Source organism: Nelumbo nucifera, chromosome 3 (assembly GCF_055504915.1).
Source record: "Nelumbo nucifera cultivar China Antique chromosome 3, China Antique-T2T, whole genome shotgun sequence".
Lineage (NCBI taxonomy): Eukaryota > Viridiplantae > Streptophyta > Magnoliopsida > Proteales > Nelumbonaceae > Nelumbo > Nelumbo nucifera.
In genome coordinates this window covers 34,274,843-34,346,931 of record NC_142651.1, presented here as the reverse complement: position 1 = coordinate 34,346,931, position 72,089 = coordinate 34,274,843, and the positions used below count along the sequence as shown (strand labels likewise).

General features: G+C 40.3%; 2 protein-coding genes and 1 pseudogene across 3 annotated transcripts; 1 reads left to right on the top strand and 2 right to left on the bottom strand.

Annotated features, from left to right (window-relative positions):
• Positions 1-29,157: 29,157 nt before the first annotated feature.
• Positions 29,158-37,073, bottom strand: LOC104592454 (glutamine synthetase nodule isozyme). The gene is made up of 12 exons (XM_010251840.3): positions 36,813-37,073; positions 36,595-36,698; positions 36,413-36,461; positions 36,201-36,307; positions 34,315-34,402; positions 32,739-32,867; positions 32,229-32,303; positions 32,060-32,113; positions 31,394-31,431; positions 31,109-31,268; positions 30,607-30,667; positions 29,158-29,459 (listed from the first exon to the last, which is right to left on the bottom strand). Exons 1-12 carry the CDS (start codon positions 36,924-36,926, stop codon positions 29,368-29,370), a joined length of 1,071 nt encoding a protein of 356 aa, XP_010250142.1. The 5' UTR covers positions 36,927-37,073; the 3' UTR covers positions 29,158-29,367.
• Positions 37,074-52,876: 15,803 nt separating this feature from the next.
• LOC104594982 (disease resistance protein RPM1 pseudogene) lies at positions 52,877-55,871 on the bottom strand (annotated as a pseudogene). The gene has a single exon (XR_016083383.1). The product of XR_016083383.1 is annotated as a disease resistance protein RPM1 pseudogene (transcript).
• A 4,597-nt stretch (positions 55,872-60,468) lies between these two features.
• LOC104592448 (DNAJ heat shock N-terminal domain-containing protein) lies at positions 60,469-66,437 on the top strand. The gene is made up of 4 exons (XM_010251827.3): positions 60,469-60,872; positions 60,957-61,213; positions 63,057-63,237; positions 65,667-66,437. Exons 1-4 carry the CDS (start codon positions 60,510-60,512, stop codon positions 66,315-66,317), a joined length of 1,452 nt encoding a protein of 483 aa, XP_010250129.1. The 5' UTR covers positions 60,469-60,509; the 3' UTR covers positions 66,318-66,437.
• Positions 66,438-72,089: the final 5,652 nt, after the last annotated feature.

The window sequence follows — 72,089 nt, the reverse complement described above, 5'->3', positions numbered from 1 at the left end:
TATTATTCATTAATGTTGAAAATGACTGAGAATACAAAAAAAAAAAAAAGAAGAAGAAAAACAGAATTAATGTTTGATTTATGATGCACAAACCTGCTGGCCACATCCATGTGCATCTAAAACCACAGCTGCATATTGGGAGTATCTCCCCAAGAATGAAAGTAAATAGTAGAAGAGATGTTCCCAATATGCGGTTGTAGATGTGTATGCATATATAACATTGTGTGACAGCAGATTCAGGCTTTGATTTACTGGGTCAAATAGTTCACCAGTTCAATTAATTAGTTTACTATACCATTGACCAAGTCAAAATTATTTTACAAGTAAGCTGTTCAGGGGGAAATGGATTATAAATTTGTTCAAGTGAAGACGAAGATTAATAGGAATCTCTGATCAGGGTCAGGATTGGGATGTAGATTGAGGTCCGGATGGAAAATGAGAATGAAGTTAATTTCAGAATTAAAATCGGGAACGAAAAATATGACCCTCATCCCAAACCTGTCCATTGCCATTCCTAAGATTGGCCAATTCAATGGTTGAGTTCAATTATCAGTTGAAAACATTGAATTTAACTTGGGCACTGAATCAAATGGACAAACTCAAGGTCCAACCCGATACAAATATCCATATATATATATATATATATATATATAAAATTAGCAAATTGAATAATTTATATTTATATAAATTTATACATATGCTTTAAGTTAAAAAAGTAATTATTTTCAAGACCCATATATCTAATAATATGACTGGATTCAGATGTGGTTAGGTGGTCTAACCTGAATATGACCTAATTACAGCCTTATGTGAGCCCACATATCGATAAACCCAGATCATAGATAAAAAGGTAGTACTATTAATAGTAATGCATGTCACCAATTTGGGAACATTATCTTTTTTATAACTAAGTAAAAAGATTTTTAACTACATAAAACAAAAATGTACAATATGTTCCAATCAGGCAGGTGGACCATTCCTCCATCTCACAATAATAAACCAACAAAATTGAAATTGGGTCGTTGGGCTATCAAAATGAGCTACATGTATATAGTTCTCATTTCTCAACCCTTGGAATATTAAACCAAACAAACAATATCAAATCAAGTTCAGTTGAGGGCCACTAAACCAGGGTATCACATGTTTTTCACCACTAAGAGCCAATACATATTCAAGCAGTCCCATTGCACTACTAAAACATTTATCATTCATCTTTAGCAAAAAATAATATTATGGTTGACAACGACATTTGATATTTGAATATGATATCAAGTTAGTGGTTTTGGATTTATCTTAATTGCTTTTGTGTTAAAATCATATCGACTCATTTAACTCACTTAATTCGAAAATAACTTATTTATAACCCAAAGTTTCTATATTATGCACACATATATTTGATTGAGATATCATTATGGTAAATAAGGATGACATTGAATGGTTTTTATGAATTTAATGAGGTAATAATATATATATATATATATATATATATATATATATTGTTTAATTTAAACTGGTTAATCATGTCATCAATTTCATATTAATTTGGGTTACACAAGTCATATCATACTACCTGTTAATAAATAATTCATGTTTGTATTTAAAAATTTGGTATGATTAATTAATCATGTTGTATTTGTATCAATTCATATATCTGAATTATCTCACCTTAATATAATACAAATACGAATTTCAACCTTTATAAAATAACGAATAAATAACTCCTAGCTCCACCTTAATGGTCAACGCTAACCTTAACCTACCGTCACTAAAATATTTATTAGGGTAAAAAACTTAAACCTCCCTTGAGGTTTCTCTTAAACATTAAACCTCCCCTCTCTTTTCCAAATGGACAAAGGGACCTTCCTTGTTGGGTGATGTGATCCCACAAAGCCCTCCCCTCCGTCAGCAATTTGTCAAAATCTATTTGCATGCAGAGCTGAAACTCGGAAATTAGACACCCAAACAAAATTGATTCATTGAATCGAAGTGAGATACCACGAAATGCATCTTCTGACTGTTCCGGGTGGTTAGGCCACACCCTCACCGCCCAAGACCAGGATTTACCTACTCAAAGATCAATTTCAGGGTTTATTTACTTACCTAAAGTCGGTTACCAGTTAAAGCCCCCGTTTGGGAGTGCTTTTATTTATAAGCACTCATCAGAAAAAAAGTGCTTATGTATAAACGGTCCAACTGTCTGGTTCAAACTCGGGTCAGACGGTTTTAAGGTCCAAACTCATGACCGGTTCCCAATCAATCAATCCAATCTGGTCTGGTTTTTAAAACCATGTTGAATAAGGTTAAAATTTTTCGCTTTTTTGTCAAAACAGCTTATGCATTTCTGGCCCATCTTCACCCGCGGTGTAATTTTCAAAATACCTATACTACCTTATTTGAAAAAAAGTACTTTTTCACCAAATACACATAAGCACTTATTAAGATAAACTTGGTTAATAAGCACTCCCAAACAACCAGAAAGTTGAAAAGAAGTATGGACAATTAGCCACTACGTTCATATTTCTTGGAGTATGACAGAAGGTGATCCTTGTGAAGTGCGATCACAATTCACAAACCTTCAATTGTCCTCTTAGAATGTTTTAGATAGGGGCGTAACATCTTTCTTTTGTCTCCAATATCCAAATAGTTTCCAACTGTCTTAGGATACTAGTTTTGCATCAGACTCTACTCTGAACTTCTCGATACTCTTCTCCTAGGTTTCTAATGATTTCATGAACACAGCTCATATCTCCGCTTTAGCAGCTGAGCCACAATATTGTAAATTACTCTTGGATGACATAGTGTCACAAGTAACCACTTCGCTCCACCTACAAGTGCCATCACCATGCTTGCAATATGCCATCCAAGTGCCATCAAGTGTGTCTCGGGTGGGGCAATGCATGCATTTTATATAGGGGGAATGCCAATGGAAATATTGTAGTTATATAGTATGATTTTTCACTATATTAATGTTTTCTTATGTCACTCCCATAAAAACTTAACTTACTCTTTGAGGGGAGGTAGATAGTTGAGTGAACTAAGAACATGTAAAAATTAAGCACGAGGTCCCCTCAAAACTAAACTGTATGCTTGTGCTTGCCACCAATTTATGCAATACAAAGAACCTTTTGACTAATTTGTGTGCCACCGTTGTTGCCTCTGTTGCTTATTGCTTTATTTTGTAGTTTTTCTCAACACAGTCGAGCACCACAAGGGGCCTCATCAACTAGCCTCGTGACAATTGGTATCAGAGCAGGAGCTCACTGCACATCGCAAAGCAAACACGTGACCCTTGACGGGAGCGATACCATGAAGAATACTCGAGACCTTGAGGAAGAGATACGACAGGGGTTACTTTCCCACCCGCGAGGTCGATGATGCACCTGAAGATGACCCTAGCAAGGACAAGGCCCCAAAGGGCCGAGCATCAAAATCTAATAAGCGTGAGAAATCCATAGATATGCTCGCCAACATTGACACCTACATGCTACACTGTGAAGTAACAATGGGGGAGACATGTGATCGAGTGGAGGAGCTTCACTTCACCATGGAGACGGACAAGTTCGCAGTGGTGGAATTGGAGGGGCGCTTGAATGGTGCCCTAGAGGAAGTCCATGATGTGATGAATGGAACCCTCAAGGAGGTCATGAGCACCTCGCGTCGGCTAGAACCATGTCCACATCTTTGATTGTTCAGGTCCAACTCGATGCAATGAAAGAAGAATGGGCAGCCATTGAAGTCGGCCATGTGCACCTCAGCCAACATGTAAGCCCAACTAGATGAGATTATGGGGGAGTGTAGCTAAGGAGAGCAGTTGCAAATTCAGCAATCCTTGCAACGACATTCACTTCTTGTGGCAGATAGATCAATACTTCTTGGCAACAAATCTCAATGATGAAAGGACTAAAATTCACACTGCATTAATGCATTTAGCTGATATTGCTAGGTTGTGGTGGCGCAAGAGATGTAGAGATATTGAGTGTGGCACGTGCACCATTGACACTTGGGCTAAGTTCAAAAAAGAACTAAAGATATAATTCTACCCAAAGAATGTAGAATACCTAGCCCGTAGGAAGCTGAAAGCACTGCGACATAAGAATTCACTCCATGAGTACGTCAAGGAGTTTTCAACTCTCACACTCGAAATCGTTGACATGTCAGGGAAGGACTTACTCTTCAACTTCATGGACGGTCTACAATCATGGGCAGAAGTAGAACTTCAATGACAAAATGTTCAAGACCTTGCATCAACCATGGCCATAGCCGAGCAGCTCACTAACATGAGAATATCAAATGATGAAAAGCCTCCAAGCCTGCATGCCACAAATTTGAGTGGGGGAGAACGACTATCAAACCCCTTACAGACTTGAGTGGGGAAGAACACAAATTTCGTGCTAAATTTGGAGCACAAAAATTAAGGGAAAGTTCCCCATAGGTACCCTATACTTTAGGTCGACTGTCAATTTAGTACCCAAACTTTAAAATGCGACAATCTAGTACCAAAACTTTCATTTTGCAATGATTTAGTACCTGACATTAACTCACCGTTAAGTGTCATGGGAGACAAATGCCCTTTAAAAGTCATCTAATTTTCTTTATCAACCTTATGCTAATAAAGCACATCGATCCCAATTTCCCACTAACCAAACCAAACACAAAGCATAAGAATTCAAATATATGAAAGCAGAAGAACAGGATGAAGTAGAAGCCTTGTCGCTCTCTAATGTACCGATTATGGAAATCAAGAGAGAAGAATTAAGTGAGGAAATTAAAGCTCTTGAAGCGGAAGAGGACTTCGAGTTTGGTTCATGGGGTGCCTCTCTTTTGATAGAATAAAAAATGTGTTCAGCCTATGACTTGTTCTTTCACGGCCAGATCCGACGTTTACGACCCTCGGTTAGTTCTGATATTGGATTGGCCGGATTCCATTAAGATAGTCAAAATTTTAGTCGTTGCAGTTTGAGGTCAGAGTCCTTGGAGCATAGTTCTTCTTGTGGTTTCACCAGCGTAAACAACAGAAGCAATAGTTGCAGAAGCCACAAGTCGTCAAGTAGCAGCTCCATCAATGCCACCAGATACAAGCCAAGAGTGAAGAACCATTTTCATATCCACCCTATCCTAAAACCCCAGTTGTGGTACTGAGTTGGACGACCTAAAGGGTCGAAACAGAAACAAGAGTTGTAACAGTAGTAGTAGTCATAATACCATGAATAGTACCTATGGTGGCAGAAATAGTCCTAATGAGGCCAAAATAGAGAAGAAAAGCCTGCCCCTTGTAAATTCAAGGAATGGTACCTGTCGCTCTACAATTTTTCCCTTTGATTTACAGAGGAAACTGTAGAGTTTGGATTCATATACGTTCTACTATTGGAAAACTTTGGCTTGTTGGCCTTGTTTGTAGTTCTTTTCGTGCTATAGTCAAGGATTTTTAATGGAGAAAAGTTCATTCTTTTTTTGTTCTTATTTGCTGAAATTCAGTTCCGAACTCAAAGAGTAAAGATGGTTATACTTGAATTTTGGAATGGAAATTCGTTGTTGCGAGTCCGATAAACTATTTGGTCTCCTATTACCGTTTTAATCATATAACTAGAGCTATCAAATTTCTAAAGATATTGATGAAGATGGAGGTCTCTGGTGAGCATTCTTGTAAAATTGAGTCAGAGTTGCTGAAAGATGGAAGCTCTGAAGTATCACATTTGCAGAGCATTGAGCTGGAATTAGTAGATACTGGTATCCGTAGGAGCCTTGGCTCAGATCAACAATTTCATTCCATGGGTGCATTCCAAATCTGCCATTGTGTACTCCATAGAGTGGATTGAATAGTTGTAAGTGTTGAGTTAGTGCAGTTGAAACGGTTTCTTCGAGGGTACTTGTTACTAAGGCCAAAAGTAACAGAAAAAACTCAAATGTGAGTGAAAGTGATCATCATGAAACATCTCTCATGAAACAACAACAACAGCAGCAGGATGAGGGAAAGGAAGCCATGTCTCACCGTCGCGCATTTGAGTGGTTAAAGGAGCTCTCGATTATAGATGTGCCACGGGAAGCTCAATAACAAGTCTCTCTTGTGTTTATTCGAATGAGCGCCCTTTTTTTCTCTCTCCTCTTCCACAGTTCCTGTTCCACCTCTGTCGTAGTTCTCTTTGTCTCTCTTGATCAAGAGTGTCAAGCGTGGGCCATGGTGGCAGCTGTGGTGGTGAACTGAGAACACCACCCTTCCCGCTGGCCATGGTGGTGGCCTGTTGCGAGCCCTGGCTCTTGTGTTTTCATCAGATGGTCTGAACTGGACTATTGAGAACTTGGCTTAGGCTCTATTTCATTTTCTTGAGAAAGAAAATGATGAACACTGTGTTTTATTTTCAAGGGTAATTTTGACATTTTTAACACTCTTAAATCGCACATGAGGTCATGTGATATACATAACTGACGGTCCATTAAAGGTAGGTACTAGATTGTCACATTTCAAAAGTTCGGGTACTAAATTGTCACACTTTAAAGTTTGGGTACCTATCGGGAATTTTCCCAAAAATTGATGAAGACAAATTCAAAGAAGTTTAATTTTTTTTTTTTTGAGAAATGTAAGTGGACATAAACTCTTTTAGCAAAGAAAGTCCTCTGATTCTCTTGTCTTAGATGAAATTTGATGCCACTACTACAACTTGCAATTTTGAGAAGCAAGCAACAACCAAAAAAATTTCCCTCACAGTCAATCAATGATTAAAATACAAATGGACAAAAAGAATGTCTTCAATTGTAAAAATTTCTTTGGATGTGGCGGATTGGTGGAGGTCTTCTTGGCTTGAAGGGTAAAGGGTTGAACGAAAACCCTCTTTGATTGTAATAATTTGACAAAAACCTTTTGTGATTCTAACCGTTGTAGAACTAGAATCCTTGCTCTTTCTTCATGCAACAATAAAAGCCAAAAGAAAAAAAAATGGGAAGGTGTTAAAGGAGCCGAAGGAGAGGAGATGTATCTTCAATTGTTGAAGGACTTTATTGCAATAGTTTTGAGGGCTGCAACCTTGGTTTTGGTGCAGCTGTCCCTTTTATTTTCTTGTCAAAAGAAAGGGAGCCAGGAGAGAAAATTTGAGGAGCCGAAGGGGGGAGAGCTGAAGGAGGGCGAGAGCTTCCAAGAGGGCTTTGCTTTTCTACCTTTATCTATTTATAATGCATCCCTTAGATGAATCGGCCTAAGAATTTGAATTTGGCCAGCTGCTAGATCGGCAATTCGGTGGTCAATCATTGATCCCATTTAAATGTAATTAAATTCATTGGATTCAACATGCCACTTGGCAAAAGGGTTGAGCCCATGCATCATTCAGCTCATTGACCAACCATCATTTTCTTTTTTTGGTTAATCAATTAAGTCTTAAAAGCAACCGGATGCCTTTTAAATGGGATTCACTAAATCCTAAATCAAGATTTAGTCAATCTGTCCACCGAATAGAATTTGATTTATAGTGGGCCCCACTCAAATTCTTTTTTGGGGAGTACAATAGGGGTCCATTTTCTAATTAGACTTCATAACATGGTTTCATCCAACATCTTTATTGGGCCCAATTTTGTTATTTTTCTTAGTGGACCCAATAGCTTCTTTTTATTCAATATCATATTGGGCCCTATTTATTTCAGTTCTTGGGCCCAAAATTTAGATATCAACGTATCTACAAAAAAATTGGATTTAATCAAGTCAAACCTAGTTATCCAATACATGTTCCAAATCAGACCCAACCCATTGACAGCCCTTACAATCCTAATAAACTTTTATATTAATGCACGCAGCTTGGTTTTGAAACGGTGCCATGGATGATAAAGACAGCTCAGTAAAATGTACGTGATGGGATTTGTTTCTCACCGAGTGCTTCTCAAACCAATCTCACAGCAACATCGATCCCACCATGTATTGGAAACATCTCTCCATGAATAATAAATACAAGTATGGAAAATATTTTCGATGTATAGTTAGGCGATTGGTGTGAAGATTAGATCCGGACCAAAGTTTAAAATTTCAATACGATACACCCGATACGGTGCGTATCGTATCGTATCTTTTAAAAACAGATACGGGATACGCATGAAAATCGTGTGTATCATCTTTTTTCATGCGTATCGAACCGTATCGGGGGCGTATCGGGTGTATCGGGGTGTATCGGTAGCGTATCAACGAAAAAGATATGGCAAAAAACCGAAAAAAAAAATAAAGGAGAAAAGTAAGATTCTTTCACTCCCCAAATGACTCTAAAACTCCAAATCCAAAATTTTGCAAGAAACAAGTGTGTATCGTTATTTTTTTGAAGATTTTTCAAATTTTGAAAAAATATGGTAAAAAATAGGTAATTTTTTTTTCACTTTTTTATAATATCTTATGATTTCTTTTTTCTTGAATGTATAAATTTATGTTAATATACATTTCTTACATCTAAAATCACATTTTTTTGTGTTATCTGTAGATTTATGGAAATTTCATGAGATATTTGAGGAAAATATAAATTAACAAAAAATTTGAAAATATAATTTTTTTCTCTACATATAAAGACTAAATATGTCTTAGATCTATAGATTTATCTATCATATCCATAGAGCAATTGAAATTTCTTCTTCAATATTTTTTTTATTTTCTTTTATTTTTAGAATAAAAATAAATAATAATTAATTATATTTTATCGTTTGATCACACCAATTGAAATTTATTCTTTAATATTTTTTTATTTTTATATTTATAGAATTAAAAAATAAATAATTAACTAATTATATTTTATCATTTGATCACAATGATTGAATATATTATAATTCTATGGATCATCTATCATATATTCCACAAGGCAATTGAAATTTCTTCTTTAATAAATATTTTTTGAATATATTATATAATGTTTATTTATTTTTTATATTTTTTGAAAATAAATAATAAATAATTATTAAGTATATTTTCACTTAGAAGTTGTGTTAATGCATATTTTATGGTTGGATAAGAGAGTTGGTTTTTTCCCATCCCATTAAACATTAAAACTTAAGAATTCTAATTTATAAATTATAGTTAAATATATAATTTTTAATAAAATTATAATTAACTACAATATATTATTTCATAAAACCATCAAAATATATTAATTTAATGCATATATACCTCATTTAGGTCTTATATTTAGTGTTGTTATGTATTTTTATGATTTATTAAAGTATTTATAGTGTTTCAAAGCGTATCTATGCATATCTTAATTTTTCTCCAATACGCATGCATATCTAAGGCGTATCTCGATACATCTCTTAAAATTGCAATTCCGATACACTTAACGTTTCCAATACTTTAAACCTTGATCCAGACTAAAAATGCACAAGAAGAAACAACGAGGAATGTAAATAAGACCGTTCTATTTTTCAAAAGGAGCAAAGCTTTGGTCCTGAAAATAACATGACTTAACGTGATGAATTCCCACATGAGGTGGATTGGTGATGTGATGATTCATATAACTGCGCGCCACTATTCAGAAAAAAGAAAAAAAATCATATGATTCCAACAAACAACATTAATAACTTAACTAGCAACGTTAGTGCCTCTTCTAGCATTTGCCATTCTCACAAGACAGCCTTTAAAGCCATATATTGGAAATATTCCAAATGAAAGGCTGCAAGGGAGTGTGTGAACGGTGTGAATACGGTCTTGTGAGCATTGAAGTCGATTTCATTTAAAATATGTTATTGAATGTACTTTCTGCTTTCTTGGATATTAATTTTTTATCAATAACGGTAAATCGGTAAGATTCATTACTTGAACAACAAAAATATTACAAAGGTGGGGCTCAATTACCAACATACACCCAAAATACAAGAACAATTACAATTAAACCCAAAAAAACAGAACTCCTATCCTTGACATTTTTACAAGCACATGGAGGTTTTTTTTTTCAGTTATTAATTATACTAAATTATTAATTATTAATTATACTAAATTAAACCTGGAGGAAGAGAGAGCTGGTAACATGTATGCCCTCTATCAAATGGAAATGATAGGAGATAGATGATCAGGGCTGCAAATCGAATCAAAAGGGATATTGGTATTATTAAAATTTGATTTGTTTAATATTTCGATTTGAATTGAATTGGACCTTGTTAGTCAGATTTATATTGGATTCAAATCCAATTTAGATTGCAATCAGATATTGAATAGCATTGGTTATTATTAATTTCAAAAGTGCAAGAATATTATATATTATTAATAAAATGGACTAACAATAACTCTGCTTTTGTATAAAAGATGATACCAATATAGATTATAATGATGTTTTAGGGTGGAAAGATAGTTTAGGAGAAATTTTAGGGGGGAGATGGTTTAGGTGATTGGGAACTTCATATACACACACAAAGAGAGAGAAAGAGAGAGAGAGAGGAATTGGAGTGTGAAGGGGGGTGTCACATGGCTACATGGAGGGCTGGGAAGGGGGAATGAAGGAGAGAGACAGAGGAAGCAGAAAAGAGGGAAGTGAGAAAGGAGATGAAGGGTAATGCGGACAACTTTGCTTTATAAGCATAGTATAGATTGTTGTGTTTTTCATATAATTTATGTGTGATTTAAAAGTTGTCAAGGGTATTTTTGTCTTTTTGTCACTTGTTTGCATAATATGTCCACAATTGTACTCTCTTTCTTAGATAAAATTTGAATGAAAATTTAGTTTCCCTTTAAAGTTTTTAGGCAGAAGTATGGATAGGCCCAATACAGATTTCTGATTTCCACCGTAGAGTTTTAAGCATTCAAAATGTCAATAATCTATACTCTATGCACCAACGCCCCCTCATCAATTGGCACCAATTTCGAGCTGACATCTACCCGAACAGTACTTTGGGCCTACAAATTCTGACCGTGGACAGAATCGTCATTCTCCCAAGTTTTTAAAGCTCATTGGGTTTTTATACTTTACTACATTGGATGACTACAAAAAGTCTCGAGTTTATCGATAGGAGACTAGGAGTTGGTTTTCTTTATAGGGACCCAACCGGGTCGAACCCGAGTCGGGGCTTGTATGAGGGCGAGGGTTGTGCACATTTCTTTTTGTAACTTCTCCTTTTCGAATTTAAATTACTTATGCCTTTCGTTTAAATACAACTGAATTTTCATTTTTGTTTTAAATTTAATTAAAATCTTTTTATTTAAATTCTACCTTTTTGACTCTTTCTTAGTGTTTCCTCTCACAACCTTTGTTTGACATGTCATACTAATACAAAATTTAGAAAAACACTTTGCATTAATTATAATTGTTTGCATTATATTGTCTGCATATTATTGATTTGGGAGATTGTTGTAAGTCGTATTTGATGAAGGAAGATTTGGGCCGACCTCGTAATCACTCAACACTTAGCAAAGACAACAGCTCGACATAACAGCACGCCCAATGCACGAGCTCCGAAAGGAGGAACCAGCGGTCCGAACTCTCTACAAGGAGCCCGAACTCCCCATAAGGAGCCCGAGCTCTCCCTTAGGCCCCGAGCCTTACGAACACAAAGGGCAACAACCCGAACTGGCCTGCCCCATGGCAGTTCGGAACACACCCCTATCCGAACTCAAGACTTCACCTCGCTCACCACTCCAGCACTTCGCCTCCAGGACAACGAACAGAACAACCGTACCGTGTCTGACATCGAAGGAGTCCGTATCCAAGGGTGGCGCACCCGACTGACTTGGGATCTTACGCTTGACAGCCGCACTTCAACGACCACCTGTCACCGCCACCTGCCACTGCCATCTCCAGTTGCAGAGACAGCTCCGACAAAGAGTGCAGTGGCGGTTCTGCCCCAGCAGAGGTGATGACACCCGAACTGGCAGGAGCGTAGGGATAATCATACCCAACCTGACAGAAGCTTAGGAGTGAGTGCGCGAAGTGGTTATAAAAGGCCCCCTACCCCCCAAGAACAAGGTATGTGAACTTTGTGCCATCTGGTTTTATCTTGCCTTTGAGAGAATACTAACTTGAGCTTCGGAGCAATCTCACTGGGTTCCTCCCCGGAGACTCCCCACTTTCTTCCCCGTTTCAGGCCCCCTGTTGCTCTAGTCAGAGGCAAGGTCATTGACAGCTACGACCGGCCGGATTGCGCACCATCAATTGGCGTCGTCTGTGTGAACGCTTCTAAAAGCCTCCCTCTAAAACTCCCATAACCTCTTTTTCTCCAAAAAACCCCAACACTCATGGCTTCTTCCAGCAACGCCGGACGTGGCACGGAGATGAACACCACCGGGGAACAACTTCAAGTCCCCGTGGTGTGCATCGGACAGTTCACCATCCCCCTTCTGGTGGATGGGATCCCTAGCCTGAATGCGCCACGAACAGTGGCGCCCGTAAACCTTCCCACCATGAACGTCCCCTTTCCACTCCCTATCGAAACAACCTTTACTAAACCAACTGTTGTCCCCCTGGCGACCAGACAGAACCAGTTTGACGACCTGATGCCAATGCATGCGGGCAATGCAAGCCCAAATGCAACAATTCCAGCAGCACCAAGTACTGCACCTCATCTCCCAGTACCACTATCAGCAGCAGTTCCCCCAACTGCCTCTAACCCAACCACAGCTTCCACCTCGGCACCCTGCTCCAAAGCCCGTTAAGCCCTCCCCTTAGGGTGGACGCCATCACCGAGGAGAAGCCCCCCAGGTTCAGAACCCCCACAAGAGCCAGGCCTCATCCCCAGGCCGAGGGGAAAGAAAAATCACCCCTGCCTCGCAGCTCGCCGGCGGGTCGGGAACCTCGCCCGCTAAGTCAGTATCTAGACACTCCAAGTCTGAACTCCCGCTGACAGAGAATCAATTCAGCGTCCTAGCGGCAGAGTACCAACAGTTCGGGCCCATTGAGCTCAGCAACACAGAGGCCAGCAGCGCCAGTACCAGGCCCACTCAGCAACGAAGGCGCCGGCGAAGTCGCCGAACTACCACCCGTGTCCTGCCCGAGCTCAGAGGTAAAGAAGAGACAAGCTCATACGAGGTAAAAGCTGCCCCTATTCTCTCAGTTCTTTCCCCCCTCTCATCAGAACTCCTTGTAGTCCCCATGCCCAGAGACTTCAAGCTCCCCCTTTGGACAAGTATGATGGGTCCTTCGACCCCAACGACCACGCCGACGCCTTCCAGTCCCAAATGCACCTAGCCAGGGCCAGTGAATCGTGCATGTGCGTGGCCTTCACCACCACCTTCAAGGGGGTGGCCCGCACTTGGTACAGGAACCTGGCCCCCGAGTCAATAAGAAGCTGGACCCAGTTCGTGCAGGTCTTAACCGCACACTTCATTACCAACAAGCGGTGCCCCAAAATCGAGGAAAGCATCTTCAGAGTAGTCCAGAGGGAAGGAGAGTCCATCCGGGGCTACATCAAGCGGTTCAATGACGCGTGATTGCAGATACCGTGACTGGACTCCGCGGTGCAGCTCGCGGCAACCAAGAGAGGAGTAACGCAGAAGGACTTCAAATGGCACATGGTGGCTAACCAGCCCGCGACCGTGGCCGAATTCCTCAAGCTCGCGGATAAGTTCATAAGAACAAAGGAAGAGATCAACCAAAGGACCGAAAGCGGGATCGAGAAAAGGAAGAGGGAAGGCAATTCCTCCAACCCAGTTGACAGAAGGAAAAACCCGGCCCGGGAGGCGAAGCCGAGCCAGCCGTTCCGAGCTCCCTTAACAGCTCGGACGGACTACACACCCTTAAACACGAGGCGGACTGAGATCTTGATGACAATCAAAAATGCCCCATACGTCAAATGGCCACCTCGCCTGAAAGGAAACCCAAACGAGAGAAATAAAAACGTGTACTGTAGTTTCCATAGAGATCACGGTCATAGTATCGAACAATGTAGTAATCTCCAGGACGAGATAGAGGGACTCATCCGTTGAGGGTACTTGAGAAATTTTGTACAGCATAATAATAATAATAATAATAATAATAATAATAATAAGGCAGGTCGGCAAGGGGAGCATGGAAGAGATGCCCCCGAATCCAGCAGCAGGCCAGCCGAACCATCGCAAAGACAGTCTCCGGAAGAGAGACCAGTTCGGGGAACCATCCACGTGATAGTGGGAGGTTCAGAGGTAGCACGTTGTACTTCGGCAGCGGCCCGGACGTCAGTTCGTGAAGCAGCCCGAAAAGAACAGAACCCTCCAAAGAGGCCGAAGACGGAAGAACCAATCTTCTTCATGGAAGACGATGCACGAGGTGTCCACTACCCCCACGATGACGCACTTGTCATAAAACTAAGGATCAACGACTTCGAAGTCAGGCGCGTACTTGTGGATTCAGGTAGCTCGGAAGACATCCTCTTCAAGTCGGCATTCAACCAGCTTCAGTTGCAGAGAAGCGAGTTAAAGCCCGCGAACACTCCTCTGGTGAGCTTCAGCGGAGAGGAAGTCAGGCCCCTTGGGAAAATAACAGTACTTGTGGAAGTCGGCACATGGCCTTGCACGGTGAGACACAACCACAATTTCCTGGTGGTCGCGACCCCCTCCCCATACAATGCCATAACAGGATGGCCAATTACGCATGTCCTACGTGCAGTGGTCTCCACCTACTATTTGGCAATGAAGTTCCCTACAGACTTCGGTGTGGGGGTAGCACGGGGCGACCAGCTTGAGTCCCGCAAGTGTTATGTTGCCGCCCTGAAGGGAAAAACCAAGGCGGCCGACGACCTCGAGCTGGAGCGGCTTACGGAGCAGGGCGAGGAACGAGCTTCGCCCACAGAGGAAACGATCGCAATCCCAACTTCGGCTACAGACCCGGCTCGAACGCTACAGATCGGTGCTTCCGTCAAGCAGCCTCTACGAACCAAACTAGGGAGTTTCTTACTTCAAAATTTAGATATTTTGCATGGTCCGCGACCGATATGCCCGATATTCACCCCAACCTTATAGCTCACAAACTTAATACTGGCCCTGTAGTCAGACCCATTAGAAAGAAGAAACGCAACTTAGCCCCGGAGCGCTAGAGGGCGGTTGACGAGGAGGTCGAAAATCTTCTCACAACAGACTTCATAAGGGAAGTTCATTACCCGAGCTGGGTAGCCAACCCAGTGCTGGTGAAAAAGGTGAACGGCAAGTGGCGCATGTGTGTCGACTACACCGACCTGAATCGAGCTTGCCCAAAAGACTGCTTCCCCCTCCCCATAATTGACTGCCTAGTGGACGCGACCTCGGGACATGAGTTGCTAAGCTTCTTGGACACCTACTCAGGCTACAACCAAATCAGGATGGACCAGTCCGATGAGGAAAATACCAGCTTCATAACCGAGTTCGACCTGTAGTGCTACAAGGTCATGCCCTTCGGACTGAAGAATGCTAGGGCGACCTTCCAAAGACTTGTGAAAAAGATGTTTTGGCCCTTAATTGGCACGAAAATAGAAGGTTATGTAGACGACATGGTCGTCAAGACGCAGTTTTCACAGGAATTAATACAAGACTTAGATTCTGTCTTCCAAATTCTGCATCAATTTAGCATGAAACTAAACCCAAACAAATGTGTCTTCGGTGTCACCTTGGGTAAGTTCCTAGGCTACATTGTCAACCGGCGCGGTATTGAAGCCAACCCGGACAAGATAAAGGCCATCATAGATATGAGACCACCCCAAAAAGTAAAAGAGGTTCAGAGGCTAAACAGCCGCATAGCCGCTCTGAGCCGCTTCATGTCCAAATCGGCAGACCGATGTCTGCCTTTCTTTAAGGCAATCAAAGGCAAAGGGTTCGAATGGACCCGAGACTGCCAGCTCGCGTTCGACGAGCTAAAAAGCTACCTCGCTAGTGTGCCAATCTTAGCCAGGCCCGAGGAGGGTGAGGTCTTAGAACTGTACCTCCCGGCAAGCGACGAGGTGGTCGGTTCGGTACTAATAAAAGAAGTAGATCGGGTCCAGTGGCCCATCTATTATGTTAGTAAAATTCTGTAGGGAGCAGAGACGAGATACCTGCAGATAGAAAAGCTAGCATACAAACTGGTAATTGTAGCTCGGAAACTCCGCCCATATTTCCAGGCTCACACTGTCATCGTCTTGACTGACAAACCTCTGAGGCAAGTCTTACTCAAGCCCGAGGTTTCCGGTCGGCTAACGAAGTGGGCCATCGAGCTCAGCGAGTACGACCTCCAGTATAAGCCACGAACTGCCATTAAGGCCCAAGCCTTAGCAGATTTTATCTCCGAGTGCACGTTTAGCCTCAAAGTTCCTAGGCCGGTTGAGCCCGAGATCCCCAGTTCGGGTGAGCCCGGAGCTCCCAAGCCAATAGAGTCTGAACCCCGTGAAGTAGCAGCCAGTGTGGCATCTCTTCCGGTTAGGCCAAACGCGAACTGGGATGAAGAGCCCTGGATCCTTCACGTAGATGGCTCCTCTAACCAGTAGGGCAACGGGGCTGGAATAGTGTTGCACGGCCCGGGTGGCACAAAATTAGAATACGCACTATGCTTTGAGTTTGCGGCATCCAACAATGAGCTCACTATGAGCAAAACATAGTTATCTGCAGCGATTCCCAGCTTGTGGTCAACCAGGTTACGGGCGAATACGAAGCACGCGAGCTCACTATGAGCACATACTTGGCAAAAGTAAAGGAGGCTCTACTCAACTTCCAGTCACACTTCATCAAGCAAATCCCGAGGTCAGAGAACACTAAGGCCGATGCCCTGTCCCGGTTAGCCAACATAAATCACAACACCATGAGAACCGTGTACATAAAGGACTTACCTCGGCCTAGCATTCTCGGTGGGGCAGAGGAGGTGGCTCCCGTCCTTGAAGCAGAGCCGAGCTGGATCGACCCACTCGCGAGCTTCTTGCTAGATGGAACCCTCCCTGCGGATCGCAATGCAGCCAGGAGGGTGCCGCGCCAGACAGCCAAATACGTCATAATAGACGAACGGTTGTACCGATGGTCCTACACGCTCCCCTACCTGCGTTGCTTGTGACCTGCCGAATCCGAGCTCGTACTCCGCGACACTCATGAAGGTCTGTGCGGCGGACACTTGGGGGGCAGAGCCCTCGCCCAAAAGGCACTTCGACAAGGGTACTACTGGCCAACGATGAAGGCAGAGGCCGTCGAGCTCGTCAAAAAATGCGACAAGTGTTAGAAGCATGCCAATATCCACCATCAGCCTACTTCCGATCTCAAGTACCTCACCAGTCCATGGCCCTTTGCGCAATAGGGCATCGACCTCCTGGGTCCATTCCCGCTAGCAACAGGTGGGAGGAAGTTCCTAGTGGTGGCGGTTGATTACTTCACAAAGTGGATAGAAACTAAACCCCTTGCAACAGTTACAGCCTGAAACGTACAGAACTTCTTTTGGAAGAACATAGTATGTCGCTTCGGGTTACCTTGAGTACTAATCTCCAACAATGGCAAACAGTTCGAGGATATCAAGTTTCAGGAATGGTACCAAAATATGAGGATTCGGCAGAACTTCACGTCGGGCGCGCACCCGCAGGCAAACGGTCAAACAGAAGTGACGAACAGGGCCATCCTCTGCGGACTGAAGGCGTGACTAGACCGAGCTAAAGGGTTGTGGGCGGACGAGCTACCAAGCGTCCTATGGGCTCACCGAACCACAGAAAAAACCGCCACAAGAGAAACCCCCTTTAACCTCACCTACAGCACTGAAGCGGTAATCCTGGCGGAGATCGAAATACCTACACTACGACTAGAAACGTACGACGATCAAATAAACGGAGATGAGTTGCGTACCAACCACGACCTACTGGACGAGGTAAGAGACCTCGCATACATCTGGACCGCTGCTTACCAGCAAAAGGTAGCTCGGTACTACAACGACAGAGTAAAAAAGCGGAACTTCCGCGTCGGCGACCTGGTTCTCCATAAGATCATGGCACCCGAGCCCGGCGTGGGTAAAGTTGGACCAAATTGGGAAGGGCCCTACCGAGTAAAGAGAGTGCTCGGGGGGGCATACGAGCTCAAAACTTTAGAGGGCAAAAAAGTACCCCGAGCTTGGAACGTCGTTAACTTGAGACGATACTACCTATAGATCGCCAATTGAAGTGGACTAAGTCACTACCAGAGCCAAAGGGCTAGGATGCCGAACTAACAAGGACCTCGGCATGGACAAGCAAAGGCAAAAGATGCAAACTAAAAACTCAGGCAAAGTGCCAACGAACTAATAGGGGCATCGGCATATGGTCAGTTCGGCAATATGGCCAGTTCAGAGGAAAGAGCGACCAACACTTGATCAAAAAGAAACCATTCCATTGCAAAATACTTTGTGTACATTTCAAAAAAAAAAATACATTTCACAGGCCCGAAGGTACTTCTTCACCATTAGAAGGCACTTCAACAATACCCAAAGGTCCTGCCTCGCCCTCAGAATCCAGCTCACCGTCAGCAGCGTCGGCCATCTCCTGAGTAATGCGCGAAGTGGATATGGCACTAATTTCGAGCTCGGGGTACGTATTCCGGATCATCCACCGGCTTAGTTTAAAGCCCCTTCTGTACGAGTCAACCATCAGGTCATCAAAGCACGACGCGGCGATGTATTTATCGACGGCCTTCTTCTTGGCATCCTCAATGCCTTGAGAAAAGATCTATGTCCTCTCCCTAATATCCTCTTGAAGGTATTCGACCTGATGCTGCAAATCCAGCCTCAGGTCTGCCATGTGCTTTACTACAACTCCCATGGCCTCGGCATCTCTCTCAGACCTCGCCTGCCTAGCCTGTGCAGCGCGAGAAGCCGCCTCGGCAGCACGGAAAGCCTCTTTGGCAGCTCGCACCTGCCTCGATCTCCTTTCCACTTGGGCCGCCAAGGCATGGATAGAAGAATTCACCTACCAGAAGGAAAGAACAAACGATCAAAAGAACGACAACAAGAAAGATAAAAGCAAAGAGCGACAAGAAATTTAACTTACCACCATGGCATGAGTGGCAGCTCGGCAAGCTACCTGGTTCAAAGGGAGCTCGGTCCATGCTGCGACCTCCTCAGGATAGATGGCTTCCCTACTCTTCTAAAGAGCGTGGTTCGGCGACAACACGCTCCTAAACTCGCCTTGGGATCCCGAGCCTGAAGGCCTAGCTCGCGTATAAGCAGGCTCAAAATAAGCGGGAGCCCCCGTGTAAGTAGCCTCAGCATAAGGGGCCCCTGCCGCTTCATATACTGGAGGGCACATCTCGGGCTCCTTGGGCGGATCCACTAGCGGGTAGTCTGGTACCTCAGGCTCCGCATCTCGGGGCAGCTCGGCACAAGTTCGTTTGGCGACTCGCTTCCTCCTCTTCATAACGTGAAACAGGTGCCCACCACGGGTCTTCTCTAAGTCCATCACACCTGCAAAAAGAGCTCGGCATCAGAAAGAAAACGAAAGAACGGAGCAAAACAAAAGACAAACCTTTGAGTAAGGAACCTACCCAAACTCAGACCGGCCTCAATGAGCTTGGCCTCCGTCAGATAATGATGGCATTTTAGCCTAAGCCGTGCCCATTGCCGGAGACCCTTCGCCGTCTCCTTATCAAGCGTAACACCGGCGTCAGGGGCAGGCATCCCCCACCCGGTTTGGAACGGCCACCCCAATGCACTTCGCACCCCGAAGTAGTCTCGTTTCCACGTCGGGACCTTGTTGGGAAGCTCGTGTAGAAGCTTAAAACCCGGGCGAGGAGACAGGTAATACGCCCGCCTACGCCCGAGAAGGGGACCCGCTTGCTTCTTAAGCATTAAAATGGAGGAGAAGATCTCCAGGTCTAAGGGCAAGACCTGTTCGCAAAATAGGGAGATTGTCTCCACCAAGTTACGAATGGAATTCGGGTGAAGCTGGCCGACTGTAACACCAAATTGGTTCATTACCTCGACAATGAGGCGGTGGAAAGGAAGGCGCAACCCAGCAACGAGCTGCTCCCGGAATATCACGATCTCATTAGGACCGTGTTCCCAAGGGAAATTGCCCGAGGGTATGAAGTAGGTTTACTCCCTAGGCAAGTTGAATTGGGTAATAAGGGAATGAAGCCTCTCAAGCATCATGGTCGAAGGCCCAAACTTGTCCAACGTCCGACCTCGACGAGAGGAGGACGCCAAACTACCCGAGGCGACTCGGCCTACGGGTTCGAACTCTTCCTCGAGTTCTACCTCATGTTCACTAGGACTGTCAGGGGATGCAACTCGATTCGTAGAACCTGCATCCGACCCCCTTGAAGAACTGTCTGAGCTATCCGAGCTAGACATTGGATGGAGAATAAGGATTACATGAAGGTACTCACCCGGAAAAAAGAAAACGGACTACGGAAACGTGAACGTGAGCTAAAACTGAGACACAAGCTCAAGAAGCAAAATGCAGGATAATGACAGCGACTGGGGTCCCCCACTATTTATACCCACAGTAACCAAGAATCAACGTCTCAGATCAAAGCCAATCCAACGGCCCCCAGTCGCGCTGACCGCAAGTCTCCTGAGACCGAGACATGATTGGTCGCACGTCTTTCTGAAACTGAAAGAACGGCAGCGCACGTCTCCTCGCATTAAAGGCGGCAGCAGCGCATTTTTTCAAATTTGAAAAGACCCGCAACCACGTCTCCCAGCGGCGCGCTTTTTGAATTTTGAAATAAGCGTGCGTCGTCACTTCTGTCAGCATTTTTAGACAGATTGGCGCGTTTCCCGTCTTTTTGGCACTCGAAAACCCGGAAAAATCCTGACAAACACGCACTTCGCGCTATCAGTCAAAACCAGTTCGAAGTACGGGACAAATCCACCCGCCACCTCGCGAACTCCTCGCGCCAAGTCAAGTCCCTTGGCACGAGGAGTGGGGGGCAATTGATGAAGGAAGATTTGGCCCGACCTCGTAATCACTCAACACGTGGCAAAGGCAACAGCTTGGCACAACAGCACGCCCAAGGCGCGAGCTCCGAAAGGAGGAACCAGCGGTCCGAACTCCCTACAAGGAGCCCGAACTCCCCATAAGGAGCCCGAGCTCTCCCTTAGGCCCCGAGCCTTACGAACACAAAGGGCAACAACCCGAACTGGCCTGCCCCATGGCAGTTCGGAACACACCCCTATCCGAACTCAAGACTTCACCTCGCTCACCACTCCAGGACTTCGCCTCCAGGACAATGAACAGAACAACCGTACCGTGCCTGACACCGAAGGAGTCCGTATCCAGGGGCGGCGCACCCGACTGACTTGGGATTTGACGCTTGACAGCCGCACTTCAACGGCCACCTGCCACCGCCACCTGCCACCGCCATCTCCAGTTGCAGAGACGGCTCCAACAAAGAGAGCAGTGGCGGTTCTGCCCCAGCAGAGATGATGACACCCGAACTAGCAGGTGGCCCCCTACCCCCCAAGAACAAGGTATGTGAACTTTGCGCCATCTGGTTTTATCTTGCCTTTGAGAGAACACTAACTTGAGCTTCAGAGCAATCTCACCGGGTTCCTCCCCGGAGATTCCCCACTTTCTTCCCCGTTTCATGCCCCCTGTTGCTCCAGTCAGAGGCAAGGTCATTGACAGCTAGGACCGGCCGGATTGCACACCATCAGTATTGTCTCAGCATTTTCAGTGCATGGTGCTGAGTGCGTTCATGGTTGTTGAATCTTGGATTTGAGTGTGTGTGTGTGTGTATATACTTGTCTTTGTCTTGCATCAGATTTGATCTAAAGGAGAGAAAATTCTATTTATGCTGTGTTTGGAAACGGTGTAAATAAGTGTAAATGCAAATATATAGAGTATAAAATTGTTCATATAGATTGCAAAGTTGGGTTAGTTTTGCACTGGCAAATTTATCTTCTTACCCAAGATTCAAAGTATCAAAAACACAAGGTGTATCAAAAAGATAATTTTAAGAGACGTATCGAGATATGTTTTGGATACGTATGGATATTGACAAAAAATCAAGATACGCATAAATATGTTAAGAAATTCAAATAAATCATAAAAAATATATTATTAACAATACTTACAAGTTTTATATGATTGTAAATAAGTCATTTAAATGTAAAAACCACAATTTAATTTTTATATAAAATGTGACATATCGAGATATAATTGGTAGTCATTGAAAAATGATGGAATTACTAAAATGTGAAAAAAAAACAAAAAAAAACTAAAATAGGAATGCATATCCATCAATTTTCAAATAACCAATATAATTATCTTAATATTTATTAATATATAATTTTTAATAATTAATTTCAGAATTTATTAATAAACAGCACTAAGAAAATAAAATATTGACTTAAAACTAAAAACGCATATAACTACAACAAACAAATTGGAGTGGTCTAGTGGTGAAATTATGTGCATTAAAATTTGGTGACTAGGGTTTAAGTCTTTCTATTGTTAATATTTGTAATTTTTACATTAACAAAACGAAATTAATGAGAGAGAGAGAGTGTGTGTGTGTGTGTCATTAATTAATAGAATTAATGAGAGAATTGTAATTAGGCGTTAAAATTCAAATTCAAATTTAAATTTGTCTTAAATATAAGAGTAATTAACTAATTAATGAAGAAGTTAGACTTAAATAGAGAAGTAATAAACGACATTAATGATTCAGATTCGGTATTAAAAGAAATTAATGAGAGAGAGAGTCATTAATTAATGAAAGAATTGTAATTAGGTGCTAAAATTCAAATTTAAATTTAAATTTGTCTTAAATATAGGAATAATTAACTAATTAATGAAGATGTTAGACTTAAATAGAGAAGTAATAAACTACATTAATGAGAGAGATTCGATATTAAATATAAATTAATGGAACAAGGGGAACCGAAACGATTCAATTTGTATTCGGGCCTGTACCAAAACAGCCAAATACGGGCCCGTATTGGCCGATACATATGAAAAGAAACGGAGCACTTGATTTTTACATGTCCTATGTATCGATTTCTTGCCAAATAGACTTTTAGTGATAGTGGAAATATCATCAACACTCCATTTGCATCGTTTCCAAATGCAGCCTTAAGGAAAATATCACCAACACGCCTTAATTTAAAAGTCATGTACCTTTACTATATTGAACTTCACATTTTCATAGAACTATCCTTCTACACTTGCTACATCCATGTTTTTTTGGGCTTATGCTTCCAAAAAAAAAAAAGAAAAAAAAAAACTCAAGGTTATGGGCACAAGCTTAACCCAAGGACCAAAAACCTAAGCCAAACTCATATAAAATGTTGGGTTGGGTTAGCCTGGGCTTGGACTAGGTCACCCAAGCTTCTACCAAATGGGGGCACGTAAACCACCCTGGCTGAACCGCCACATGGACAATTACGTGGACTCCTACTTTAGCTCCTACTTTAGCTTCTTCCGTTCTCTCTATCATTCTAGTGCTCCTACTTTAGCTCTCGCTCTCTAGTTTTTCTCAACTGTGACCAGTTCGTCTACACTAGCTTAGCCTATCCGATCTCTGTAGACTCCTTACTAGTTTGAGCGTTAGAGTGCTCCTCTCCAAGTAACCACCCCGGGGCCTTTGACTTTTGTCTTCGCAAATCATCGAATCCATCTCAACTCGCCCAATTCATCATGGCACTCATCTGCTATTCATCCACCTTAGTTCGGACAACATCATATTAGCACCATTTGTGGGAAGTGACACAAAAAACTTTTATTTCCTTCTCTATACATCCCAATGACAATGTCTCCAAGAAAATCTTTGACTGATCTAGCAATCACTCTCCTCCAAGGGCTCCCATACAAGGTGCATCTCACCACATCAAGACCTCCGGCACCAACCAGTGAAGTAGGAGGAGTTCAACTTTCTTCATCAACAAATTGAAGAGCTCCAACTAATCCTTCAAGGTAGGACTACAAAGGGCATATATCCTTTAAGGTAGGACTACAAAGGGCATGGTGATAGACAAACCCAGATGCAAAACTAGAATGAATTTTCCATTACGAAGACTCAAAAGAAAACACACAATGCTCACTCGCATTGTGTCCAACACTATTTACACATTGTGTACAGCTTGGTCAAGGACCAACACACTCACTCCCTGAGGTCTATCCAACATGCGGGCATCAGCTATGAGATCCAAGACATGTGTGAGCACCTAAACAAGCCCGAAAGGAATCACTTAAATCGCCACACACACGCTAGAGAAGCTTGCATTAGCATGGAGTCGGTCTTCGCCCAGGATATTATCAATACGCTAATATTGCCATGCACCCACGGGCCATTGAATGCATTGATATGCAAGGCATTCATCTCCACCCTCAAGGACTAGCTCGATAGTGGTTTCTACACTACCACCTTATTCTATTATATCTTAGAGCATGTTCGAGGACTTTTCTTAGCACAGTTCATGAACAACCTGTGACACCACAAAACGGTTGCCAACCTCATGCTGTTGAGTCAGTGGGGCAAGATTCGAGTCTATCCAAGTCCAAACGCTACATTAATCCATAGTAAAGGCCACCCTAATGCATGACCTCTAAGCCTCATGGTTCAATTCATCCTTTGAAAAGAGGGCAAAGAAGAAAGATGTGACCAGAAGCACAAAGAGTGTGATGACCACCACTTCAACCGAGACAAGAAGACGTTGGACCGACATCACGAGCACAGACCGAGGATTCCCCCACCAACATTCCGGAACTTCACACCCCTTAATACACCTCATGCTGGGATCCTCATGCAAGTTCAAGACTAGCGCTTCATCAAATGGCCTAAGAAGATGAAGTCCCAGGTAAACAAGAGGACCTGTGACAAGTATTCTAAGTTCGACAAGGACCACCACTATGACATGGAGGATTGCAAGGACCTCTGAAACCATATAAAAAGCTTCATTAGAAGAGGTTACCTCAGTGGGTACATCATTGACCATCATGACTGTTGTAGGAACAACCAAGGCTGCACTAACGCGTCTCATGACCTAGATCCCCTCTTGTTGGAGTCATTATAATGATATCTAAAGGCCAACAATAAGGGGAGAGCTCTTTGTCTCAGAAGGCCTATGCTCAACTGAACCAGGTGGAAGGCCAACCTCAAAAGAAGTCAAAGGTGAACTCCCACATCACATTCACCAAGGATGACTTGGAAGGAGTTCAGGCATCGCACAAAGACGTATAGGTGATCTCTATAAACATCAACAACTTCGAAGTGCGTAAAATCCTCATCGACATAGGAAGCTCAAATGACATCAGCTTTGATGAAGCCTTCCAGAGTGCGTAAAATCCTCATCGACATAGTGAATACTCCCTGGTCGACTTCTTTAGTGACACCACAAAGCCGAAAGGGAAGATCAATTTACCACTTCATGATTGTGAAAGGAAAGCAGAAGGCCACACTACTCATGGACTTCCTAATAGTGAATGATCCATCACCGTACAACATTATCATCAACCCCTCAACATTGAACAAACTGAAAGCTTCAATGTCCATGTAACACCTTGCACTGAAGTTCCCCAATAAGGACGACATAGGAAAAGCCTAAGGAGACCAGCGCACCACTTGACAATGCTATGTTACAATGTTAAAGGAAGAGGCGCAACGCTCTTGCCATTAACAACCTAGACTTTCTAGAAAAGCTCTAAACATAGCACGGTGGGCCTATTGAGGGTTTGATTCAAATAGGCCCAGGACTGACCCCAAAATGATGGCCCATCATCTTAATGTCGATTCGTGCCACTGACCTATATGATAGAAGAAGAGGATCTATACCTTAAAGAGGTGATAGTTGATGAGAGAGGTCAACAAACTGTTCACTCTGGACTTCATCCAAGAAGTGAAATACTCAAGCTAGTTAGAGAATGCCGTGATGGTAACGAAGGCCATTGGGAAGTGGAGGATATGCATCAACTTCACCAACCTCAATAAGGTCTACCCAAAAGAAAACTTCCCCTTGTTAAGGATAGATAAGCTTGTCGGTACCACCTTAAGCCACAAGATGCTTAACTTTAGGGATGCATTCACGGGATACAACTAGATCTAGATGCACCCATCAAACCAAGAGAAAACCACCATCATTATTGACCGAGGGCTCTATTGCTACAAGGTGATGCCCCTTGGCTAGAAAAATGCTAATGCAACATACCAACAGTAGGTAAATAGGATGTTCAAGGACCAGATTGGTAGGATCATTGAGGCCTATCTAGGCGACATGTTGGTTAAAAGCCTTAAAGGAAAGCAACACCAAGCAAACTTGGAAAAAGTCTCAAGCAACTTTTGCCACAATAGATGAAGTTAAATCTGACCAAAAATGCTTTCGGCATGAATTTAGATAAATTCTTAGGGTTCATGGTGACTCAATGGGGGATTGAGGCCAACCCAGAAATAATCCAAGCCATCCCGGATATGCCTTCTCCCTATACCATAAAGGATGTTCATCACTTCATTTGATTCAATACTCACAAGATAGTGCTCACAACATACTCCAAGCCACTTGCAACCATTTTTGGGAATATCTCCATACTCGAATGTTTTTATTCACGGGAGATATTCCCAATGCACAGCTAGTTGTGAGTACGATCTAAGCACTGTTTTGTGAGTACTGAATCCAATCTCAACACCAGCCTCAAAATCCAAGCTCCTTTTGACAATTAGATTTTTCATCGCAATATGAAAAACTAGGAATGAATTATGAAAGCCTTTCCCTCTAAGATTGTAAATATTCCCTACTTTCTTTTTGATATTTGCTTATAGTATCATCCAATCCACTCAAATTGCAAATGGGATTGATTTAAGGAATTCTTAGGTTTTGGAAAGAAAAAGGAATTTAATGAAGATTAAAAAACTTCAACTCTAGTGGACTCTAAGTTTGGCAAAATTGATAGGTTTGGCACACGGACAAACTATAAGTTGTGTTTGGTGAAATATCCAAATGGCCCAAATCAACAAATGCATGAATCGTTTTATTATTTTGAGGGTACATTACAAGGACCCCCTATACTATGGGGTCAATGATAAAGACCCCCATACAATTTAATTTGTGACAAACACCCCTTAAACTTTAGCCGTTAGACAAAGAACCACCTCTCTATTAGCATTCCGTCAATAATCTTCAGAAAAGATTCTCTCATTCAACTATTTAAAATTTTTAAATCCTTAAACTATCCAATTCTTATTTATTTGAATGATGAGAAGACATCTACGACCAAATCGCCATGGATACTGGAGACCAAAACAACGATTGGTTCTTGTAAATGATGGATGTTGGTGGACTTCTCTATCTATAAATCAAGGTTTTAAAAGGCTAAAGGTGGGAGACGAGGCAATTATGTCTCATAGGAGCAAGGCATAAGCCTCAAGGCGTTTTGAGGCATAAGCCTTGAGCATAAAAAGAAAAATATATAATCCATAAACAATAAAGACATGAAAACATAAAATTAGGATCTTATATGGCTTGTATGATATACTAGACATGGATTCATGGTTCAAAGTATCCATACACCCCAATATGTTGAAAGGAATGTATTGAGTATCGACACTTTAAACCATGCATACATTTTTATTCAGTTTTTTTAATTGTACAATGTTAGTTTTATATTATTTAGTTATTAAAAAGAGTTTTTTTAAATACCTTAAAAAGGGGTAAGAATAAAGCATGAATAATAAAGCAAGCTATTTTCTTACAGATTTTATATGCATCTTTTGTTATTTATATGTTTTTTTTTCTCACTATACCAATATATACAAAACAAGGCTTTTTTTGTCTAAATTTATGTTTGCCCCTATGTAAACCTTTGCATTCCACATTAGTATGGTGAATAGTTAAGGCCTAAGCCTTGAACATTTTGAGGCTAAAGGCCTAAAGGCGTAAGCCTCAAACAACTCAAGGCTGACCTTGTTGGTGGGGTTTAAGGCTGCTGAGAAGAGGCCTTTTTATCTTAGCCTTGCCTCAAGGCTTAGGCCTTTGGCCCCACCTGATGAGCCATTTAAAACTATGCTGTAAATGCCATACTTTAATATTTGGTTTGGAACTAAAATCAATAGTTCAATTATTGATGGTTTTTTCTCTTTCTTTTTCGTTTTGTTTTGCTATCTCTAATACTAGAATAGACATTTGGAATTCAATTTGTTTGATTGACTTCCCACATAATATTATAGAAGCACTTGAAAATTTTAATCATTAGTTGAATTCATGAAAGCTTATTCAAAAAATCAATGTTTAAGGCTTCATAGCATGTAATAATTTCAAATTAATTAAAGAAATAATTCAAAATTTTTTTCTTTGCTACCTCTCATTTATTTTGCGGTTGCTTAAGTTACACTTCTTTCAAAGTAACTTTGAGATTAGGTTAAATCAGGGTTTAAGAAAAAAGGGAAATGAAGAGAAAATAAATAAAGTTCATACGAGTATTTTGGTAATTTAATGCATTTGTTCATCTGGCTTAGCAACTAGGAGCCATTTGTTGCACAGTGAAAGTTAGGGGGGTCTTTGCCACAAATTAAAGTACAGAGATATTGGTTGCAGGGGTCTTTGTCACTGGCCCCATTGTACAAGGGGGCGGGGGGGTCTTTATAATTTTCCCTTAAAGTTGTTTCAGCATCTTTAAATAGCTTATCCGGAGCTCTTCAAAGCAGCTATTTGAATGCTCAGCTCTGCACTCATAAAAGGGCCCTCAATTGAAGCATCTAGCTATCACATTAAAGAATAAATCAAGTAACCAGAGCAAGCTTCTGTTATGTTTTTCCCATAGTAAACAAAAATTTGTGGTGGGGCAAATGCATGTATGTAATATCAAAGATTTAATAGTGACAAATACTTGCATTATCATGAGGCCACTGGTTTCTTTAAGTTCTTACCATCCTAAGATTTACACAGCCATCAAATCTAGCAATTCCAAACAAGGGTCATAAGCAAGAAATGTGAATGAGCGGTTTGAGTTCAATGTCATGACTCATGAGCCTGTAACAGTGGTTCTTATGCGTCACTAGTGTAGCAATTCAAACAAGGATCACAAGCAAGAAATGTGAATGAGCGGTTTGAGTTAAATGTCAAGACTCGTGAGCCTGTAACAGTGGTTCTTATGCATCACTAATGTGGGATGTGAATACCTGTGCGCCACTACCTAATCTTGTTGTGTAATGAATGACACTTGTGTAAATTAAAATGTTTTAGATAAGAGGGGTATCTGGAGGCATCTAAAAAGTGGATGAAAAACTATTACCTTCTCAGAGGGAAGTTTTGGATTATTTCCTTTTATCCTCGGTAGCTCTTTTTGGCAACACTGTTTTTTCTTCCGGTTTCCCTGATTGATGGTTTCCTATTTCTAATTCTACTTCTATTTACAATCAAGCACCAGTTTCCAACAACCATTTATTTATAAGGACTTATTTTACTCCTCAAACAATCAAACACCAATAAGAGAAACATCTCACAAAGCTAATAAGACATGACCGGTAAATGGAAACAACCCAAACAGGGTTGCACAATACAAAAGAGAGATCTAAAGGGAGCATAACACTCATATATTCATTATTAATCCTCTCCCTTTCTAAATCTTCCTACTTTCCTATGGATTCCAGAGAATGGTAGTTTCTGCGATCATGGAGGTGACAACATAAGGATCCATGTTCGATGCTGGCCTTCTGTCTTCGAAGTATCCTGTTCATGCATTACACCAATGAAACTCAGATCAGTACCATTATAGCCAAAACAAAACAAGCCTTTCGCTTATTATGAAGAAACTCTTTGTAATGGATTTCTATCAGTAATGATAATGATTCATAGTAGTCATAATTCCCAAAAAGATGCAAATCTATTCAAGCTAATTAATTGCGTTGATCGTCAATTGAAAAGCAGTAGGGCTGTTCACAAAGAATGCCAAACCCAATAAACCAGCCCAACCCAATCCGATTTGGTCAGTTTTTCATCACCACTGGTCAGCTTCGAGTTTTGTAGAGAAATAAGCCGATAATTCGATTCAATTTCGATTTTCATGTGTGAAAATCGAAACCAAACCGAACCAAACTGAGTTGATTACTTTCTAATTTCCTAGTCTTTCCCTAATCAGGTAATACCTATTCTAGTTTCTTCTTTCTAGTTATCTACTTATTTTTAACATTAAAAAATAATAAAGCATTAGCTAAATGGGAATTACTTTCGTCTTTAGGATTGTTTTCCTTTTTTTGAGTTGAAAATTTTACACTAAATAGGAAACATTGAATATGGGGGAAAATACATAATTTGAGTCAAATTTTCAAAAACCATTTTGGGATTAACAAGCATTGCAAACAAAATCCCTATACCTTTAGACTTGCCAAACTTGGAAAATTTCTCATTTGATGGGAGTCTTTGAGATTGGAGACTTGGAGTCTTAGCTTCTTGCATTTTTGGAACGAGTAAAAGAGAGTTCTACTCTCTAAGGTATGCTTTATACCAAATAGGAAAATAGGAGTCCTAGAGTTTTGAATCCAATGTTAAACCGACCAACTAAGCCAATAAACTGACCCAAACCGACCCTTCATGTTGGGGTTAATTTGTTTAATGGCAGGTCAGTTTCAGTTTACTCATTTAATAACCCGACCAGGTTGGGTCGGTTGAACAAAATGTGTTAAACCGACCCAACCCAACCCATGAACAGCCCTACAAAACAGAGTAAAAAGGTTCACCAGTGTACGCATAAGGATTTACCCCATATTCAAAGAGTAACAGGTACCCAAGAACAGAGACCGCTCCACACCACCCCAAAGAAAAAAGGATGACAGAAGACTAATTTGAAGCATGGTAGTAGAAATTTATTCATTCTCACCTTTGCCGGCTTTTTCAGTATCCCGGCCAACACGGATAGAGGCACCCCTATTTGCAACACCCTGCAATTTCAAGGAAGAGTTAGACTGAATAAAAATTTGACCAAGCAACCTAAACAATTTGAGGGTGATCAGCTGAAAATATCACAAACATAACCTAAATAATTTTGTACCTCCTCATGTCAAGGGCACTTTATTGAATTGCAACCCTTTCAGTAAGTCATTTGCAATACAAACATAACATAAGCATGAAATTTATCCCAAGTGTACTCACTAGACATGAAATTTGTGCCACTTAACAATTTACAAGATAAAACCTGTGGCACCGTATGTATCCTAGTGCTAATGCAAAAATCAGAAGTGATGTCAATCCCTGAATTATTCAAAGTTGTTCTGCTTAACCCACGTGTCATGTTTTTATGGCCATGCTCACAGGAAGATGTATTTTTTCTTATTCATATAATCTAAAGAAATAAAAAACAAGAAACCCATTTTCAGACATACCCAAGAGAATGTGTTGATGTCAGCAGTCTCATGGCGACCTGTCAACCTTCTCTCATTACCCTCCCCATAACCTGCAATATGCTCTTTGTGCCTTAAACCGAGCTTCTCAATTGCCTTCTTGATCACATCAATCCCGCCATCATTCCTCATGGACTTGGTGCTGATTAAAGTGAATACAACAACAAAAATCATACAAATGGTTTCGGAATCTTCTAATCCTGAGGATGAAAAAAAAAAAACAGAACTGCAATGTCCTATGAAAAAAAAGAATGAAATGATATATACCTATAGTTTGTGTGAGCACCAGCACCATTCCAGTCACCCTGTTTTCCATTCAAAGTTGGATTAAGTAAGAACAAGCAAACCACAAATTAATTTGTGATTTAAATCCTACTTGGAAGGGAAAAAACACTCAATTAATATCCAGAAATAGCATTGATGTGCATATACCCGTAAATACCGTGAAACAACGCATTATTTGGTCTACTTGTAAGCATGATGATTAGATATCCCAGAATAAGATAAACTAAAAGCCACAAATTAGCATCATGCAATATAAAATTTAATTAAATTAGAAAACAAAGGATGGTAATTGATATATTAAAAAGGACATTTATTATGTAAGGGTTTATCATTATTGAACAATAACAATAAAATACCATGTCTGCTTGTAAAAAATCAAAACCCTAAGCTTTCAGAAATAGGAAATTAAACTAAATTTTAGAATGAACATTGAACGATGTAGTATAAATGGCAACAAGTTCGAAAATTTGCAGACAGAAAACAATCTTTTTTTTTTTTTTTGATAAATGGTAGAACACAGTCTACTGAAAGTTATCGAGCTTTTACACACTAGAAGTTCAGTCGAAATTTACTTTGATTAATTTAATGATTAAAGGGTTTTAGTTATAAGATAGCACCACATGAAAAAAAGGTGTATTCAAAGCATACCTTAATTGGTTTGGGGTCAAATGAAAGAACAACTCCTGCTATCTCTGTAATCCTCTGTTTTACCAAGCAACCAACAAGCATTAGAGAAAATAATAGGTGAGGTATACCAACAATCACAATACCATTTAGTATTAAAGAGAAGGAATATTTCACAAAATTTTCAAGATACCTCGAGAATATAACGAGCCACCCATAATTCATCACCAGCAGAAATACCAACAGCAGGGCCTACTTGGAATTCCCACTGTTGCAACCAACAATAGCAGTATTAATCAATTTAAAACATATAGCTCTTACTAATCCATCTTCTGTAATCTGTATTCAATATAGATCTGGATGTGGATATGACTATTTTATCCAGTTTACGTCTTAAATGACAGCAGATAATGAATTATTCGAAACAGTAATTTGATGTAGTTTTGTAGCAGAAAAAGGTGAATTAACTGAGCCATTGTCTATAGGCAATGTATATGACATCAATGTGGTAAAATGGTAAAAACATAGCATAATAAACAGCAAAAGAAACCACATTCCTTGAAATATTCTAAGCCAATACAACTACATTCCCATGACCCACAAAAGCTGTATAACATTTTCCTCTCTGAAATCCTTATTCTAGAGAGAGAGAGAGAGATTTTGTTATAAGGCATTTGACAAAACAAAACAAGATCATCCAAACCTGGCCGGGCATAACTTCTCCATTGATCCCACTGATGTTTATTCCAGCATAAAGGCAAGCTTTGTAGTGAGAATCTACAATATCTCGCCCAAATGCCTTGTCAGCTCCCGCACCACAGTAGTATGGTCCCTACATAAGCACAAATGTACAAACCATATGAATTGCTTATTCAATTAGATTGCTATGAATACCGAGCTATGTCACAAGCTTTGAATGCCAAAAAATTGTTCATGTGATTTGCGTGTAAATAAGAACAATCTAATGGCATTTACATCACTCATAAGCAAATAATTGAGGCTGTTGTGACAATAAATATCTTTTAGAAGACCGATTGCATAATACTTCTCATTGCAGAGAACTTTTCCTTTAGAAACTTCAAAACATTGTGAATTAAAATCGTAACACTGATTATGGCTGAAGTTGTTGAATTGAACAAATTATTAATGCCTTTTAGTGGATAAAATGATTAAATAATGAAATATTTAATGACATAGTAATCTGAGCCCACAACCACATTAAAAATCTTATTCACAAAAGGACAATGAAATAATCTTTTCAGTTAAGCCACTCCAGCTGTTACCAAAACAGTTACCTAGTCTTGATTGAATAATAAATTATTCAAGAGTATGGTAATCAACCCACAACTTCAACTTCGGCCATTTAAGCCCACAACTAGTTAAAATACTTATTCACAAAAAGACAAAGCAATAAGTCTTTCAATTCAGTCACTCCAGCTGTTACCAAAAGGTTGCTAAAACATGATTCCCAATTAATCCACAAAATGATAAAATTACTTATTACTTTCTCTTTAGTGTATGGCAATAAACCTAACTTCAGTTTCAACCAGTAAGGAGCGCACAACCACCTTAAAAATCTTTATCACTACAGAACAAAGCAATAAGCTTTTCAATTCAGACACTCCAGCTGTTACCAAATGTTTACCAAGACATTATTACCAGTTTATTCATAAAAAGACAAAACAACTTGTCGCTTTATCTTTTTAGTAGATAAAATGATTAATAATGAAAATATTCATGGGTATGTTTAGCAACCCAACTTCAGCTTCAGCCATCGACGAGCCCACAACCTTCTTAAAACACTTGTTCACAAAAGAGAAAACAATACGATTTTCAGTTCAGCCACTCCAGCTGTTACCAAATGGCCACTACGACATGATTGCCATGCAAATGCATACACATTAAGCATCATGAGATACCAAGAGCGTGGAGACATTTGATAACAGATGGAGTGGTAGATCCCAAAAATCAATTTATTGCTGTCTTTTAGTTAGTGAACAAGTTATTAAGTAGGTTGTGAGCCCCTCAATGACAGAATGACACGTTGGGTCGAAAAGTATGACCTTAGATATTTTACTACGACCTTAAAGACTACTCCATCTACTAAAATACAACAATTAAGTCATTCAATTCAGCCACTTAAGTCATTATTAAAAGGGAGCAGCCCAAGCCACACATGACACAAGTTTCTACCAGATAACCATATCGTAAGACCGTCACACAGGCATATTCACAAATCACAACAAGATTGCTAGAGCAGAATAATGAGATATCCATACCTGTGGGCCAGGGAAGCCACCAACAGGCCATCCAATGGGCCAGTGGACATCCTTTTGAAGAAGAGTATACTCCTGCTCAATTCCATACCTAAGCCCCAAAAGACACAAGCATGAGAAAAGTCCAGGTCTGAAAAAGGATAAGAAAACAACTGTTCACTGGTCAAAGAAAAGACTTGTTAAAGCATTGAATAGCACCACTTTTAAACACTACACAATAGAAGAATATGCTAACAAAGCAAAAGGACGACATTTTTTTGTTACTAGGGGTGCTCATGAGAGCAACGCTATAGCAATTCCGAGCCACAACCCACAAGCCTTTAAATCATGCAAGTGTCATTCTCAGGAAAAAATTTAAAAAAAATAAAAAATAAAACCATGTAAGTGCACAAAACTTAGTGACGTCAACCCAAAAAACGAAGATGCATTCGATGTGTTAGTCCGGATACAGTACATACAGGTGAGCACACCTGGTGCTAAAAGCACACGGTAATTTTTATAAAGCCTATTCCATAAATACCCTCAACCCACCCATGTGCCCTCCGGTAGTGCCTACCACTACCAGATCCAGTTTCACCCTCTAAGCAGATAAAAGTAGAAAAATGTTCCAAGCGAGATTTGTTAAATAATAGAGGGTCAATCCATAGCTTAAATGGGTATCTCTACTTGAAAGGGCATTGTCTATAATTCTGCCTTATCCTGTTCCCTTTTCCAACATACTCCGAATTCTGCCAACACCCCCCATAAATTATTTGCTAATAACATAGGTCACACCGCTCCCCTATTACCCATAAAATAAAAGCCAGCTTAACTGTCAAGTGGTACCACTTGCAAGGATAAACCAAAAACAACTAATTGTGTTTTGTGCCACTGGATAGGCAGTCAAGCCCAAGTGGTACCACTTTCCAAGACTGCTCTGCTGGTTGAGCTTTGGGGACATCATAGCTTCCAATGTGTAAAATATTCATAAGACCACAGGGAGATGGAGGTCCCACAAATTAGTGGGCCCCACCAAAAATCAGCATGATCAGCAACCACCTGATGAAAATTTGATCGACTATTTGGGCCAGGTGGGACCCATTAAACTGCAGATCCATCATATGATGCTAAATCTACGCAGGGTCCTCTTTTCCCACTTCTTTTGCATACTTTTTTTCCACCTTCCCTTCCAAAAGGTTCATGAATAAATAAAATGCAATAAAAAGTATACAAAACACACACAAAAAAAAAAAACAGTGAAATCAAAACTTGCACTCATTTCCAAGCTGACATTCAGCCAACGTTGGGTCGTATTATCTGGTTGTGGGCAGGTGACACTCTGTATCCCCTTTAGCCCAAAGGACTCATGCCAGCTCACTTAGCAGGTTATAATTGAACTGACCAATCCAAAACCCACCCAGACAATCCAATCCTGTCCTCCCCATCTATTTATTTCTATGCCACAGACCCCAGTGCAACTGCACCATGCGCTTAACAATCCACGCCTCGCGCGAGAAAGCCCGGCAACCCAAAACATTCCACCGCCCGCGACGAGCTGATACGCTTCAGATGCGTCAGCCCAGCCAGCTCCAGACCGGCCTCGATCTGCTCCAGATAGACACGATGCCTCCACCACAAGGAATCTGCCGGCTCACTCGCGAATTTGGTAATCAATGAAAGATTCGGTCGGTAAATTTAACGAATAATAGGCAAACGAGATGAGTCCATGGGCCCAATCGGAATAATATCCAATAATTCTCCATTAATAGCATCTTCTATCTCAAGACCGACAGTGTAAAGTGTAAACGAAAAAAAGGCCAGGGACAGAACAGCCCCTCTGTAATGACTAAAACACCCCTCCAACAAGGTATCTTTATTGAAAAAAGAAAAATAATTAAATAAAATATTACCAGGGCTCCTCGGCAGAAACATCGGGGTGGCTGAAGATCTTGGCCGCATTATATCTCTTGTTTGTAGGGATCGGTTCACCAGCTGGCGTGTAGGCATCGCACATAACCTAAAATTACCAAAACAAGCCCGCTCCCTTCTTTATTACCGAATCCACCCACTAGAATTACACAAACTTTTTAACAGAATCAAGCTATGCGGATGGATCCCTTACCAGAATATTGTTTCCTCTCCTGAATGGATCCCTGAAGATCGCCTGAGGACTAGTTCCATGGAAAACGAAAAAAGTAGAAAAGTAAGTAAGATCGTCACTTGTTTGAAATTTGACTGTTAAGCAAGCTTCACGATGATCACAGTGACGAATCAATTCAAGGGTCTGCGTTGATTAACACTTACTACAGGATCACTTCACTGTCCTCCCCAGGAGCTTGTCCGGTGCTCGATCCGTCGTAGTTCCACTTGGGTAGTTTTTGTGGGTCAGTTACCGGCCCCGACAAAGTCTGACACACAAAAGAAATACCGAAAATGAAAGGAAAACATATGAATAAAAGTATAAAAACCCCATGAATGAAAGAAGAGATCGAGCAGAAGAAAAAAAAAAGCAGAACACCCACTCTGGCTTTGCTTCTCAAATCCATTCCGGACCCACCAATCCATATGTACTCTGCTATGATCTTCTCAGTTGTTTCGCTGAGGTTTAGGTTGATCAGATCGTTGAGGAGAGACATGGTCGACGGAGGAGGAAGATACAGAGAGACGGAGGGAGGAGGTGAGTGAGTGATGAAAATAAAAGGGCGCAGAGAAGAGTGGAGTAGTAGGTAATCCTTTTATAAGAAGAGAAGCGTGGAAAAAACGAAAAAGTAGAAATGATAATAAAAATGTCTTGATGGAATTGCTTTTTATTAGCGAGTGAATGAATGAATGATGGTTGCGATCAGGGAAGGGAAGACGGAAGACCGAAGGGAGCTTGTTGACTTGTTAAATGAGATGGGTGCACGTGGAATGATACGGATGGTTGGGATTAGTTCTGGGTCCATTGACTGGTGGGAACTGTGCATCGGGTGTAGTAGCTGAGTATTATCCTAAGAGAAGGTTAGATGGAAAGAAATTCATTAATGGAGTGAGTAAGTACGGGTTACCGGTTCTCATCCGTTTCTGAGATTGTCGGTCTGGGGTCCGGACCCTAGCGACTAGCATGTTGACTGTTATGGTGCATACGAGTTTTATTAATGTGACGTAAAGTACTATGTTCCAAAGTCACTGGATTGGAATCAATATTGTATACATAAGATAGATGGAGGCGATATAGGAATCTGCCACATCATATTCATGTACATAAGGCCCACAACGGTTTGGAATCGGACTTGCAACGGATCATGATGCGGATCACATAAAGTTCGGATGACAGGCTGTGACGTAAGACAAACTCCGTTTCCCAATTTCCCATATACGTTTTATAGGGAATGCATCCTGACCGTGAATTGATATCAAATTCACGGGTAGAATGTGATTTATAGAAGGGAGAGGGCTAGTAATAGGGAAACTGGAATTCAGAATTCTGCATCGTATGTATCCGTACTTGTCCGTTTTTCTTTTGGCTATTAATCGGTAAACGTTATAAATGAAATATTGATAAAGAAATAAATTTTTTCTATTTTTTTTTCGTTGTAAAATTAGTTTATTGTGGACTAAATGCCCTTATGTTGTTAGATCTAAAAATCAAAGATTCTATTTGGAGAATCTAGAATAAAAGACAAAAACAGTGGAGACTATTTACACAAAAATTGACCAAAGTAGAGCTTATTTATTACTTTCATTAGAAAAGGAGTTTTTTTACGAAAATAGCCTTGTAGTTTGATCTTATTACTGCTGAGCCCCCGTAGATGTGATCGGTAAGTGGTAACTGATGTGGATATTTTTTTTCAAAACTTGAATTTTATAAGATTTTATCAAGATCTCGGTTCCCATCGAGATCCTCCAATCTGCGTGGGTGGGTGGTTGGTGACTCGGTCCATCATGCAAATTAAAAATTTAAGGAAATGAAGGAGGGTATTATTGTCTTATGAAGATTAGTTCCACGGTCCACCTACTTATTTATGAACCCGTGACGAGCTCCCACAGTGACAGTGAGTCGTACGGATAACGATTCTCGCGCAAAAACACCACGGGTTTCGGGATTCTTTGAATCTAAGGAATTGATGAATCCTATTTAGTTGCCACTTTCGTCGCTGACGCATCATCCACCGTTGATGACGCTGTCATGGCACCTTAGTCTAGAGAGAGAGGAGATCACGGCGTCATAGTCTGTTAGTCTTGGGGGGGCTTGACCGACACCAATTTCACGGTTGCTTCGGTAGACTTCTGCCGTATTGTCATTGACGGAATCCCATGTAATGTGGGGCCCGCTTCCCCAGAATCGTTGAAAACTTTTGCAATATGTTGGTGAGCAGCGTCAACGTGCACTTGGCTTGCCACCACCAACCTCAACCACAAAAAAGTGGAGCAGGTCGGGTTCATAATCCGATTTCTATTTGGGTCGTGTACGGGTCCGGTTGTGCGAACCAGAATTAGAGCCGATCGAATCATGCTATGTGTCCAACCATCCTATCCATAAAATTGAAGTGATTTGCATGGATCTCACTGTAAGGATTCGAGCTTGACCTGAATCCATGACTTTTGACACCCATTTTATGGTCCTACCCATTTGGCACAGTAGAAGGAATGATCATCGGACAGGAAGCTGTATTCACATTTGTTGACTTCATGGCACAACACAGATGCCAGATTTTCAGTTCTCTCATGCAATGAGTGGGACATCAGAGCTGCAATCCTTGACCCTGCCCGCCCAACAAGCAAAACTGCAAAACACCTAGTAGGTTGTCTGCATGGTTCGGGTTCACGGGATACCCAATGGGTGCCGGTGGATCAGGTTAGGTGGTAGACCCGCATTGACCCAATCTGATATATGAATTCGAATTCGAATTTGTATCCGATTAAAAAATTTGATATCTGAATTCAATTCGGTATTCAATGCACATTGAAAATTATTTTAGGTAATTTATAAATATATAAATAAATATTTTATTTATTTAAAGTATATAAATATATAAATTATTTATAGAATTTAATTATTATTTATATATATAAATATATAAAATATTTAAATATTTTATATTATATATAAGAATTAAATAATTGGTCGAATTCAGATATTATCGAATCGAATCAGATTATATTTGAATTCGAATGATTAGATATTCAAATTATCCGAATTTGATATTTATTATGTCGAATCTCGAATTAAATCAAAATTCCGAATACCGTTGACACCCCTTTCTATTAGTTTAGGTTTGGATCGATCATAATCGAGTTTTTGACCGATTTTAAGTTGAAGTGGACCTATACCAACCCGATTTGTTGTTGAAATTGCAGTGCTGCCAAATTTGTGCAAAATAGCATTGGTTGAGTATACTACATGTTCAACGGGTCAGGCCGGATTTGTACCAAAGTTGATTTGAATTGAGTTTGGGTTAACACAAACTTGTACCAAATCCAAACCATTGGCAATCCTTAGGCGCTCGTCCCATCCTGTCTTGCATCATACATGGCGGAGCCAGTTTTTTTTTTTTTTTTTTTTGCTTAAACATGTATCCTAATTTTCATAGTAAAAATGCTAATAATTAAAAATAAAATCTAATACATGATTCTAAATATAAAAAATTTTAAAATTAATATACAAGAATATTTTTTCTTGTACTTTCAAGATCTCCTTAGCTCCCAGTTCAAAATTGTGTGGTTTGTTGCTTATTAGATTAGTTCAATAGTTGTAATTTGAATCTTGTAAGTAAATTCTAATTTTTTATTTTCGTTAAATATTTTTGTTATGTTGATTTTAAGATGATATATTGAAAATAATAAAATTGTTTCACTAGTGGGTTTTACGGTTTTGATTAAGTGTTTTCTATTGTCATTGACTACTTGATTAAGAAGAAAAACATTTATTGAATGTTTTTCTGTTGTTTTTTAATTGTGGTTTAATCTTTTATATATTTTTCCTTTTTCTTTTAAATTGGAATTTCTTGTTTTTTGTCTTTTTAATTACAAAGGGGGCCAGGTGGCTAGGATAAGGTGGGTAGGTGGGTAGGTGGGTTGGGCATTGGGGCAGGGGTGTAAGTGCAATCATGGCATGTGCCTATGTGAAAGTCCCCTTTCTCCATAATGTCCAAGGTTCAAAGTATCGGAAATGCAAGGTGTATCGGAAAGACAATTTTAAGAGACGTATTGGGATACGCTTTGGACACGTATGGATACAGATGAAAAATCAAGATAAACATAAATATGGTAAAAAATTCAAATAAATCTTAAAAAAAATATTACTAACTATATTTGTATATTTTATATAATTATAAATAAGTCATTTAAATGTAAAAAATCATAATTTAATGGTTTATATAAAGTGTGACATATTGGGGCACAATTAGTAACAGTTGAAAAATGACGGAATAACTAAAATGCAAAAAAACAAAAAATTAAAATGTGAATGTCAATTTTCAAAAACTAGTATAGTTAATCTTAATATTTATTAGTATGTAAATTTTAATAATTAATTCTAACATTTATTAATAAAAAACTTGTCACTCATAAAGTAAAGTGAAAATTTACTTAAAATTAAAAATACATATAATCATAGCAAACAAATATGCATGGCTCATTGGCAAACTTGTGGTTGTTAAAATCAAGTGAACAAAGTTTAAATCTTGTTATGGCTAAAATTTGAAGTTGGGGATCTTTAGTTACAGGAACTAATGAGAGAATTTGAATTAGGCACTAAAATTCAAATTTAAATTTAAATGTGTAGTAATTCGCTAATTAATGAAAGAAAAATTAGACTTAAATAAACGACATTAATGAGAGATTCAATATTAAATATGGATTAATGATACATATCTGAACCGTTTCAGGCATGTATCAGTCCATACAGATCCAAAACAGCTCGATATGGGCTCATATCGGCCAATACGTACGAAAAAAATCGGAACAAATGATTTATACACGTTCCATGTATTAGGTTCTTGTCAGACCAATACATTAAGATGTTTTGAACCTTGATAATGCCCACCAATACATTTCTGGAAAATTCCTTGGTTCTATATACATCTCATTCTTGTAACACGATAACCCATCAACTTCCCAAATATGCTATAACCAAGGCTCAAAATATCGACACTGGTCAATATGCAGTAGGAGCATATTAGCCTATATTAAGGCTTGTTTCTCTTTTTTTTTTTTAGTTTTTTCTTTTTCAATATTTTAGGAGTCAGTTTAAAGTCCACCTATCCCAAAACACCCACTGTAGGGGCATTATCGGAAAATCACCGATACGATACGTATCGATCAATACGACCCAATATGTATCGAAATTTTGAACCTTCACTATAACTCACAATCTCCCCATGACTTGGTCTTACTCTCCAACCTTGTTATGAAATTTGCCTTTTGTTTGGTTCTATATACTCTCGTTCTTGTAACAGAATAACCCATTGGCTTGCCAAATATGCTATAACTCACAATCGCTCCACAATTTATTCTCATACCATAAATCTTCACATACTAGCAATAGCATTTGCCCAGTTTTTTATTGCTTGCAGAGAAGACACAGGAATTTGATGATTCTCGGGTTACATTGGGTTTATACCTTGTTTTTAGATAGGTATGAAAAACGGATCAAGTAGAATCGGGTATTCTGAAATCCAGATATGATCCATCAATGTTGGAATTAAAACCGGAGTTGTCCCCCGAATTCAGATTGGATTCCTGTATACTTATATGGAATATCGTGAATAAATTAAGCAAAAAGTCAGAATAATTTTATATTATTATTAATAGAATAAAAGCAAAGATAAAACCACTTTATTGATACATACATATCAATTTTCTATGTATAAAAATACCATAAGGTCACATTCGATTCGATTGAGGTAGATTTATTCTCAATTCAACTATAAACAGAATGAATCTAGATCAACTTAATTGGGTTCCAATTTAGATAGACGAATACCATTTGCAGCTCCATTTATGGGTAAATGGGCTATGTTATCTACATGAGTTCATTGTTATAAACCCGGTCCTGAGATTGAACCATCTTCCTCTTCAGAGAGACAAGCCACTGGCTTAATTGTCCTGGCCAATGGCTTAACCAGTTGATGTCATGAAAATAAAAAATATAATAAAATAAACCTAATAACCCAACAAACTAATAAAACAGAAAATTCAGACGAATAAATTGTTGACCAAAATCAATGACTTTCTATATGGCAAAATAAAGGTAAATCGATATTTAGAGTTGTAATTAGTAGGGGTACCAGTCGGGTTGCCCGAATTAACAAGTTACACTGTTTTGGGTTCGAGCTTCGGTATGGATCCATTGATTTTTTTATAAAATGCCAACCCTAACCCGAAAAATTGTCACTAGTTTGATTGATGGAGTCAAAGATGGGTTGAAAAACATTGGATGAATGGAATATATTGAATGAGTTTGGATATATTACCCCTAGCAACCACCGTAGAAGTTGATAACCTCTTTGCAAAAGAATTTTTGACGAGTCTCAATGACTAGCCCATGGAAAGATGTGACTATCACAACTGTACAACACCCATAGGGCTAAGGGATCATCTTATAACTACTGATTTTACTACTACTCCTTTCAAATTAAGTCTTAATTACTACATTGCGACCTAGGTTATCAAGGCTCAAATCTTGGAAATAATTTTTTTGGATGAAGATGTATACATCCGCCCCTCCCTAAACCCTGCATTGGTAGGACCATTAGGGTATTCATGGTTTAGTTAATCACTGTAGGTTAATTTTTTAAACCGAATTGAGGTTATTGGTTTTCGGAAAAACAGTAATTGAATTTGAATTGAAGCTGATCAGTTAACTGGTTGATTGGTTTGGTTCATCAGAGCCCTGCCATCGGGTCCGGCAAGTATGGATGTCAGGCAGGCCTCCCCACGGCCTGCCAAGCTACTGTGCACCGGATTACCTGGGGCAGGTTTGTCTTGGCACCGAGGTCCCGAGGTGCCTACGTTGAGGGCGGTGCTATCCCGAGGTGCTTCTCCCTCGGGATACTTAGTCGAAAACCGGGGTGCTCCCTTCTTAGGGAGGGAGAGCTGAGAACCCCTTAGGAAGAGCTCAGGCCTCGATGGGAGATCAGGCCCTGGGAGGAGCTCGGGACCTCCCACACTAGGTGAAAGTCAAGGTTAGTCGGGTGTTAGTCTTCGGTGAGTCGCTTAACCCGCCGAGTGGATAGCGTAGGACTCGGCGCGTCTCTTTCGCCGAGTCGTGGTTGTGCTGTCAGGCTGAGTTGTTCCTTGAGCCAGGCCACGCACACATGTTCCCGTGCTACGAGGTCGGGCCAAATCACCCTCCATCAATTGCCCCCCACTTCCTGTGCTAGGGGTGGTGACCCAACGCGGGGAGTTCACGGTGCGCCAGGTGGATTTGGCTCGGTACTCATGCCACCCTGTCAGGAAACTCGCTTGGCTAGACCGGTTTGGAGCCCAGTTCGTTCGGAAGGAAAAGCTTGGGTTGCATACAACATACGCGCGGACGTCATGCGATCTGGACTTCGCGGACGCCAAAAAATGCGCTAAATTGATTTCGCATCAAGAGTCTCGCAACCGGTTTTCTTGAGGACCGTTAGATTGCTTCGATCGTGGTCGTTGGTGCCCAGGCCCAGCGGCTATAAATAACGGGGGGGGGGGGGGGGCTGGTCATTTTCTTTTGCCACTAAGTATCTTTCATCTACCTTGAGCTCGCGTTTGGAGTCTTCAGCTCGGGTCTTCTAGTTCGGTTGCGTCTTTTTCTCGGTGAGTCCCCGAGCTTCCTTTTCTCCTTTTCTTCCAATTCATTCCCTTCCATGTCTAGTGGGAATAGTCTTTTAGACGAACCCAAGGTGGGTACCTCGGGTCAGGCTGACCCTGTTGTCGCCCGGCCTTCCCATGAGGCCCAGGTGACCTCGGGTAAACAGGCGTATACCTCTCATCGAGGTCGGTTGCTAGACCAGTTCGGTCCATCTGTTATGACGCTGGAGACGCTTCAGGACCTCATCCGGCGGTTCAACCTACCTCAAGAGTATTCATACAGTCTTCCCACCGGCAACTTCCCTTGGGAGCACGGTCCAGATGAGATCGTGATCTTTAGGGAACAACTTGTTGGCGGGCTTTGTCTCCCTCTCCACCACCTTATTCCCAAGGTGTTGAGGCGCTTCAGCATCACGCTGGACCAACTCCACCCCAACTCTATTCAGAACTTGGTCGGGACCATCTTCCTCTGTTCCAAACGTAACTTCCCTTTAGACGCGGATATCCATTGTTCCATCTTGTTAATAAAAAAGAGTGCCTCTGGCGCTCCCCCCGAGCATGGGCAGACCTACTATCTGTCCCCTCGCCGAGGTTTCAAAATGCTACACAAGTTCCCAAGCAAGGTCCCGACCGGGAAGCGGGACTACTTTGTAGTCTGGAGTAGCACGGAGTGGCCTTTCCTTACCAACTGGAGGGTGGCCACTCAAGTTCCCAGCATTGCGATTAACTGGAAGACGTGGGAAACCTTTCACTCATGGGCTCAGGTCGGGTTCGATCACAGAGACCACATTGCTGAAGGGAAGCTCATTCAGGCCGGTTTGAGCCCGGGTAGGTCAATTTCTACTTTAGTGTTTTGCTTAATCAGCCTAGTGTCTTCGGGCTTACTGACGCCGAGCTCTATTGTAGGTCCCATGGAGGAAGAGAGGATTACCGGTCCAAGTCTCCTTCGTCAAATGAAGAAGAGGAAGAAACAGGCTGCCAAGAATGAGCGCGTGGAATCCCCAAGGACCCCTACCCCTGAACCCGATCTTCCGCAGGTCCCCTCTTCGGGGCCCGAGCTCCTTGATGCCCCTCCAGACATAGACTTGGAGGGGGATTTACCACCACGGGGGCCTGACACGGTGGCAGAGTCGATCGTTGAGCCAGCCGGGGCTGCCATTGAAGTCCCAAATCCTGTTGGGGCTGCTACCGAGGTTTCCGAAGATTCGGCTCATCGTGCCGCAGATACGGCGGCATCCAGCTCGGGGACTCAGGAGGAGGAAGAGAGCATCATGAATCCCGATATCAGCCTTGAAAGAAGTAAGAGGGCTGTTATCACTATGGAGGTTGTAGATTGGGTCGAACTCTCCCCTGGCCAGCTCGGGGCCCGAGCAGCAACCCACGCCATGGTGGTGAGTTCACTCCCTAAGAGCCACCTCTCTCTCTCCTTTCTTTCTTTCTTCTTTCTTTAGTACCAGCCAACATCCTTCTACCAGGTGAACATTGCTGTGCACGCGCTGAACTTTCAGTCTGACAAACACTTGAGGCATGCTTTGGCTGTTGAGGAGTCATCTCGCACGACTCAGACTGAGCTGAGGGCAGCTCGGGGCAAGATTCACCAGTTGGAGAGTGATGCAACCGCCCAAAAGAGCTTTATCGAAGCCCTACTGTTAGAGAAGGATGAGCTGGCCCGCAAGAGGGATAGGCTGAAGGCCGAGGTGAACGGGCTCAGAGCAGGTCAAGAAGCATTGAAGCTCAAGGTGGAGAGTCTCAAGGCGTGTCAGAGGGCTTCGCAGCTCGAGGTGCAGGGGCTTAAGGAAGCCAAGGGGGCCTTGGAGCACGAGGTGGAGTACCTCAAAGCCAACATCAAGGAGAAGACCAAGATCTTCGACGGAGCTCTCAGGGAGGCGAAGGCCCAGGCCGATATCGACTATGTCAAGTCGTCTAGGTTTGACGACGTAATGTGGCGGGCCTACCGTAGAGGGTTTAAGCTCGACAGGTGGAGAATAAGGTGCGCATACCCTGACCTTGACATACGTACCTTCACCACCTATAACATTACAGACGATGTGGCCCTTCAGAACGTGGATGACCTAGACTCCGACGAAGAGGGCGGCAACGAGGAGGCCGATACCACCGACTTGGCTGACACCCCCAAGGAGGCCCCGAGTAAGGCTGATAAGCCTTCCAAATAGTTGTGTGCTACTTGTATTTTCTTTTCTTGTTTCTTTGTACTTGGGATTTTGTAATGAAATTACACTTATGCAATGAGAGTATATTTGTATATTCTGTTAAGCGCTTGTATGATCCACTTCTACCAGAGTGTTTGACTTATCCAAGTTGTTGTGTTAGTAAAATCAGTTCCTGAGGTGAGCGACCCTTTACCGCTGTCACCCCGAACTGTCTTCCTGCACTTAGTAGGGGTGATCATCAGGTTTTAGCGACGTACGCTGAGGTAGGCATAGTAAGGCATGTGCCCGACCTGCCTGCTTGGCTATTTGGGTTGGCGTTTACCTCTAGAAGCGTATACCGAGGTAGGCTAGGAGTTGGAAAGTCTATTCTCGAGATGCCTTTAGTCTTTGGCATGCTAAGCCTATGCAGGCGCGGTGGTAGAGTCATGCATAGCGCCGAGGTCTTCAGTTAACCTAGCGCTTTGACCCTTAGTCTAGAGGGAGTGACTCGTGGCCACTCCAAACTGTTTTCCTGGAGTCTGCCCCTGCTGAGGGGGTGATTGGACCTTGTGTTGCCGAGGTTGTCGCTAGTTCGACAAATTGGCCCTAAGGCTAGAAGGGAGTGACTCGTGGTTCACTGAGTTTGGTGGTTCACGGGTAATATAGTCTTAGGTTGATGATATTCCACGCCTGAGTACTTGTTTCCCTTCTAGGGTTTCGAGTTCATATGTTCCTTTCTCGAGTACTCGCTTTACTCGGTAGGGTCCTTCCCAGTTCGGACCGAGCTTACCAGCGCCGGGCTCAGGCGCCATAACCTTGCGGAGAACCAGGTCGCCAACGCGGACAGTTCGCTTTTTGACCTTGGCGTTATAGTACCGAGCTATCCTCTGTTGGTAGGTCGCGGTCCTGATGTACGCGAGGTCCCGTACTTCGTCTAGCAGGTCAAGGTTGGTACGTAGCTCATCTTCGTTTGCTCTACCTTCATATGCTTCCAGTCTCAGCAAGGGGACTTCAATCTCAGCTGGGATGACTGCTTCAGTGTCGTATGTAAGGTTAAAGGGAGTTTCTCCCGTGGCAGTCCTTTCCGTGGTACGGTAGGTCCAAAGTACACTGGGCAGCTCGTCCGTCCACAGTCCCTTAGCTTGGTCCTAGCGCGCTTTCAGTCCTCGAAGGATAACTCTGTTCGACTTTTGTTTGGCCATTTGCTTGAGTGTGTGCCACCAAGGTGAAGTTCTATTGAATTCCCATGTCTCGGCACCAGTTTTGGAACTTGATGTCTTCGAACGACTTGCCATTATCGGAGATCAGTACCCGAGGTAATCCGAAACGACACACTATGTTCTTCCAAAAGAAGTTCTGCACGTTCCGAACTGTGATTGTCATGAGAGGTTCGGCTTCGACCCACTTTGTGAAATAGTCCACTGCCACCACTTGGAACCTTCTTTGCCTTGTTGCTGGCGGGAATGGCCCGAGTAGGTCAATCCCCCATTGTGCAAATGAACATGGGCTAGTGAGGTATATTAGGTTGGCGGCAGGGCGGTGGTGGCTGTTAGCGTGCTTCTGGAACTTGTCACATTTTTTTACAAGCTCGGTCGCATTTGCCTTCAGGGTTGGCCAGTAGTACCCCTATCGTAGTGCTTTCTAAGCGAGGGCCCTGCCCCCCAAGTGTCCACCGCACAGGCCTTCATGAGTGTCGTGGAGAACGAGCTCGGCTTCCGAGGGTCGCAGGCAGCGCAGGTAGGGGAGCGTGTAGGACCTTCGGTACAACCATCCGTCTATCATGACTTATTTGGCTGCTTGGCGCTCTATCCTCCTGGTGGCATTACGGTCTACGGGGAGGGCCCCGTGTAACAGAAAGCTCGTGAGTGGATCAATCCAGCTCGGCTCTGCTTGAACAACAAGGGCAACCTCCTCTGCCCCCTTGAGAATGCTAGGCCGAGGTAAGTTTTCTACATACACAGTCCTCATGGTGTTGTCTCCCATGCTGGCTAACCGTGACAGGACATCGGCCTCAGCGTTCTCTGATCTCGGGATTTGTCGGATGAAGTGTGACCGGAAGCTGAGCAGAGTCTCTCTCACTTTGGCTAAGTATGCTACCATAGTTGGTTCGCGAGCTTCATACTCACCTAGGACTTGATTCACCACGAGCTGGGAGTCACTGCAGACGACGATGTGCTTGGCTTTCACCTCCTTTGCAAGGTCCAACCCGGCTACCAGCGCCTCGTATTCTGCCTCGTTGTTGGATGCCACGAACTCAAAGCATAGCGCGTACTCCAATTTCACACCGCTTGGTCCATACAGAACGATCCCAACTCCGTTGCCCTACCAATTTGACGAGCCATCTACGTGAAGGATCCAGGGTTCATCATTCCAGTTCGGGCAGGGCCTAACTAGGAGAGATGCCGCGCTGGTTGCTACTTCACGGTGCTCGAGTTCAATTGGTCCAAGAACTCCGAGCTCTCCCATACTGGGGGTCTCGTGTTTTACCGGCCTGGGGACTCCGGAGCTAAAGGTGCATTCTGCGATGAAATCTGCCAAGGCTTGGGCCTTAATAGTGGTTTACGGTTTGTATTGGAGCTCGTACTCGTTGAGCTCGATGGCCCACTTTGTCAACCTTCCCGAGACCTCGGGCTTGAGTAAAACTTGCCTCAAAGGTTTATTGGTAAGGACAACGATGGTGTGAGCTTTGAAGTATGGGCGGAACTTTCGGGCTGTTATAACCAGCGCATAGACGAGTCATTGGACCCGATCTACTTCTCTTATTAGTACCGTGCTGACCACCTCGTCACTCGCCGAGAGGTATAGCTTTAAAACATTACCCACTTCGGGCCGGGTCAAGACTGGGATACTGGCGAGGTGCCTTTTGATCTCGCTAAACGCGAGCTGGCACTCTTCAGTCCATTCAAAGCCTTTGCCTTTTATGGCTTTAAAGAAAGGCAGATAGCGATCTGCGAAGTTGGACAAAAAGCGACTTAGGGTAGCCAACCGGCCATTCAGCTTCTAGACCTCTTTTAACTTTCGATGTGGTCTCATTCCTAGGATGGCCTCAATCTTCTCCAAATTGGCCTCAATGCCTTGCCGGTTGACGATGAACCCCAGGAATTTACCCGATGTGACATCGAAGACGCACTTATTCGGATTTAACTTCATATTAAATCTACGCAAGATTTCAAAGACTGAGTGTAAATCTTGTACTAATTCATGTGAAAATTGGGTTTTGACGACCATGTCGTCTACATAACACTCTACTTTTGTGCCGACAAGTGGCTCAAACAGCTTATTTACAAGTCTCTAAAAAGTAGCCCCAGCGTTCTTCAGCCCGAAGGGCATGACCATGTAGCAGTACAGGCCAAATTCAGTTAAGGCAGTCTTCTCCTCGTTTGCTGGGTCCATTTTTATTTGGTTATAGCACGAATAGGCATCCAAGAAGCTCAACAACTTGTGCCTCGAGGTCACGTCCACTAGGCAGTCGATCTTGGGAAGTGGGAAACAGTCTTTCGAGCAAGCCCGGTTCAAGTCGGTGTAGTCAACGCACATGCGCCACTTATTGTTTGCCTTTTCCAATGGTTAAGTTAGAACAGGAGAAAATCTCAAAGAGAGTAGAGAGTAAGAGTGTTCAAAGTACTTAAGCTTCAATACCTTTACTTCGTGAGAGTTGGGGTTCTTTTATGTCGGAGCTCGGTCATACCTCGCATAACCGCCAATGCCCTAATCGTTATTGCCAGGGCAGGTGTGGCAGGTGCAGGTTGCTGCTACGGAGTACTATCGCCAGGTACGGACTTGACTGACGTGCCATGCTTTTTAGAGACGATAAACATAACGCCGCCTGGCAAGGGATCAGAGCCCTGCCACCGGGTCCGGCAGGTACGGATGTCAGGCAGGCCTCCCCACGGCCTGCCGAGCTACTGTGCACCGGACTACCTGGGGAAACTTTGTCTTGGCACCGAGGTGCCGAGGTGCCTACATTGGGGGCGGTGCTATCCCGAGGTGCTTCTTCCTCAGGATACTTAGTCGAAAACCAGGGTGCTCCCTTCTTAGGGAGGGAGAGCTCAGAGCCCCTTAGGAAGAGCTCGGGCCCTGGGAGGAGCTCGGGACCTCCCACACTTGGTGAAGTCAAGGTTAGTCGGGTGTTAGTCTTCGGCGAGTCGCTTAACCCGCCGAGTGAATAGCGTAGGACTCGATGTGTCTCTTCCGCCGAGTCACGATTGTGCTGTCAGGCTGAGTTGTTCCTTGAGCCAGGCCATACACACGTGTCCCTGTGCTACGAGGCCGGGCCAAATCACCCTCCATCAATATCTTTTCCATATCATAGTCGAACCCTTTAAATAGATAAGCTTTAAAACAATTTTATAAATCATTTTAGAAATAGAATATAAAAATGTTAAAATGCAAGAACAAAAATCCAATTTTATTAATAACCTACCAGTAGGATTTTATCATAATTCTTCTTAAAAGGCACTAGTATTCACTCCAATTATTAGAGGATTGGATCCCATCATAATGATTATTAATCTTCATCCTTTCTTAAATACATACAAAATACTTATCACAAGGTAGTACATGCATGTCAACCTAGTCAATCCTCTTATTTTAGCCATTGGTTGAGAACAATTTAAGTCTATATATACCATACCATTTCTCTAAGGGTCTATTTGGTTTGCAGCCGGAATCAGAATTAGAATCGGAATGGTCTATTCCCATGGTCTGTTTGGTTTAGATAGAATTGGGAATGGGAATTAAAATCAGCATGAATGATATTTCATTCCAAAAGAAATGATAGGGAATTATCATTCTCTCAAATAGGGGAATGCCATTCCAGCAAGAATGAAAATGAGATTCTAATTCCACCCGACCAAACAGTTGAAATTGGAATAATCCATTCTGATTCCGATTCTAGACCCCTATTCCTATGAATCAAATGGGGTCTAATTGATATCATCTCACACCTTAATTGGCCTGCATAATACTAAAAATATAGATTTAAAGACATATATAAAAACCAATATCCATGAGGCATGTGATTATACAAGTAACTTGATTTTTTTTTTTTGATAAAGCATAATACAGGTAATTAACTTCATTTTATTAATAAAAGATGTGTACTAATAAAGGCTCTAAGTTCCAATTTGCATGTAACACTTCAACTATAGGACTAATGACCACCATTGTTATAGGCTAATACACACACATCCACTACTTTACACAGATATGCTTTTCTAGTCAAAGCACTTTTGTAATAAAGGAGAATGAATTAGCTGTTTTACGGGCTGTGGAGTCAATCATTTTGCTCCACGCCAGTCATAAAGTGTATATGGCTCATAATCACTAAATATTTAGTCCCAAAACCATTAAAACAGTGATCAAATTCAACTAATGCAATCTACGTAGGAAAGAGGGAGTGTACAGTGTACCCATAAAAAGACATGTCTGTGTAAGCGCTTTACCCACACATTGAGTAAGCCTTTAAGAAGCCTTTACTTGGTGTTTATTCAGGTTGTGTTTGGTACCATTGATGCATTTTCTTGTAATGTTTAAGGGATCAATATAAATTGGAGAGAAAAATAAGCTATCACATCACATAAGAGAGAGTTATTTCTAACAACTAAAAAGCATGTGGGGGACTAAATCATTGTTGTTTTGAGTCGAAGCCTTAATTAGACGTTTTACTTTACCACCAAACAACACAGACACATTTTCCAGTCTTATGTGATATGACAAAACATGTCTCATCAATTAGTACTCATCAACCCAAATGGTGTCCAAAAGAAATGGCAATGGTACCGAGTACAACCTCAATGTGCACGTGTGTGGCTGTGTGTGGTTGACTGACCAATCTGAGCCCAACCCCAATGCATCAAATTTGAATTCGAGCTTGACTTTGGGCTAGGATTGGCCCAGCTAACACCCCTACTCAAAACCAAACTTCCAAAGTTTACATGCCCAACCCAAAACCAAAATTCAAAACAATAAACCGAAGCCCAGTTCAAGTCAAGATTCAACCAAATTTTCTAAAAAATGTAGTTTCTCGAATGCCCCACCCAAAATTCCAAAAATCCAAATAAAACCTGCACCCATAATCTATCTCTTTCGAATGAACAGAACCAAACATCATAATCCCTTCGATAAAGTAAGCAGGACCTCATCCTCACAAAACCCAATCAAATTCAAGGCTTCAAACACCACCTAAATCGATCCTAATCATAGTTCAACCCAACCCAAGTTCAATTAACCCAATCAATCCAATCCCACCCAACTGCCCAAGGCCAATCAACTCAACCCAATCCTGATTCAACCCCAAATACAATTACAAAGTCCAATTTTACCGTAGAATATCAGGAGCCTAATCCACCCAAAAGTCCATGTCCATGAACCATAGATGGAATATTTGGCCCATAGAGGCCTATATATGGTTTTCATTCTGGCCCATGGTGGTCTAGTTCAACAGAGGATCTTGTTAGGACCACAGAGTCCATTAACCAACAATTAAATTTCCTTTTAGTCCATCTAAGCTCATGATGAACTGCAGATGGTCTTTTTCTTGGCCAAAGGAGAGCTATCTTCTTGTTGAGGAGGTTTTGATGAAGGCCTATTTCAATGGATGGCCCAATTGTTCTACCATGAAAATGGGATCTTTCTACATGAGAAAAAGAAGAGGAGGAGGAGGAGGAAAAAACTGCCTTCTCTTGTATAGATGCATTAAAAACAACCAACAAGCAAACAAAGCTTAGACCAATTAATTGAACCTCAGCATGCTGAAATTTAAAAAAAAAAGTTTGGAGAAGCACTAAGCATCAAGCTAGATTTTTATAATACAACAACGGAGATGGTGTTGTATAATAGTAAATGATCTCAGGAATATGTTGGACCCTGGAACGATCTTCACTATCATCCTTGTCCAACCTCCCTACTAGTTCCCTGGGCACACCCATCAGAGTTAACTTGTTCAGGTTGGTAAGATACTCAATGCCTTGAGGCAGCATCCTCAGCTCATTCAGAATACGAAGATCTAATTCTTTGAGACAAGGCATCGCTCCCTTCTCTATCTCTATTGTATACAACTGTGACGAGTTCCACAGACGAAGGATTCGCAGCTTGAGGAACCCTCCTGCACGAAAGCACAGCCTGTGTCCATCATTTGCATTGACGAGAGTGAGACGCCCCAAGTTGGGCAATGTATCAATATAGGAGAGGAGATCTTCTCTCACTTGCGACCAGTGCAAATGCAAGCTCATCAGGTTGTCCAGGGAGCGAAACCAGCGGGGGACCCTCTCCAACTTCCCAGCCAGAATTAGAATTTTCAGAAGAGGAGGAGGAGTCCATAGAGCATCCAACTCAAGCGATTCTTCCTCATTGCTCGCCATTAAAAACAAGTAGTACAGAAGCTGCATGTTCTGTAGCGCGGTGCACAAGTCTCTCCCATCACCCTCACTCAGCTTCGTTAGCCCAATTCTCCTCAACTTCTTCATGTTTCCAAGCTGCCTAATCATGTCTCCCTCTGCTTCCACGCACTCCAGAACCCGCAACTCTTTCAGCTTCCAGATGTTTGAAGGCACTCTCATTCCATCTATAAAATGAAAAGCTGCCCAACTAAGTCTGTGACTGGACGTGATCAAATGGTGCAAGCTCTGTGACTGTACTATCTCATTTGGAAGTTCCTTCACCTGGGAATCCCTTATGTCTAAGGTTTGTAAGTAACGGAGTCTTCCCAATGAGCCAGGGATCTCTGTAACTAGAGTTTCTCTCAAGTTCAAATATCTTAGGTTGGACAAATCAACCACACAATCTGGTATTCTCTTAATGGGGATACCCTGTAGATCCAAAACTCTTAGCAGTTTAAATCCGAATGGTAAGCCACTAATTGGGTAAGATGCAGAGATCCTTTGAGCAGACAACAGAAAGAAAGAACGGAGACTGCTCATGTCAGTGCATGACAGGATCCTTCTGTCAATTTTGTGCAAGGATAAGCGGCGTGCAGAAGCAACTTCCTTTGGTTCAAGCCCATCATATATGACACAGAAATTCTCCCTCTCTGATACAGAAACAAGCACGTCACGCACAAGATTATGCAGTCTGCATTCCTTTACCATACCAAACGAGTTCTTGGATGCAACTTCAAGCAAATTCCTGGAAATGAGCTCTGTATGATAGGCTTCTGCAACCTCCTCCAGATCCTTGCCTCCTGTTTCTCTTACAAAACCTTCGGCTATCCACAGCCTAATCAGCCTCTTCCTTCGAATCAGGTAGTCCTCAGAGAACACACAACAGTACAACAAACAAAGCTTCAAGTAATAAGGCAAATCACTGAAGCAGAGCGAAAGGATACTGTCACTGCTTCTGTTTATGTCAGAGAGGTTGTCGTCCACCTTCCACCATTCTAGTTCTGTCCAACCTTTGAAAGACATGAGACCACCCATTGCCACAATTGCAAGTGGCAGGCCTCCACATTTCCCCACAAGGATCTGAGACACCTCCAGAAGATGCTGGGGGCAGCACCTATGGGGATATCTTGAGAATGAAATTTTACAGAAGAGAGTCCATGCATCTTTCTCCTGTAGGGGTTGCAGATGAAGAACATGGCTCCTAACTCCATAAGAAGAAGAAGCTATGCCCATCTCCCGAGTTGTAATCATGATTCTACTTCTAAGCTTTGCATCTGGAAGTGCAACAACAATTTCTCCCCAGAGATTGAGAGTTCGTACATCATCTAACACAATTAAGTACCTTTTCTGCTTCAAGAAGTCAACCAGCACGTCGACTAGCCGTCTGTAATCCATTGCGCTCAAGTCATCGGGAAACAGTTCCTTCTTTTCATCGAAAAGATAACTCACCATCTTCCTGAGCACATTCTCGATCGTGTAAGTCTGAGAGACGGTCACCCAAGCGTAGCAGTCGAAACTTCTCTTCAAAATTAGGTTGTTGAAAACCTGTGAAACCAGGGTAGTCTTACCCAATCCCCCGCTTCCGACCACCGAAATCACCTTTCGTTCTGGTTCTCCGTCCCTCAGCCATGCCAACAACAGAAGTCGATTTTCTTCAATTCCCACGACATGCTCATCCTCAACAACGTACGGAGATGACTGATCTCCATGGCGATTCAATGAGTTTCCACGAGAATCACGGACAATTGGGGCTCCTACGCTTTTGATGCCATAGCGCTCGCTTCTTGTAACAAGATCTCTGATCTTGATGTTCATTGCTTCCAGCTTTGTGGCGATTTGAGACCTAACCACAATGCTTCTTGAGAGGTCAACGGCGGTGAGAAAGAAACGCCGGAATATCCCATCGTTGGCCTGGTTCTGCATGGAATAGGTGAACTCGTCGATGATGTCCTCGAGCTCGTAAGCTGATTCTCTGACTTGAGTCACCCAGGTTCTCACCCCTTCATCAGACTCGCTCCTTTGATCTGCATCCCGTGCCAAAGATCTCAGCTTCTCTAACTCAAGCTTGATTTCATGGAACTCATCTTGGGCTCCTGATATCAAGGATGCCTCTTTATGAATGATCGAAGCGACCTTGCTAAGCAAGAACTCCACAGCAATCTCCGCCATGTTTTCTCACTCAACAACTCTCACAGGATAAGCTTCTCCTCTCCCGCTTCAGAATTCTGATACAGTAGTAACACCATTGGGATTAATTCCTTCACAAATCACAACACTTTTATAATTATTAATTAACCAACCAAACAACGGTCCTACAACTCTACTACTCTTACTACAGGTCAATCAATCAGGATACACCATTTCAGCTCCTACACACCGGCCGGGTCCCACGCTTCAGGCTGACGTGGTGTACCATGATTGGTCCAATCTCCTGCAGCTAGAGCCTAGAGGCTTGATGGCCCTAAAGATTCCTCCACCAGAATGAGCGTCAGCACCACCTAATTTGTAGATTAATTTCTTCTAAACTAATACCTCAAGAGCTATTTATAGTATTATTATTTTTATTAGAACCAGCTAGGGTCTCTGGAATCTGGATTAGTGAGATGGTAACTTCATTGAAGTTGTTGAAACCCCTTTTTCCCCTTATTCTTTCTGCAACTCTGAAGTGGCAAATTAGTGAATTACAATAGATCATGACCTAGAATATTATTTTTTTTCCTAAAATAAATTTCTATAGGAAAGGGTTGACCTTAAAAAAAACTATTTAATTTGTCGTTTTATGACCTTTCTTTTTTATTTTGTCCCTGAATTGAAATTATTGGATGGGTTATCACTTATCACTTGGGAAATTACCTGCACCAAGAATCAAAATCATCAACATGGAAGTTTCAGCCATCTGACTCAGAAGCATTCATATTTTATGAAATTTGTTGATGCATTGTGGGTCAGCCTAAAAGAAAACTGAATTTATGGCTTCTGGTTAGAATTTCACAATTTTAAAGACAAATGAGAAAATGGCATGGGGGAGTAGCATTTAATATATTATATATATATATATATATATTCAAATTTATGAGGTAAATTAATTAACTAATACACTAAAATAAGATGGTATTTAATGTATATTATTTACTTAGAGGACAAAAATATTATAAAGAATTAATTATAACAATAAAAGTATTGAATTGGATAGAAAAAAATTGTACGTATAATATAAATTTAAGGACACTATTTATTGGTTGCTCTCATTTTCTAAAATGTAAATAAAAACATTTAAGTCATATAGGGACTTGATACCTAACACTAGATCACTTTCTACAAATATACAAAATAATAAGACGACTTGGGAGGAGTACACTTTTCCGTGAACAACATGACCACGTAACCCATTTTAAGATTATCTCAAACAGTGGTGATTCAAGGAATTCCAAGGTTCACTTTCAGTCCTTGTTCTACATCAGTGAGTAATTTCCTCTGGGTGCTTGATGTTTTGTCTCTTATAAAATAATCAATTTGGAAAGAATACAAATGCAAGCGTAAATGCATACAAAATATAAAGGATTTGCACTATACATATTTACATTTCTACTCCTTTCAAACTCAGCATTAGACTCAGTTTGGAAGGAATACAAATATAAATATATAGTATACAAATACATACAAAATAATATAAAATAAAAGGCTTTGTGCTCTACATATTTGTATTTGTACAAAGGTTCAAAATATCGATACGTCTGATACGTTGGTAAGGGCGTATCGGGCAAATCGATACTGTGCTTTATTGTTTTTTTTTTTTCGCAACCGATTCAGGGGGGGCCGGTTTAGGGCTCCTCTACCCCCTGAACCAGTCAGACCCCCAATACACCTACTGTAGGGGCGTATCGAAAGAGTCCCGAAATGATACGTATCGGCCGATATGTATCGATACTTTGAACCTTGATTTGTACTCCTTCAAAATGGAGCGTTAATACTTGTTGAAGTTTGTTTTTTTATGATATTACTATTCTGTTGCGGTGTTTTGTTTTCCTCCTGCTAATTAACTTATGGGATGCTCACTATTAGATTTAATTTTGTTCCCCATGTTGGGTTGCCCTCCCTCTTTTTGGGGTTTTATCTTTGATTTGATTTGGATTTCAATAACTAGATTATGTCTATAAATCTGATTTTATTGTTTGAAATGTGCCTTGAATTTTCAAGGATAAAATCTTCATGGCTCCTGTTGGACCTTCCAAGACAAAAAAGAGTATGCTAACTTGAGGATCAAGGGTCTGGTGGATTTCAATTTGGGCATTGGGATAGGGGAAAACTTGACTCGACTTTTGGGGAGCAAGTTGTGAGGGATATCTTGAATACCCATGGAAGAAGAGAAGTCTTTCTTTCCCTACTGATAGGTCGACTTTAATAATAAAAAAAAAAGGTTAGGAATTTGTCTAATCCCCCAAGATTTAAATTATTTTTATGGAAAGTTATTTATAATTTTGTAGGTGTTAAGTCTGTTTTTCGTCGAGGGGGTTTTGTGTTAGAGTTTCAATGTTCATTGTGCAATAATTGTGGGAATCTCTTGTTCATATATTTTTCCAATGTCATTTTGTTAGGGAAGTTTGGTTTGGTGTCCCTTGGAATATTAGGATAGAAAATATAGAGAGTGACATGTTTTGGAGAGTTGTTGCAGATTTATCAAATAAATTATATTTTTCTCTCAAACTTGGAACAGATTAAATTTATGTATTGGGCTGTTGTGGTTTCTTATAATATGTGGTTGGATAGAAATAAAGAGATATTGAAGGAAAAAATAGTCCTGTAAACTGAGTAATTAGAAAGCATGTGGCTATAATCAAGGTTTTTAAAATTGAACCGGACAACAAACCGGTTAGGAGTCTGATTCCCGGGTTGAATAGTCCAACCATTTGAACCAAACGGATGGTCCGGACAAAAAAAATAAAAAATGATTAACGTTTTTTAACAAATTTCCAGTTTTGAGAAAAAATGAAACCGGTCACTTGACTGGTTCTCGGTTTTTCCTGTCCGATTTTGAAATCCATGGCTATAACTTTATAAGATTATAAAAGATTTGATGTTAATCAGTGACCTACTAATGCATCTTCTTTGAGTGTTGCAGGGAACTCAATGGTGGCCTGCAGGTTTCTGGATAGTAATGGTATTAAAAATTCCTTGTGATGGAGGTCAGGTAATAAATCCTCTATTGGGCTCTTATGGTATTTGTTGTTTATCCAATGATGGAAGTTCTATTGCAACTGCACTGTTACTGTTGATATTAGGGATGGAGATATTAGCTTAAGGCAATTCTGGCTTGTTCTTTTTACTATAGAAGTAATTGGGATAAGTTTAATTGGAATCGGATTCTCAATAATTTGATGAGGTCATTGAATAAAGAAAGCTTTGCAGTTCCTTTGTCATGTTATAATATTGTGGATCATATTAAATAGTTAAATAAAAGCATGAACTATATAAGTGTACTTTGTTTATAATAGTTGTGACTTGAAATGGAGCTCAAGTTCGCCTGGTTCAGCATTCACACTCTTACTAATGACAGCCTTAACACCAAATTAAACTACTGGTATGATTGCCCTACAAAGTGAAATTTTATGTTATCATGTCCTGTTAAAAATGGTGCTTTGTTTTTTTCCCAATAGATTGTGAAACTCTGTTTGGTTAAATGGTTTATCAAATAAATATTTATCTCGGGTTGTGTGAGAACCATCTAATGGAGTGAGATTCTTTTTAGAGGGCATTCTTTTTCTGGATTTTGAGAGGAGAAAGTTGGTCGATGAGATTTTGATTTTCATTGACCAAGAATTCCATATTCTTTTTTTCAGATTTATGTGGGGACCAGGAAAAGTTTATTTTCTCGGGTATACCCATCTCCTAGGTGGTGGTAAATAACTTTCCCACCTGGGGGGGGAAGTTGCCAATACTTGAATGAAACAAAAATGCCCCTTTTAATATTGGATTTTTATGGCTAAAATGGTCATTGCATTATTTACATGGGAAATTGGGCCCGTTTCGTGCATCTTTTTGGGAAGATCTTCTGGTAGCTCTGACAATCAAAAGACACATTGAGCTTTTGCATGAAGATCTGAACAGCCTGGAGCTAGTTCGGCAGTATCACGTCTTTCTGTGTCTTTTCATACGAAAATAAAACACGAAAAGCTTCATTTAGAACTTCCTGAAATTAGCCCAAAATGGGCTTCTTGCATCTTTTCGGCGTTCTGTCTTTTGGCTGTTAGATCTTCTGTGAACTAAATGGGAATAAACCGAAAAGCGATCTATCCAGCTTGTAAACAATCAAAACAATGTGTGGAAAGACGCACTAAATAAACCTAAAAGAACATGAATAAATACACTTACCCAAATAAATCTTTTCTAAGAAATATTTCTCCCAACACCAAGGTGTTATTTCACTATTAATTTATATGGCGCCTAATGACATTTAATTTAGGGAGAAGTACCAATCAGCCCATCAGAATTTACTAGGCCCAAAGTACAGGGGGAATGCATCATAACCGTGAATTGATGTCAAATTCACGGGCAGGATGTGGTTTATAGGGGAGAGAGGACTAGTAGTAGGGAGGGCTGGAATTCAGAATTCTGCATTGTGTGTTTCCGTATTTTCCCTTCAATTTAATGGTGGATGGTTGTCAAAAAAAATATTTTTCAACCATTTTTCTCACTTTTTAAGATGAATGTCTTACAAAACATTTATAATCACCCGTTACGCTTGTGCTTTTTCTAACTTGCAAGCTTCTATACGTTTTTAACACAAGGGGTGTGTTGGTAATTCAGCCTACAAGACAAATATCTTCTCGTCCAAAAATATCAAAGACTCTCTCTCTCTCTCTCTCTCTCTCTTATATTCTCACCTTATCTATTGTTGGAAAGCTGAAAAGTGGAAAAAAAAATGCCTTGTGCAAATGTCCTTGCATACACACCTTCTGTATCAACAGTCATCGGACCTTCAAATCCCGGAAGGCTCCATGTCTACCCTCCAACAACAAGGACACTGTACAATAATCGTAACACAAACTCTATTGTATGCAAAGCTTCAACTTCACCATCATCTTCAATCACAGAATTCGATCTCTACGACCTTCTGGGTATCGATAGCACCTCAAATCGATCACAGATAAAAGCTGCCTACCGATCCCTGCAGAAGCAGTGCCACCCAGATATCGCAGGACCAGCTGGGCATGACATGGCTATCATTCTCAACGAGGCTTACTCCATCCTCTCTGATCCCAGTTCACGTTCTGTCTATGACAAGGTTAGCTCTGAGGGAAAGAGAGATTTAACGACGCTGTGCAACTACGTACTTACCCATTTCTGATGAAAAATTTGTAATCAACAGGAACAGGCAAAGATAGAAGAATTCAGAGGCTACACAGGGAAACCAATCTATTCTACGTGGTTTGGGTCGGAGAAGGAGGAGCGTGCAGTGTTTGTTGATGAGGTGAAGTGCATCGGTTGCTTGAAGTGCGCTTTAGTTGCCCAAAACACATTCGCCATTGAATCAGTTTATGGGCGAGCTCGGGCTGTTGGGCAGTGGGCTGATCCTGAGCTCAAAATTCAGGAAGCAATTGAAGCCTGCCCTGTCGACTGCATCTCGTATGTCTCTTCAATTCCCTCGCTCCTGCCTCCTCTAGTTTAATTATATTCATCAAATCCAACTACGATTGAGTTATTCTGTTTGATTTGAAAGACAACTTTGGTTTGGTTTTACAACAAATCTCTTCCCCAAAAATTTAGAACCACGTTAGTATAACATTTTGAAAGCTTTTTGTGATTAATATTTTGTTAGTAGTCTAAAAGAAAACTAGAATTAGATTTTATTTGCTATACAACTTTGTGGGTCGAATTCCCTTCTCCCCATGTATTGTCGACATGTGGTGTCAGTGTCACTACAACTAGGGCAGACCCAACTGAAATCCGATTCGACTCAATCCAAGTTTTTTGCATGGATATTGTTCCTGAGGTTTTGGGCTCCAGTTTGGTCTAGGTTAAAATGTTGGTCGTTCATTAAGAAGGATCACTAGGCCAGTGGTTGAAACTATTTTTTAGTTTTAGGGGCGAATACCTCTATTAGGAATGGCAATGGGACCGGCCAGTTTGAAGCGGCGACTACATTCCTTATCCCCGATTCTTGGTGAAGACGGGTTCCTTGCATGGATCCAAATCTCCGGAGTTTTTTTTTTATTAAAAGAAATTTTGAGAAAATAGATTTATTTAAAATAAAGAAAATTTTAAAATATTATAGTATTATATATAATATAATATATACATTATGTAAATGATATTTAATATATAAGCAGAATTGGGGTGGGGTTGGGACTAGGGGTGGATTCGAGCCGAGCTGAGACGAATAGTACGAGACTCGAGCTCGACCCGAGACTGTTCTATAAGACTCGAGCTCGGTTCAAGCCAGAACCTTGAGCTCGAACTCGACTCAAGTCAAAAATTCATAAGCTTGAGCTCGGCTTAGCTCGAACTCGATTTTGAGAAAAATGTTTTATAAAAATAAAAAAATATATATATATATATATATTTTTTATTTAATATTTAAAAAGTTAAGAATTATAATAATTAACAATTATAATATTTTTATTATATATATTATTTTCTATAATTATATATATATATATATAATTCTAGTAGGCTCGAGCTCGGTTCATTTCATAATCGAGCTAGTGAATTGGGCTCGAGATCGGCTCAAAGCTCAGTTGAAACCGAGTCGGGCTCGAGCAGCTCGTGAAAAGTTCAGCTCGTTGCCACCCTTAGTTGGGACTTTACTCCCATCCAATCCCCGATCAGGGATCCTATTAATCCCCATCCCTACCCCTACTAAGGCAATTTCCATCCCCCCTACATCGGAGAGGCCGAATATCCAAATAAAAATGTTGTTATGCATGCTTAATTTCAAAGCCTAAATAGTTTTACATTTTTGGAAAAAAAGGGCCAAAACTTGTCAATCCAGGAATCCTCTTAAAATAAATGGAAAAATACGGATAGGCCAAATGCAAATTTCTGAATTCCACTGTAGATCTATAAGCATTCAAAATGTCAAAACCCCCATTCTATACACCAATGCCCACACGTGAATTGGCATCAATTCCGATCTGGCACCTACCCCAATTGTACTTTGGGCCTAAAAGTTCTGATTCTGGGCTGAACCATCATTCTCCCTAATATAAATTGAAAAGCACGGGAACATAATAGGGCTTCTTTGTTAATTTCATTTATCTTCCCATCTTCCCTTGGCTTCCCAATCCCTTCAAAATGAACTCCCACAACCAATTCATTTTCCTTTTTATTAGAGAGCTGAATCAATTCCCTTGTGATCATCTTAAAATGAGAAAAAAAAAAAGAAAAGAAAAGTTGTATTCAAAACTTGAATTAGTTGTCTAAAATTGCATATTTGATGACTATCATGTCTTGGGCCATTTGAATTTAGGATGGTGGAGAGATCCAACTTGGCAGCGTTGGAGTTCCTTATGTTCAGGCAACCACGTGGCAGTGTTCGAATAAGTGCCGGAAATGCTGTTGGGACACGTGTATCAAATATATTTGTTGATGTTAAGAAGTTCCAGAGCCGATACCAGGAGACCAAGGGCAAAGCCTCTCAACGTGAAAGGGTAAGGTGTTTAAAAAGTGTTACCAACACTTTTTTGGTTCATCTTTTTCTACTCACAGCCCAAAGCTCAAGAGTAAAAAGCTTATAATGTTTATTTGAGCCGATGCTACATTATTAAGCCCAATTTTTCAGCTTTTTTTAAGTGCTTATACAATAAGCACTTATTCAATTTTTCTTCCAAGATTACCCCTAGTTGAATTTTAAAATACAATTTATAAAATTATACCTAGTTGAATTTTATAAAAGTATTTTTGTAAAAGTGCTTTCATAAAAGTACTTTTATAAGAGTACTTCCGCAAAGGTATTTTTATAAAAACACTTTCATAAAAATGCTTTTAGTAAAGTGCTTTCATAAAAATACTTTCACAAAAGTATTTTTTATAAAAATACTTGTATAAAAGTGTTTTCATAAAATTTGAAAGAAAATGAAGGACAAAATAGTCAAAAATGCTTATTTAATTGCTTATTAGAGAAAAAGACTACCAAACACCAAATATAAAATAAGTGCTTATTTTTTAAGCATTATTTTTCACATAAGCACTCCCACACATGGCCTTGATATTTTGATGTACATACACAGGTTTCTTCCCATCAAGACTCCATTCACACATAATATAGATACTATGATGGCATTTTGCATGCTTTTAGATAACCAATTCTAGTAAACTTTGTTATTTTAAGAATCATTTTTAAGTTTGAACTGGTCGGAACCTGTGCATTGCATGGGATTTTTAAAGACCCCAAGATATTTATAAACACCTTACCACAAAATTTCATCATAGATATCCCCCATTTAACCCTTCATCACGCTAAGATTTTAATTTGGGATTTTAGGCTATCCCATTGGCCAAGATATTCATTTCTTAAATGCCTTTGATCATACCATTTATGGACCAATCAAACCCCATCAAATTATCTAAGAAACCAATACCTCTATAAGCCCCATTATTAGTACCTAGTTTTTTATTAATACACCGTCGAAACCCCAATTTACCCTAAACACCCAATCAGATTGTTCCAATCCTTCTGAAGTACCTAAAAATTCCCTTTCAAACTCTCTCGTTAGCCTGAAGCACCCACAACCCAAATCTCCTTGATCCTAACACCTCTAAATCAATTAGACCATACAATTGAACTGTAGACACCCAGAAAAACATCTACCCATAAATTTTCATCTTAAAATTCCCCCATTTGTCCCATCATCGAACAAATTTGGGTGTCTACCATAGACACCCCATATGTGCATGCTTCATCGAGTCCCAGTTCAAGAGGAGCTCAGATCTCCTGCAAACAAAGTGGGTGTTTGATATCAATGCCGTTTTTTGAGAAAATAGCGCCACGTAGGCATCACATCAGAAAGCGGTGCTTCAAACAATGCGTTCTTGTTTGGTACCATTTTTCCATAAAAAACGTTGTTCTAGACCATGCCTTGGAAATCGGGAAAGTGTGGTGTGGAGCAACGCCAAATTCAATGTTTTCTGAGAAAGCGGTGCATTGTTGCCAACAGTGCAATGGTGTGGTATCATTTTGGATGTTAGATAATATAGACCATGTTGAAAACGTTGCTTCCAGCACTAGTATCAAACAAAATTGGTGTTGTTTTCTTAGAAAACAGTTTATGTGGTAGCATCGGTTCCAAACAAAAAATAAACACCGTTTTCTCGAAAAACAGTGCTTACAAGTCCACATGCCCTGCACCATTTTTCTTAGAAAACGGTGCAATGTTCCCAGCAACGATGTCAAACACCTACTAAAATTCTTCTTACATAGCATCTGGTCACATATTGAGAATATCTTATGTTAAATTCATGAAGAGATGTCTCCAATGCTATCACACTATGTACAGAGTTTTTTGTTTGAAGGGAATCCCATCATGTTCAAGAAACAATCAGATGTCGGGATGATCATGAGCCTGGTTTAACACCTATGATAAGAGGCATAGTTGGGCCTGGGCTTTGGACCTTTGCCTTTAAAATAATATATTTAATATGTATAATAATGCATTATATATAGCATTGCCAAAAAATTACATTATAATACATATAAGGCCCTTTTGGTTCACGGGAATAGGGGTCTAGAATTGAAAATGTAATGGGCAATTGTTTGGTTGGGCAGAATTGGAATCTCATTCCCATTCTTGGTGGAATGACATCCCCTCACTTGGGGATGAAATCCCATTCCAGCTGATTTCAATTCTCACTCTAATTCCTATCTAAACAAAATAAATTATGAAAATAGACCATTCCGATTCCAATTCTGGCATATTTTAATTCCGATTCTGACTGAACCAAATGGACCCATAATGTTTCATAAATATGCCAGGCTGGGCAGGGCCGGTTTGGGTTTATGATCACCCCTACTCAGATGTTTTGTACCAGAAAGTGGACATGGTTTTGTCTAATGATGGAATACCCACAAATTCAATTGCAGGAGTTAGATCTGCAAAGAGAAGCCCGAATGTCAGCCATCCAAGCCATTAGATCAATCTCAAATTGGTGGTACTGGAAACCACCCAAGTCCAGTGCAAGTGGGTCCACCATAGATTCAAACCGGAACCTGGCATGTCTCCCCAGAAAAGCCACTAATCCAAACATAGACAAGCTCCGAGATGCTGCTGCTGCCAGAAAACTTGCGAGAGAGAATGCAGGAGAGCCTGCCCAAGGGAATCCAAAACCATACATCCATGGCGATGAGTACTGGACTCCAACAACGCCCTTGATCCTTCCGGCAACGACCCAGAGCTCCAAGTCTAACAGAGTTTTGGGTTCTTCTCCCACCGTGGTGCCTAAGGTGAAGCATGTAGCTGCCGAGGATTACCGGGGAAACCCCCTGAGATGGAGGATTCCGGTGGTAACAGCAACAGTTGGGGCCGCTATAGTACGGTTACAAGTGGGAGATAGGGTTGGTGATGGCCTGAATCAACATATTGGAGGGTCTCTGGCGTTGGAGATAGTAAACAGCTCTTGGTTACAAGCCATTTTAGCAGGACTTGCGTGGTATTTCATTGGAATGGCAATGGTGGAATTGGTGGAAGTTCTTAGAATTAAGCAAAGAAAAGCTGAAAATGGGGTTGATGAATAGGCTATGTATATACGAGTAAAGATGGGTCTTTGTATGGTAAACTCTGTAAAATTTAATAATAATCATGTCATAATCGTTAATGTTTATTTAAGGCATCTCCATTCTTCATATTTGCTTTCATGTCTTCCGTATATGATTCCTTTGATTTGTACAGTAATTTGTTTAGTCTGAGATTGGCGCGCCACCCAATGTGATTAGTCTGATGTACTCCAGTTATTTTTGACTTTTTTTTTTAATTGAGATTTGTTTCTCATAAACGGTCTTCACAACGACTTCACTGTCACATCCCACCATGTATAGAAAATATCTCCCCATTAATAATAAATACAAATAAGGAAATTGTTCCTGATGTACAGCCAGGATATGCTGTAAGGTCGGTGTGAAGAGCGTTCTATGAAGAACAGATTTTAATTCTATTTTTGTTATCAGTTTGGAAAGGGTCTGCCCTGTTCCGAACCAGATCAGATTAAATTCAGGTAGGGTTATATCTGAATTTGATCGGTTAAGAATTTGACATATTTATATTTGATTGGGTATCTAATAGGGATGTATCCAAATTCGATTCATTGGATATCACATGGATATGTAAACATGGATGCAAATTTCATTCATTTATACATCTAAATATCTTATTCAATTAAAATATTAATACAGTTTAGGGTAAAAAGGCTTAAACCTTCTTTGAACCTCCCTTCTCTTTTCAAAGTGGACAAACAGGATTTCCACAGCCAAATGCATTAGTTGTATGTCTATAGGATGTGTTACAAAGATTCATTCATTAGGTTCTGTACATCTGTTATTGTATGTTATAACTTTTCATTTCTAGGGAGTATGTTTCTTGCGACCACCGTGGCAGGACTAGGGCTTCAAAATAAGTGTATGTTTGGGTCATTAAGCACTTATTGGTATTTGGGAAATAAGCTCCAAATAAAAACTTATTTTAAAAATAAGGGCTTGTTTTTTTAAGTCCAAATTTCCAGTTTTTTTAAAGTGTTTATACAATGAGCACTTATTTAATTTTTTTTCTTCCAAAATTATCCCTAGTTGAATTTTAAAATACTACTTATAAAATTATCCCTAGTTGAATTTTATAAAAGTACTTTTATAAAAATAATTTTACGAAAGCACTTTTAAATGCTTGTTTTAAAAATAAGCCCCGAATAAGTGCTTGTTTAAAAATAAGGGCTTATTTTTTAAGCATGAATTTCCAGCTTTTTTTTAATTCAAATTTTTCTTCCAAAATTATCCCTAGGTGAATTTTAAAATACCACTTATAAAATTATCCCTAGTTGAATTTTATGAAAGTACTTTTATGAAAGCACTTTTATAAAAGTACTTTTACAAAAGTACTTTTAAGAAAGAACTTTTAAATGCATTCATAAAGGCACTTTTACAAAAATGCTTTCGTAAAAGTGTTTTTATAAAAGTTCTTTTGTAAAAGTACTTTTATAAAAGTAATTTAATAAAAGTGCTTTAAAAGGGTATATTTTGAAATTTTGAAAGAAAATGAAGGAAAAAATAGTCAGAAATGCTTATTTAAGTGCTTATTAGAGAAAAGACTACCGAATGCCCGATATAAAATAGGTGTTTATTTTAAAAAATTGGGTGCCAAATGCAAATAAGTTCTTATTCGAATAAACGACACTTGTTTTTAAACACGTATTCAATAAATATTTATTTTTAACTTAAGCACTCGCAAACGTGACCCTTCTGTATTTCTTCCCTCTTTATTTTTTTTCTATTATAATAAACTTTTAAATAACTGGATCATATCAATATCCAAATTCAATTGAATTAATAAAAGAATCATCATGGTTTGAGATTCAATTCAATCAGTTTATGGTTAAATAAAATATCTAAATCCGACTAAAACGAATCGAACTAATACCCTATAGACTGCAGTAAAATAGATATATAATTAATAAAGAAGTAAAAAAAAAAAACAGGTTGTTTATGTCAGAGCCCGCCTAAGCAAAGCTTTGAAAGCAGGTAACTCGGTATTTCCCGTTGACATTTTGGAAATTTCTTATTAATTAGAAAAGTAAACAGTCAAATATACTTATATCATACCATTACCCTACTTTGCCTTCAAGCCTAGTTAAGGCAGAGTAGTTATTATAATAAAAATAATGAAATGCAACTGCCATCCTTTGGATATATGTGACCTATTTCCTAAGATTGACCAGATTAAAAGATGTTTTCGTAAATACTATAAAGTTTCGGAAAGAGGCAGGGTCCAAAGTCAGTAGGGCATAATAATTTATTTTTTACCATCTCATCTCATCTTACAATCAATCATCATCATCCATGCCTTATATTTTATCAATCCATTTAAATCAATTCTTATTACTTTTATCCATGTGAATTTTCTTGAAATTATATGGTCAATTTCTATGATCCTAATCCAATAGTATATGAAAACAATTTGGGTTGCTTTCGTTAGATTGAATTGAATTGGACTTAACCTAAAGCTGACAGGATTAGCCGGCCCATAGTTACAATTAAATTAGGACTGAAAATGTCAAATTGAGAGATGTTCCCGATGTAGGGCTGTAGTCATTAATGGGAGGTTTGTTGGTAGCAGATCCGGTTTCGTCTTTTGTCTGTGAAAGGGTCAAGAGCCCTCATTACTGACATCCACATAAAATTTTAATCATCGAAGCTTCCAATCATTAATTGGGTGTTCAAGAGAGGGTAGAAGACATCTTCCTTAGGCTTTAGGCTTGAGCCCAAGGTTAAACCTGATCTTTTTAGCTTAAACGTAGCCCAAACTGAAAATTGGCATAGTCGAGTTGGGCTCAGGGCTTCAGGCCCAGGCTGGGCAAGGTTGTTCAATTGGGCTCAAGTGGTCTTGTTACGCTTAATGTACTAAGAAATTATATGAACCTATTTAATATCATTATTTTAAACCTTTAAATAGGAATTTTGTATATAAAATGCATGTATGTATGTACGTATACATTTATGCATCAACATATGAACGCATATGTATATATATATATATATATATATATATATATATATATATATAATTGGGCCAGGGTCACGTTGATGAAAAATAGAAAAGCTCGGGTTTTCGGCTCAAATTGGGCCCGCCCAAGTTGCACCCCGTGTTGAAAGTGTTTATTGGTAGAAGGGTTTAGATTCTCTAGAGCATTGTTTTCAAAACCAGACTGGACCGGAAAACTGACTGGTTCCGTTTTTTCCCAAAACCAAGATTTCTCAAAAAACTATTGATTTTGGTCAATAAACCGCTGACCTGAACGGTTAACCATTCAAACGATTTTGATCATTTTTTATTTTTTTACTTTTTGTCAGAATGGACTAACCGTTCGACCCAATAACCGGACCCCTGACCAGTTCCATCTCCAGATCGGTTTTAAAAACCATACGCTAGAGCCCTCGTTTCTATAATTATCAAAAAAACGCCCTCATTACTATCGTCCACATAAAACTCTGGCCATCTAAGCCTAAAATAATTAATTGGATGTTAAAGAGACTAGAGATGAACTTGTTCTCCATTCTTTACACCCATTAAAATTTTTGTTGTCAATTACCAAAGGTCCAAAGCTGATCCAACCCACCCCATAAATCGTGCACCTATGCTCGATCAAGGTTATATGTACAAGTTTTTCAATTCCATCCGATTTGGCATGGGTTTGCTCCAAACCAAAAGTCCGACCCGAAATCAATAATCCAATTAATAAAATCCAGGTAATTGAACCTAGGAAAAAACCCATTGGTTTTTTTCTGATATTGTTGTTAACCTATATATAGATTAATGTATGTATTTCTACACTAATTAATAGTTGTTTAGTTTATTTGGTTGTATTTAGATAAATATTGTTCAAATGTTATTTTGGATTTTTTGTTTTGTTGGTGATGAAATATTATTTGAGTTTAGGGCTCTCAATAGTTCAGGTCTAGGTTTAGACCAGTTAGAACCGGAATCAACCCGATATGAACCAGAACCGAACCAAACCTGATAGGGTCTATAATTTTTAGACCCAGAACCAAATCGGTCGGTTCTCAGGACAATCGGGTCTCGCGACTAGGGATGTAAATGGATTGAATTCAAATCAGATGAACCAATATCCGAATTTGAATTCAATTAGAAATTCGATATCCGACGGATTTTGAAAATTAATATCCGAATTCGAATCCAATTAAATATTCGAATATTCAATTCGATTCAAATTTGATTAATTAATTATTTTAGGTAATTAATAAATATATAAAATAAATATTTTATTTATAGAAAGTATATAAATATATAAATTATTCATATAATTTAATTATTATATATATATATATATAAATTTTACAAGACACTTAAATATTTTATATATTATATATAGGAATTAAATAATCGACCGAATTCGAATGTTTATCGAATCAAATCAAGTCATATCCAAATTCGAATCCGATTAGCTATTCGGTATGAATAGGATATCTGAATTTGACCGATTAGATATTCAAATTATCTGAATCTGATTCGATTATGTCGAATCTCAATTTTGAAATCGGATTTTCGAATACCATTATATATATATATATATATGTGTGTGTGTGTGTGTGTGTGTGTGTGTGTGTGTGTATTATACATTATATATTATATGTATATTATATATAATTTATTTAATATATTATAAGTATATAGCTTGGGTCGGGTTTGAATCAGTTTGGAACTGGGTGGATCCAGTTCCAAACTAATAATAATCGGAACATTATATCAAGACCTGGAACCGACCCAGCAGTTCCAGTTCTTGGAACCAGAACCGGTCCAATCTATTTGAGTCCATCAGGTCAAACCGGACCCATTAACAATCATATTTGGTTGTTTTCTTTTATTTAGGGAAAGAAGAGAATTGTTTACATCAATTTTCGATGTATAACTTACATTGAAAATAAACATGAGCATAATCGATTTGAGGTGTAAAATTTACTCTGAATCTCATTTACACCAAAAACAAACACAGCCTAATGAAAAGTTTTAGTTCTATTAGGAAAATCTAATATAATCGAATCGTGAGCTCCCCATCCAGGCCCTTAGGATATGTTTGGTTCGAATGACAAACCCTTGTATAGGTTTCCCTGCCTTTCCCTACTTTTTCCTTTAAACTAAAAACAGCTTTAATGAATGCTATATCCTCCCGGCAATAAGACCCTACCTTCAGATGTATACACATCTCGTTATTATCTATACTTTAGCTACTATTAAAATTAGGAATGAACTTATTCTTGACTAAATACTCATATTTAAGAATTTGATTCCTTTCTAACTAATTCTGAGGGTAAAAAAATGTAATTTAAATTACTAGTTTTCACCCCATTAAATCCACTCTAATTAAGTCTTATAAATAAGATATCAGCTCTCATTCACTGTTCTCTTTAAATCATATATTTAAGGTATTTTTTTTTTTTTGTAAACAAACTCTATTAATCAGATCTATATCCATTACTTTTAACAATTTAAAATGCATGATTTTAAAGACGCAAAGATGAAGCTGCCAAAATGGAATCCAACTCCCTAACCCATCCATTAACATTTATAACATACTATATTACATTTTTTGGATTAAATATATAAAAAAATCTATGCTGTCACAAAGACATGATACCGAAAGAGATTGACCCAGCAAACCCTGACTCCTTGTGCATTTTGATAAATATTACATAATTGGTTACCAATTGCTACTTTTATGATACCAGTGGCCCAATCTAATCTGACCCATTTAAATCTATCCAATGAGTGATCCAACCCATTTCCAA

Bases quoted from the DNA above. Each gene is read 5' to 3' on its own strand.
- LOC104592448 (XM_010251827.3), top strand. From the start codon at position 60,510: ATGCCTTGTGCAAATGTCCTTGCATACACACCTTCTGTATCAACAGTC. The intron at 60,873-60,956 runs GTTAGCTCTGAG...TGTAATCAACAG, and splicing joins CACGTTCTGTCTATGACAAG to GAACAGGCAAAGATAGAAGA. The intron at 63,238-65,666 runs GTAAGGTGTTTA...ATTCAATTGCAG, and splicing joins AAGCCTCTCAACGTGAAAGG to GAGTTAGATCTGCAAAGAGA.
- LOC104592454 (XM_010251840.3), bottom strand. From the start codon at position 36,926: ATGTCTCTCCTCAACGATCTGATCAACCTAAACCTCAGCGAAACAACT. The intron at 36,462-36,594 runs GTAAGTGTTAAT...CCATGGAACTAG, and splicing joins GACAGTGAAGTGATCCTGTA to TCCTCAGGCGATCTTCAGGG. The intron at 29,460-30,606 runs GTGAGAATGAAT...ATGCATGAACAG, and splicing joins TACTGAAAAAGCCGGCAAAG to GATACTTCGAAGACAGAAGG.